At 34.5% G+C, this 72,089-nt stretch overlaps 1 long non-coding RNA gene across 1 annotated transcript; it reads left to right on the top strand.

The window, feature by feature from the left end:
• The first annotated feature begins 37,986 nt into the window (after positions 1–37,986).
• Positions 37,987–65,619, top strand: LOC136393271 (uncharacterized). The gene is made up of 3 exons (XR_010749070.1): positions 37,987–38,032; positions 64,924–64,984; positions 65,484–65,619. It is a non-coding gene; the product is annotated as an uncharacterized lncRNA (long non-coding RNA).
• Positions 65,620–72,089: the final 6,470 nt, after the last annotated feature.

Raw genomic sequence — 72,089 nt, 5'->3', positions numbered from 1 at the left:
TCAACACTGAGCTGGGCAGAGCATTGCCCCCTAGTGGGCTTGCTGGATGGATGCCAGTCAGGGCACATGCGGGAGTCTGTCTCTCTGCCTCCTCTCCTCTCATGGAATAAACGAAAGAAAAGAAAAAGAAACTGGATCCTTAAGGCCTGTTGAAATATTTTCTCTGTCTTCCATCTCTGCTTCTCCATGCTTACCTATATCATAGCTTTTCCTTTGCTAGACCGCTGATTCCAAGCCTCAGAGAAGCTAGGGAAGGGTCACTCTACTGTCCTGAGTTAATATCTATTTCCAAACATCTGCTCTAAGCTAAAAAAAAAAAAAAAAAAAATTCTTAATCCCAATTCTAAATTCCTGACAATTTTTAATTAAGCCAGACTGAGTCAAATACCTATCTACGTCAGATCAGCTATGATTAGGAAAGATAATTCCTAGGGATCAATCCCTAAGGACAGTGAAGACAGTTTCAAGAAATGTTCATTACAACCCCATTAGATGAGTAGTAAGTGTAAATATAATTAAATTTTTACACTGTGTCTAAGATTAACTACCAGGGGCAATTACAGGTTTTTAAATATAAAATGAATTGAATAACATTCTATTGTATTATACTTACTACTTTATTATATCAAAAAATCTTTAAATTCTGTAACTTGATCACTTTGTATTTTTAATTTATTTTTCTAAGTATGCTTATAGATTACTAGGAAGTACAAAAGTAAATTTTGCATTTGGATAACCAGATAAAAATTGTCCTAGTTTTAATATTAATTACATAATTTTCAAATGACATTAAGTGTATAACACATAAATTTAATTTTTTAGGTAAAATATTGTTCAGAATGTGAATCTTGTAAAAGCGAATTAAGATTGACAAGTCTAAAACACACACACACGCACAGACACACAGATAAATGATACTCAGAAGGGTGAAGTCATTTATTTAAATGTTTAAAAATTATTTAGTGAAAACCTATAATGAGAGTCATATTTTCTGATTCATAACTTGTTACTTGTTTTCCCCATATATTAAAAAACAAATTAAGAACTTTTTCATGCTGCTGTGAATGTAATGCACCTTTGAGGAAGAAGAATCTTGACAGTTTAAGATCATCATATTAAATTTAAGCAATCATCTGTTATACTGGTTCAAGAAATTCCCAGTAAGTATTGAAATTGAGATAGATTATGAGTTATATTTTGTACATAGTAAACAGAATCTTGAGTAGGTTTCTCATGGAGACCTTGTTTACAGCTCATCCACAGCTCTGTTGCAATAGTTTCTCCTTATCTGCTGTGTATCTATAATAAAATAAACTTTCTGCAATTTAAGTTACTTGCAGTCAACCTGGTCTAAAAATCTTAAATGAAACACTCCAAAAATAAACAATTTATCAACTTTAAATTGTCCATTCCAAGTAGTGTGATGAACTCTCTTGCCATTCTTAACCTTCCTGCCCAGGATGCAACATTATGCAACAGTGTCCAGTAGACCCCACTCCTTTGCCACTTAGTGGCCATCTAAGTTATCAGATTAACTATCATGGGATCTCAATATTTTACTTAATAACAGATTCAAAGCACTAGAGTAAGGATGCTGGCAAATTGAATATACCAAAGAGAAGCCATAAATTGCTTTCTTTAACTTTCTTTATATACTTCTCATATATAAAGAAGTATATATGAATTGAAAAATATACAGTTATAGCTAACGTTTGATACTATTCCGGTTTCAGGCAGTCAATCACTGAGGGTCTTGGAATGTATTCTCCCTGCATTAGGAGGGAAAATCTACTTGATAAAATTATGTGTATTTAAACAAGAATTCACAGAGTGATCAAAATAGCATTATTAGTAAAACTCACCAAGGTGACTACTTTTTATGAAAACTGATACAGTAAGAAACATTTTTTTTATTCAATGAGAGAAGGGGGATGCAGAGACAGACTCCTGCATGTGCCCCTAACGGGATCCACTTCGCAAGCCCACTAGGGGATGATGTTCTGCCCATCTGGAGTGTTACTCCATTGCTCAGCAACCAAACTTTTCTTAGTGCCTGAGGCAGAGGCCAGAGAGCCATCCTCAGTGCCCAAGGTCAGCCCATTCCAATTGAACCATGGCTGCAGGAGGGAAGTAAAGAGAGAGAGAGAGAGAGAGAGAGAGAGAGAGAGATGAGAGGGGGAGGGGTGCAAAAGCAGATGGTCATTTCTCCTGTTTGCCCTGACCGGAAATCAAACCCAAGACATACACATGCTGGGCTGACACTCTACCACTGAGCAAACAGCCAGGGTCAGAACATATTTTAAAACTTACTTTTTCAGTTGAATTATTAGAAGATAAATCCATTTCATTTCAGGAAAAAATTTATTTTCTGTATGATTTAGTTGTTTGAATTTGCCATTAACTTGGATTTTAAAGTCTTCCACTAGAATGAGTTGGTAAAGATGACTGGTGTGTGACATTTTTGCTTGTGTAAATAAAAAATGTTTACCGATTCAACTTCTTTATTTTAAGCATAAATGATTTGTGATAGTAACAATGACTTCCTGTAACTTTAACATTGCTTAGAAAAGTACATTTGTCAATGGAGGACTTGAGTGCAATTAGTTCATTTGTACATTTATTTTTAACAACTCAAATTATCTGTACCAGAACATGTAAGTGCATTCACACACAGTTAAGAAGCTCATGTTGAAGAAAAATCATAAAATTAGGTGCTAAGATATCTAGCTCTTTCTCTGCTACATTACTGTGTGCCACTACCTATAAAATGTAGAAGTTAAAGCTAAATAATATCTAAGTTAACTTATAGCTCTAATAGTTTATGTTCCTAAGATAAATATTAATTGTATGTATAAACATTAGTTCCAATTTATTAGATGAAAGTAAAATTAAGGCCCCATTCTCTTGAAAATTCAACATATGTAACTATGTATTCCATTGCTTCTTATTTGTAAGCTATCTCTACTGTCTCCCTCTTGTGAAATTCCAAGTCAAGAAATATATCATGAACCAAGATCATAACTGATTTCTAGCTTCTTAGTAGACATTATGATATAATAGTCAGTCAGTGTTATTCTCATTTCCTTCTCATATTCATATTCATATTCATATTCATGTTAATGTCCTGAGCTTCAAGCAAGCAGTTTAGAAGATATGAAATTAAGAAGAAGGAGCCTGGCCTGTGGTGGCGCAGTGGATAAAGCATCGACCTGGAAATGCTGAGGTCGCCGGTTTGAAACCCTGGGCTTGCCTGGTCAAGGCACATATGGGAGTTGATGCTTCCAGCTCCTCCCCCCTTCTCTCTCTCTGTCTCTCCCTCTCCTCTCTAAAGTGAATAAATAAAAAATTTAAAAAAATAAATAAAAAAAGAAAGGGCCATCTTAAACGGTTCCCAGAAAAAAAAAAAAGAAGAAGGAAAAAGAGGAACATGAAACATTATTTTTAATTATGAGGAAGGCCACCAATTTTAAAGAGAAAATTAAAAAGCTGACTCCTAACTTTTTAGGGTAGGGACGATCTTTCCTTGCTGCCATCGTTCATGCCCTTAAGATTTGTTTTTTTATGAATCAGTTACATGAGAAAGAGACATTGTTTGGCATTTTCAAGTTTAACAATGAAAAGTAAGGCAAGAATGCACTATTGGAATGAACACTCAGTGCTTAGGAGATGGGTATTGCAGATGTGGTGCCATATGCTAACTTTCCAGTAATGTTCATTAACCTCTTTATTTTCCTAGTCATTTATTCAATATCTGAAAATTGAAGAGTTCAAGCTAAGTTTACTCTTTAAGCTCAGTTTTAACTGTAACATTGATTTCAGGATGTATAGTCATTGTGTATGTATAAATAGATTTTTTTTTCCTGCACATAGTTAAGTTTTTAATCCCCAAAATAGTTTTTCCCACATCTTTATTCAGTATTATCTGGAACATGCTTAGGGAAGGCAAGTCATTCAAAAGTTTTTAGGCAAACTATAAAGAAAATTATAAATTTTCAGGCACTTTCCCTTTATAAAGTATTACTTCGCTAGTAAGTAAATGTCTACCTGTGAATAATTATTAACAGAGAAACATCACACTTAAAAACAAGACAAAAATCATAATTCTAACAAAAACAAAACAAGAAAACTCTTCATAAAAAAACAGAGTAATAATTCATAGTAAGTGAAAAGGCAAACATAGGAATTAATTTCACAAAGATAATGAACAAACTAAGATTTTGCTCTTTTACAATCTCAATTAAGCTGTAACATATACTCATGTGAAAAGATAGTCCTGAATGCTAGACTCTAGAGGCACAAAAGAGGATGGACCTACTTCATTTATTTCTAAATTCTTAGCTCTTTTTTCCCCCTACTCTTTCAGTAAAATAAACTGTTTTGCTGAATAAGAGGGTTAAGAAAATGCCTGAGTGAGTCACTCCAATTTGTTTCCACAGTCTGAACAGTCAATAAGGGAATTTATTGCCTCATTAGGCATTTTGAGTAGATTTCTGGAAACCTGGGTGACGTAATGCAGAAAAGTAACCTAGTAAGAATCTGTAAAAGAAGTTGCAGCTGAATTTGTTTTTGAAATTTCAAGTTGCCTGTTAGACTGGAATGACATAGCAATTTGTTTCAAGAAACAATTCCAGGCAGTGGACAGGTTTCAAGAAGGAAACTGTTTATTTTCAGAGGATACTAAAAATGACTGTAAATGACTGATACTAAAATATTACTATAAGATAATGTAGGCAAGATGATCAAAAGAGGGCCATGGTCTCAGTAACAAGATCAAGAGTAAGTTTCTTAAAAGTAAAAATAATAGAAGTTGGATCATTAAGACTGGATGGTAAGCATATATCCAGCTATGCACACATAGAATGTTGTACTCTGGGTTCTGCTCCCCTAACACTCTTGCCCTTTGTTAAGCTGATATCTAGCTCTAAGTTCTAATTTGGATACCTAAAATTGGACCTCCTCTAGACCAAGGCGTCTATACTCCCTCTACCTCTGGTTGTGGGCCCCAAAGACTCATTAGTAGTCAAGTGAGGCTAGATTTTTTTTCCCCACATTTGAAATAAGCTTTCAAAGTTGGAGAAAACTTCTCTTTAATTTCCTTTAAAATGAAAAAAAATGTTGAATCCAACAAAATGTAAACAACTCAGAAGGCAAACACTCATAGGACACAATGACTTGCTTGCTCAAATTAATGTTTTTTCCATACATTTAGCAGATAAACATATTAATCATGATCAGTCTGCACTATATCAAAAGAGAATTTGATAAATTAATCATAACCAGCTATTAAACAAGAATATTTCAGGGAATTTTCTAGAAAAAAAGTGGATATATTTGTTTTCCATAGCAAAAATAATATGTATGTGTATAGTTTTTATACATATAAAAATATATTTATATTTACTATAGTATATAATATACTATATACTATATACACATGTATGTATAGGATATATGTATGTGTATACATATAGCATATATACTATACATACATATATGTGCATATATATAACATCCTATTTAACAGATTTGATTGTATATAAATTTGGAGAATAATGGGATGAAAGGGAAACTAAAGGTTTAATCTGAACTCTGTTCTTGTTAGCCAAAGATAGATTTCTCAGCACTATTTCATGTTATTCTAAAAGATTCCAGAGATTCTAAGATAAAAAAAGAAAACATTTTCTCTACCCTCAAATCTTTCAATTTTTTCAAATGACCAACAGCTTACTAGTAGCATTTTGTTGAATATCTAGAGAATAAAAGTTGAAAGAAAAATATATATATATGTGATTATGGGATATTATGAGGAAGCTGTTGAAAGAAAAGGCCTGGATTCTTACCCCATCTTTGCTAGACTCTCTGGATACAGCTTCCTTATCTGTAAAATGTGGGGTTTGGACTGGATGACTTTCAACTGCTTTGAAGCTTTAGGAATCCTTGAATCTAATTTGATGGTATACAGAAGATTAAAATCCATTTAAAACTTGAAGGAAGGAATTAAAAGCAGCAAAATGGTGCTGTGCATCATGACTCCCTTTCTAAATAACATTATAAAAGTTGCATATCTGAGATCTTGCTAAATCTAAAGGCCTGCTATTTTACATATATATTCTCCTATATTCAATTATTTCTTTCTAAGAAATTATAAGATCAGTTATCTTTTAATGATTATTTGTTGATTGTGTTATCCAATGTGGTTCTCATGAGTCATTCAAGTCAACAAATGTCTAATTAATAGCTGCTCTTTACTTGAGCAGTGAGTAAGGCAATAGAAATACCACAACGAACATTAACTCTCTCCTCCCAAATGACAAGTATTCCTTGGTTTAGGGCAGTGGTTCTCAACCTTTCTAATGCCGTGACCCCGCAATACAGTTCCTCATGTTGCAGTGACCCCAAACCAAAAAATAATTTTGGTGGCTACTTCATAACTGTAATTTTGCTACAGTTATGATTCGGAATGTAAATACCTGATATGCATTATGTATTTTCCGATGGCTTTAGGTGACCCCGCCGGGGTCGCGACCCACAGGTTGAGAACCGCTGGTTTAGGGAGTTTAGAATATGCCTGGTTGTTATTTAGAAAATATTTATTCAATAATTTAATAAATGTAATGAAGAAGAGACAATTACAGTATAACTTTATAAATGTGTATAGAAATACATCTATATTTTCATGTAATGCATGTTTAGCTCTATATGAGTAGTAAAAGCTTTATTTAAAGGAGTCATGGCAATGTTTGAGGCATTTCAACAACAAATAAGATTTCAAAAGCTCATTTCAAAAAGAGGTGGCATACCAGTTTAGAAGTTTAGAGAATGTTTGGGATTGTTAAAAACATGTATGTGGGGCGTGGTCATAGGTTACAGGAAGTGAGGATGGGAAGGTGGATGAAACAATCATACTAAGATATTTTTTAATGCCAATCTCAGTAGTTAAAACTTCGTGCTCTACATAAAGGGCAGCATTTTGTTCATGAGGAAAGGCATAAGATGACCATGTTTGTTTCTGTGACCTCTGATTCTTTACTGGGCCCAGAGGCCCTAGATTGAATAGAGCTGTTTTAACTTTTCCAACGATCCTCCTGCAACTAAATGAAGTCAGTTTTTACCTTCTAAAGTAATTTACTTTCTGCAAGTATTTTATGATGTTTAAAGTACAGCATTGAACACACTGAGTAAGCCTTTTCAAATTATACTTCTCCCCTGAGATTCTAATATGCCTCCCATCTCTACCCTAACCACTTCTCCCTCATATTTTTTTTTAGACTTACTAAGATTACACAGGAGCCCAAGTGCTATTTATATCCTAACACAAACCCTAAAGGCACAGAATTATATAAACAAAAATAAAAATAATGATAATAATGAGGGCCAGGAAACATTACAGTGTGAGCTGTAGATCCAGACAGCTGAGGTTCCAGTATTGGTTTTGCCAATAACTATCTGTGACCTTGACCAAGTTACTTAAACACTCTGCAGCTAGGTTCTGGAGGATAATGATATCTTCTTTTCTAGGGTTGTTTTGAGGATTAAAAACGTTCATATAGACTAAGGCTTAACATATAATAAGTCTTTCATAAATTACTGCTGTTGTTGTTATTGTAAAGTAGAAGTCAATCCAATCTTTATTCATCCCTTATGATGCCCTAATGTGTGGTGCTGCTTCTTTTGGAAAAGCCTTCATCCTTCTCAACCCCTTCTACGAAGAACACACAACTTCTCTTTGCCAACATCTCTACTTCAATAAGAGTCAGTACCTGAACCTAAAAAGACATTTAAATCTCATGTTAAACCACCACTTCTTGTTCTAATCAAATGCCAGTGTTTTTCTTCTATTTTACTCTTCAAATGATCACTTTTCTCTATCTGCTTTCTGCCCATGCATTCATTCAAGGACCTTTTTTTGGATGCCTCTTTTATGTTTAGCATTTCGAGGGCTATCAAGTCATTCCCTAATCTCAATGAACTTCCCAGTATAAAAAACAAATCTCATCTTTATTAATTTTTTTCATAGATCTTATTTCTATAAGACTTTATTAATATTTATGGGTTTTCTCTAGATTTCATTAAGATTTGCACTTCCCATTTTTAACTTGTGAAGACAAGACTTGGGTTCACCTAAATTAGAAGGACTGGAGCAGGGCTTAGGACATCAAGTCCTAGACTGCGTTAAGCGTTCTGGAAATGACCTGGCCCTGCTCACTAGAGAGAACCACTTAAAAATGCCTGTTCTATAACAGCAGCTTCATCCATCATCAACTTTGACAGTGGTTTTTTTTCAGACCTATTCTGATGATGCATAAAATAAACCATAAAAATGCTTTAAAAGAGAAACCACTGCAAAATGCAAGCTATTCTTGATAGTGAAACAAATTTAACAATAACCTCAAAATTTTAAATTGAAGTAAGAATATGACAGAAAAAGGTGATGCATTTATTAATTTTATTGACAAATCAATTAAAATTGAAATATTATAAATAGTATTATAAAAAATAATAAGATTTTAAGACACTGTTTTCATCATTTTATAGAAGTAGTTTTTACTCCGACCTTCTATAAAACATCTATAATATAATCATACAGTTTTTACATGTTGTAGTTCTTCATCTGCACTGAACTTTCAGTATGCTTTTAGTATGCTTTATTCACTGAAAGTAAGTTTTGTTTATTTGAGGTTTTCAAAATGAAATAACATTTCAGGATTGGCTACACCCAGAGGCACTTTGACCTTATATTGCTCTGAATCCCAAAATTATGTTTTTTTGTCAGGCTAGTTAAATCATCATTTGAAAGAAGGCTGCAAAACTAATATATGGGCTAGGAGATGATAATAGATGTGACATACACCAAAAACTGAAAGACCCCATTACCTTAAATAGAGTGAAATTGTGTGAGAAAAGACAAATAAAATACATATCTGGATGTCCTTTTTAGATTGCATTACTTTCCATCTAAAAAAAATATTGCCAGTAAATATAATATGTTATTATTGAATAATAAGTATAATATATGCAATTTATTGTCATTGCTAAGAGTTTTTATTATATTTGAAAAATTCCACAGAGGGTCATTAAAAACCCATTATAGTGATTTTAGTTAGTGATCTGCTCTGCAGTGTGGCTTATACTATGCATTTCTATTTCATGCATGGATGAAATTCTCCATGCTCACTAATAATTACTGAAGGTTTTGTTGCTTTCTTGGTCACTACTTAAAAGCACAATATAATTTACTTGAGTAAAATAAAGTGATGTTCTTTAACAAAAGTCCTCTTATGTAAAAGCTTAATTAAAACTGGAATGAAGGTTAAGTTTTTATTTGCAATGATTAAAAAACCATTTTTAGCCCTGGCCATTTGGCTCAGCTTCAGAACGTCGGCCTGGCATGTAGAAGTCTGGGGTTTGATTTCTAGTCATGGCACACAAGAGAAGTGACCATCTGCTTCTCCATTCTTCTCTCCCCCCCCCCCTTCTCTTTCCCTCCTGCAACTATGGCTCAAATGGCTTGAGCAAGTTGGCCTGGGTTGAGGATGGCTCCATAGCCTCACCTCAGATGCTAAAATAGCTCAGTTGCTGAGCAATGGAGCAAGTCCCAGATGGGCAGAACATCGCCCCATAAAGGGCTTGCTGGGTGGACCCTGGTCGGGGCATTTGCTGAAGTCTGTCTCTCTGCCTCTCTGCCTCCCACTTAATTAAAAAAAAACATTTTGAATAAGAAAGGCTTCATAGTTGTAGTATTAATAATTGAGTCTGATAAGAACATCACCACTTACCTCTAGAGAAGTGGGTTCTCCTTGCCCTACTCAGAATTCTTTGGCTTCCCAAAGTGTCACCATCCTTCCACTTAGAATTCATGGTCTAGGGTTCAGCTTACATTTTTATTTTATTTACATACAATCGCTTTTTCACTTAAAGCCTTCCATCCAGACTCATCTTTCCAATTATGTGTATTCTACCACATAGTTTTCTCACTTTCACTTATGCTTTTCTTCCATGCAAACACCTTTTACTTTCTCCAAACACCTTTCCTACTGCTCATTTTCCTCCTGTCCTAAATGTCCATCAGAATCCTGCCTCCACTATAAAAGTTTTTCTGAATGTAAAATTATTTTTCATTCAAATAAGATGATACGTCTATGTGTAGAGTAGAAAAGAAATGTGTAGCCGGTGAGTGATCACAGTTATCTATGGATCTCAGTAGCCATTCTGCATTATTTGCCTCGTTTCATTTCCATAGCAACCAGGGGATGAGGAACTATCATGCTTGTTGTAGAGCAGAAGAAACTGGGACCTGTAGAATTTGAGCTTCTTCCTGAAAGAAGTCTCTTTGGTAGAAAACAATAAAACATAGATTCAACCCTTGTTTTTGCACCTAAACTTGTGTTTTTTGCACAGTTGTCTTTCCCAACATGTTTGTCTTTTTCTTTTTGCCATCACTCAACAGAAAGGACTTTATCATGAAAATTTTTATTCTTTTTTTATTTTTATTTTTTTTTTACACAGACAGAGAGTGAGTCAGAGAGAGGGATACATAGGGACAGACACAGACAGTAACAGAGAGAGATGAGAAGCATCAATCATCAGTTTTTCGTTGCAACACCTTAGTAGTTCATTGATTGCTTTCTCATATGTGCCTTGACCATGGGCCTTCAGCAGATCGAGTAACTCCTTGCTTGAGCCAGAGACCTCGGGTCCAAGCTGGTGAGCTTTTTGCTCAAACCAGATGAGCTTACACTCAAACTGGCAACCTCGGGGTCTTGAACCTGGGACCTCGGCATCCCAGTCCAATGCTCTATCCACTGTGCTACCATCTGGTCAGGCAAAATTTTTATTCTTTTAGGTAGCTATCACATAGCTGTCTATGTAATGCGCCTCAATTCTGCATTTCATTCTTTGTATAACTGAGAAGCAATGATGTCCTTTACAATGTTTTTCTGTTTTTACTCATTTAAATACTGTGCATATTTATAATTGGAAATAGTATATTTTTCCCTTTAAGCAAAAAAATGAAAGGATAATATTCATATAAATAATAAAGGCACCTTCAGAATATCTAGGTATGTTTTCAAGTTGTTCATAAACATAAGAGGGTTTCTTACGTTTTCCAAGTTTAATTTGTATTTAATGTATTTTGTACTGTGCAAACTTGGTAATGCAAAGATGCATTCTTAGAGTATGTATCTTTGTGTTCACCTAAAGTCTAAGACCCAGTTTTCTCAAACCATCCAAATCTTCACTGGGAAATAAAATATTTCAAAAAAGTACATAGAGTTTGAACTTAGACATGCTGAAGAAACTCAGCATTTAATAATTACCTTGCATTTGGTATTATTAATAAGCAATCCTGGAATGGCCAGGTGGTTCCATTGGTTAGAGCATCATCCCAAAATGCAGAGGTTGTTGGTTCAATCCCCAGTCAGGGTACATACAGGAGCATCTCAATGTTCCTGTCTCTCTCTTTCTCTCTCTTAATTCCTTCCTCTCTCACTAAAATAAAAAATAATAATAAAAATCAATCCATTTTTTAAAATAAATAATGTCTGGATATAAATTTTAGACCCAGCCTACTCCTATGTAGAGGGAGCAAGTTACAAAAAAATCCTTTATTGATCCCATAAATATTGAGATAACTTGCAGAATTACTGACAAGCAAAGCAGAAGCTACTCTGTATATACTGTCCCTCTGTTATTTATCATTTATTCTACACCAAACTTCTAAATAACAGGGGGAAATAAACTTTAGATGATTGGATAATACTTCTTTACAAGGTCATCACAGCAAATCTCTTTTTTAAATGAATTATGAGACAGCAGGAGCCTTCCAATATTACTAGTGCTAAATAAAAAAATGTATTCTGGTGTTTTAGTCAACTATTACATATTAATTGCATAAGATTAAGGGAAGACCTGTTGGAAACTAAAACAGAAAAGAGAAAGCTTGATTCTTGATCTCAGGGGATTTGCACTGTAACAAAGGAGACAAGGCATTGGCTTAAACAAACAGATATACACCATAACATCTCAGGAAAGCATAATGGCTGAGAGAGGCATCATTGAGTTACATAGAAACTGCCACAGTGTAGGACGGTCAAAGAAATTGTTACCAACGAGGCACAACTTGAGAAGAACCTTCAAAAAGAATAGGTTTTGTTATGTAGAAAGCAAGTAATGCAATAATTCTGGTGGGAAGAAAATTGAACCTCAAGTTGCAGAAGTGGCTTAGGCAAGATACATTTGAAGGAAACATCAGAAGGACTAAAGTGAAAGCTTTGTTCAAATAACATCTTGTTTTATTTTTATTTATCTTTTCCTTACTTTTTATCTATTCTTTGACTACTGTTTTTGACTAACATAGACTACCATGTTTAAGTATCTCTGCACTTGTACCAGTAGTAAGATACAAGCTTTGAATTCTTGGATATAAGTGTCCCATTTCTTTGAATATCTGACCACTCAGTAGAATCCATTGATGTTAGCTGCTAGATGGTGGATCACTTTGTTCACTATCAAACATCCTACCAGACTATGTCCTATGAACTTTACAACTATTAGCATCTTGAGAAGCGAATCCAGGAGTGTTATGGTTCATGGCCACACATTCTCCAGCTGTTTCTGAACAGCTTGATTTCTCCTCTATTTCATAGTGAAACAGAAATATTCCTGGTATTTCTTTTCCTTTTTTTTTTTTTTAACTCTGTGCTACAAAGAATTTCAACCTGCCTTTTTATTTGTCATTTTCTGAAAGTATTGCCGTATTTGACCATGCTAAATCACTTTTCTGAGAATCAGCACATACTGAAACTGGTCTGAGATCTCTCCTGCATTATCAATAAGGAGTGCTTTCAGAGTTGAAGAGACCAGATCAAAACAAGAATCTGTTAGATTCTCTGTTACGTGCTTTTAATTCACACAACCATATGGCTATATCCAACAGATGTGACCTGAATTTTCTACTTTGATGTTGCATACCATGAATCCTATAGCAGGTCAGGAACAAAGAGGGCATTTGAAAGCTTTTTTTTCTTCCTTTTTTAACATTGCTTTAACAGATACTGACTAATTGTGTCCCAGGAACCTGTTCCTGATTTTAGAATCATAAACATCAGTAAGGACAAGATGCTTGTGGAGTAATACAGTTACTTTGATTCCGTGTTGGTGATCAAAACACAGCATGTGTGATATTTTCACAAACTATGGTTCACAAAGTACTTAGTTCTAGAGCATTTTGTTTTCATTATGTTCATGTCAATGGAAACGGTTGTGCTTCCTGATATCTTACTGAGATGGCCTTTTTGGTAATTTTAGGCTACTTTCCCAAGGATACTTGTATGTTGCCTGACCCTTATTCCTGAGGATATAAGTAGGATTTGGACTGACCTGTTGTGGATAATGCCCTTGCTCTAAGAATGGCAGAAGGAAAAACATCAGACTAGGATGCTCTCCAGAAATAATAATGGAGAAACTCATCCTGCTTTGTAAACTCGTTGTACATTGCTCTTTGGATGTTTTGTGAAAATATTATTACTAAAGGGCCATTATACTATGAAAGATATTATTTTCCCTTACATTTGCTTTAGAGTTGAGGAAGATTAGCAAGACATTATTAACAAGTTTGTAAAATTGACATTAAGATGCTTATAGGAAGTTCTTGGATGAGGCTGATTCTGAATAAACAGGTCAACATTTCTTCTCTCCAGCAGTTTTGTTTAGACCGTCCACAGTGATATGAAGATGAGAATGAATAGCCTCACCCAACCAGGACTTCACATGAAGAAAATTTAGTATTCAAAAATCAGGTAGCCTGACCTGTGGTGGCGCAGTGGGATAAAGCGTCAACCTGGGACACTGAGGTTGCAGGTTCGAAACCTTGGGCTTGCCTGGTCAAGGCACATATGGGAGTTGATGCTTCCTGCTCCTCCCCCTTCTCTCTCTCTCTCTCTCCCCTCTCTCTAAAAATCAATAAAGAAAATATTTAAAAAATAAAATAAATAAATAAAAAAAACAAAAGTCAGGTAAAAATAATAGAGACAGTTTAAAAATGCATATTCCCTTTATTTAAATAATATAATTTTTTTTCTCTAGTTTGCTCTCCAGATTTCTTCAAGAAGCTGTATTTACTATCAAATTTAATATATAATTTGTTTACACACATTTATTATATTAATGTAACATTTAATTTCTTTATGAAGAGCATAATGTTTTACAAAAGCATATATTCATGCATTAATTCATTAAATTAATAAAGTTATATTAGTAATATAATCTACTTTTGTGGAAATATTTTAAAGAAAGAAACAACATGCCAATTTGATCTGACACTATAATTTTAAATGAAAGAGGATTAAGATTAATGTTTTATTAAGAAATAATTATTTCACAATAAATATATGTATACATATTAAAAATGCAAATAAGTTTAAATGTTAAAAACTTAAAGGAAGAACCATTTGGCACCAGGACAGGAGGGTAAACACCTTCAGCCTCTAATTTTTATTTTACTTCTATATTTTTAAATATGAGCATTTGTTTGTCTCAGGATTCCTGAACTTAGATCTTACTGACTTTTTATAGCTACAGAAGAGGGTTTAAGCTGTGTTAAAAATCCCATTTTTTTTCATTCTAATTTTTTCATTATATCAATAACTATATCCCCATTTTGGTTTAAACCTACATTTGGGTTTTTAATTAGTAAGAATATACATATAATGTAACTGAGCTTGGAAATATGATATCATTATAGAATTCTAATTGTAAAATTCTTGTTTTTCTTTTAAATAATAAGTGCTTCATTTATTCTGTTTTTTGCCCAGTTCCTCTCCCTAATCTACCCATAACCCCCTGCTCCATCACCCTTCCTCATTCCTCCCTCCCTGTCTTCCTTTCTATTTTTATTAAATCTTCCATAAAACCCCAAAATCTTTATAAAATGCCTCTCTATTAAACTTTTTACACAGACAAATTGCTCAAATAATTTAGCATTTGTTTTTACTTAACAAAATTTTTTTTCTTGAAGAAATCCCTTCCTGAGACCCTCTCTTCTGCTTTTATCTTGTTTGTCTACCCTGTAAAGCATCCTATAGAAAGATGTAATTCAGAGGTTGTTTTGGCTATCATCCTGGAATTTTTTAAATTTCATAATGTATATAGTCTGTTTTTTCTATATATAATCTCCTCTCTTTACTTGGTTCTATTTTCTGGGGCTTATGTTCTGGTAATGTTGTGATAAAGATTCTATAGATGATAAATATTTTACAAACTTTCATGTTGAAGCATGTTTTTATTCTACTTGATACTTGATTGAATATTTGATTGAAATAGAATAAAATATTTAATTTTATTCAAAATTCAAAATTTTTGAAAACATTTTCCTATAACCTTCAAATTTTCAATGTTCTTATTGAGAAGACCATTGCCATTTTGATCCTGATCATTTTGTATCACCTACTTTTCTCACTAATAAGCTTTTGATATCTTTTAGTATATACCTTAGTGTGGATCTTTCTGTATCTTCTGCTTTGGGGAACTTGATAGATCATTTCAATCTAAAGATTCATATTGTTGATTATGAGAAATTTTCTTGTAGTATATACTAACAATTTCTTTACTAACATTTTCTCTAACCTCTATTTTTTAAAGAATTACCATATAGAGAGTGCTGCATTATCTTTATCGACCACCTACTTTTAAAGGCTTTTCTCTCCTTTATTTATCTGTTTGGCATTTTCAGGTTAGCCTTCATTATCTTTTACTCTTTTTACTAAATTTTAATTTTGGTGCTCATATGTTAAATTTATAATTATCTTTCTTATTCTGTGCTTGTTTTTATTTCTCTTTATTTTTTTTACTGTGTTCTATTTTATTTCACAAGGCAATATATTTTTTATGTTTCAGAACATTTTTATTATCTTTTGGAATTTTATTCTGTTTACTCATATTTTCTATTTCTCTAAGTTTTTTTTACTTATTTAATTTACTTTTTTTCCTTGATGGATTCCTAATGATGGTCCTTGACTTTCCAGTCTTATTTTTAAAGGAGGCACAAAAAAGTTAATTAGAATTTCTGTGTGCAAGAGGAATACTTGTCAGTATGTAGACTTCATTTTGACCCATTGGGTTGACAGTTAGATTTTTTTGGTGAACAGAATACATTAATATCGATGCAGGAGGTTATTTTTCTCATTGGCAGTTATTTATTCAAAAGAAGAAATCTTAATTTTTGTTTAGTAAAAACATCTTAGGGTTAGCTAGAGAAGGTAAGGGTATTATAATTTTCAGTTTACATAGACTTTCCATCACCTTTTAATTTTTTGTACCATTTTCCTTCCCTGTCTTTTGTCTCACAGATTGGGGTCTTTCTGGTTTAATATTTTTAAAATTTTTTATTTATTTACTTTTTTAGGTTTTATTTATTCATTTTTATTAGAAAGAGAGGAGAGTGAGAGAGAGAGATAGAGAGAGAACAGGGGGAGGAGCAGGAAGCATCAACTCCCATATGTGCCTTGACCAGGCAAGCCCAGGGTTTTGAACCGGCGACCTCAGCATTCCAGGTCGACACTTTATCCACTGCGCAACCACAGGTCAGGTTGGTTTAATATTTTTAGATACCATTTCTTTCCCTTAGGGCTGAGAGGAGTTAGTCTTCTGACTCTTTTACAGTGGATATGTGATCATATACAGGTGTCTAACAGCTCTTTTTACAGTCATTCACTCTTTATTTTAAACTCCTGGCCTCAGTCTCACCTTTAACAACACCTGGGTGTGCCAATGTCCAGCTTTTCTTGGCTATTACTTTATGGGTATGCTTGTTTATTTTTAATTAGAGTGTCTTCTATTTACATTTGTTTCTTTTTCTTCCACTCTCCTAGATCAAATGCCACTAACAGACCAACTTTCTGCCTTTATATATTGTTGTTTAGAGTTATTAAATTCTTCTAGTTTAAAAAAAACATTTGAGTGTGGTAAGCGTTTAATGGTTCCCTAAAATATGTTAATGTCATTATTACCATAGTCTGTGAATTTTACTTTATTTGGAAAAAGGGTCTTTGCAAATGTAATTAAAAATTTTGAAAAGAGGGAATTATTTTAGATTACCCAGATGGGCCCTAAGTGCCATCACAAATATAAGGGTTCTTCATTATGACAGTCTGAACATATGACGTTTTGAGCTCACGAGATTCACTCACATAAAAACTTAAAAAAATTGAGATGTTAGTATTTCGGCTTATGTCATTAGCATCATACTTATGGACTACATGAGTGAACTAGTTTGGTTGTTCATAGTGGAAGAATATGCCGTATTCTTTTCCAGTGGCTTAGTTGCATTTTTATGTTCTAGATTATGATTTTACAACTGTATTAGGATAGGCTAGGGTATGTTTCGACTTCCACCAAAATTCAGATTATATCACTGTCATAGGAACAGAACTGTGTTGTAACTCAAGGATTCCCTGTATTCTTATTAGAGAAGGCAAGGGAAATCTGACATACAGAGGAGGCAGTGGTATGAAGATAAAGGTAGAGACTGGAGTGATGTGGCTACAAGCCTAAAAATAGCATGAAATAGGAAGGCCAGAGGAAGCTAAGAGGGTCAAGAAACGAATTCCATTGACAGAACCTTCAGAAAGAGCACAATGCTGCCAAAATGCTTGATTTCAACCCAGTGAAATTATTGTTAAATTTCTGGCCTCCAGACTGTAAGAAAATGAATTCTGTTGTTTTAAAGCCACTAAGTTTGTAGGAATTTGTTACAGTAGCCACAAAAAATAAACACAGTTTCTACTAGAGTTTCTTCTTCTACTTCATGCTTTATGATAATTTTTGAGATGAGAATGAGGTAGAAAGATATTCATTTTACCTTCTTAAAACTTTTTAAATTTAGTTTTATTTCTCATAATTTTGCTCAGCCATAAAATGAATGCCTACTTTCAGAAGTACTGGAGCTTTCTCAGGTGTAAAATTTTCACAGTGTATTCTTTAATTTCTCTCCTCTTATTTTATAGTGTTTCTTGTCATATATTTCTAATTTCTTTCTCTCCCTTTCCTTTCTTTTCCTTTCCTGTTATAATAATCTACTGATAAATTTAGTTAGTGTTAAACATTGTGGTTAGCTTTGGAAATATAGGAACCAAAATAACAATTTTATTGGTAACAATGGTGAGTCATCTATTGATATAGAAAAGGAACAAAAAAACCAGAATTGTTTAGTGCAAGACATTAAACAAAAACAGAAAAAAACAATCAACAATTAAAATATGAAACTATACTTGTTAAATTATATGGATGAGCAAAATCCTGTGATCTCACAACATATAGTGAATAGATCTGCTTGACAGAGACTGAGAGGATTTATGTAGTAGTACTTAGGCAGGGTCAGAGGGATGGGTTGCAATTTTATGGAGAGAGAAATAAATAAATAGGGAAGAGACATGCTATGGAAAGGAACTGTTTTTATTGAAAATGCCTACCTGTTAAAGAGTGTGGATCACTCTGGTGTGCAAGGCATTTAATATATCGGAAGCATAAATTAAGCTTGAGGAAGTACAGATTTGTGAGACTATAACAGCTGTAGTCAGATTATGATGGACATTTTATGCTGGTTAAGGAGTTTAGATTTTTATTAGTTTGGAAATGGGAGAAAATGGACATTAAGTAGAAAATGGCATATTCCATTAGTAAGGACACTTTGGCAGCATTTTGATTATTACATTGATGAAGAGAAGCTAAAGGATCAGTTAGATGTCTCTTATAAGAAACCCGGTGAGCAGTAGATGACAATGACCTGATTCAAAGCAGAGGTGATGGGGAAAATAATAATGGAATAAACAGATAATTATGAAATAAAATTGGCAGTGATGGAATTTCTTCCATTAAGTGGAAATGGAAGGTGCAATGCTAGCAATCACAAACTGGATGCTAGGCAAAGAGATCCAACTGGGTCTGGGCAAGGGCAGAGGAGACAACATCAAAGCTGAGCCTTAAAAGTGAGAAGAAACAAGTTATTTGGAAAAGGAGAGGAGCCAGAAAATAGATTGTGGCAGCAAAGTTCTCTAAGTACTAGAGACAATCTGAGAAAAAGCTTAGATATCAGAGACAGAGTGGCTGCTGGATCAGCTCTAAGTGGCATGCAGTTGCTGATATAAGTCTAGTGGGATATGAGGTATGAAGGAACCTGACAATGGAAACCTCTGGTGACTTCCCTTATCCTTCCTTTCCCTTCCTGTTTATTTTTACCTTTCTACCAATCTTTATACCTGGAACATTTCTGCCCAGCTCAGTCTTTTGTCCTTTTAAAATATATTCAGAGCTTCTATCTGTCAGGAAAGCCATCCCGATTTCATGCTCCTTCAAAAAATTTGTGTAGATGAGCATTCAATAAAAAATTATATCCAACTAGGGAGGAGAGAGAGGGGGGTGGGAGAAAGGGGAGGGGCATAAAGAGAAACAAATATAAGGGGACAGAGGATGATTTGATTTTGGATGATGGGTATACAACATAATCAAATGTCCAAATGCTGTGAAGATGTTTTCTAGTTGACTAATGTCACCCTGTTAAAATTAATTGTCTAAATAAAAATAATTATATCCAACTGTTTATTCATTTGTAATATATTAGGTTATACATTTAACACAATTTAACCAATATAAAGGAACAACCAAGATACTGTCTATGCTTTCTACCAGAATTCAAGCACAGAAATGTGTTCTCTGGTTTGACAGGTGTCAAAAATTAAAGACAACTCTTTGTCATAAGTCTTCATAGTACTCTGCCTATACAAGTATCCTGTGACATTTGACAATTTTTGTTTGTTTTTTGTGAAGAGAGAGACAAAGAGAGAAGGACAGACAGACACCAATAGACAAGAAGGGAGAGAAATGAGAAGCATCAGCTCATAGTTGGGACATCTCAGTTGTTCATTGATTGCTTTCTCATAGACTGTTTCTTCTTGAGCTTCATCTTATGAAAGAAAAGGGATCAAAAAAATAAACCTTGTAATTCGTAATCTGTATAATACATCCCAACGTGCTTTAGGCCAGATGCTCACATAACTTTTTGAGCACATGCCATAGTCAGAATCAATTTCCTTCCTTTAAAAGTTTCAAAGTTAATTAATTTAGGAGATATGACATCAGAGTAATGGCAGGGTAGGAAGCGATACCAATAAATCTCCCCCAAAACTCAACAAGATCTTCAACCAGAAACAGAAAAACCTATCCTTGGAGCCTCCAGATGTTTCGCAATACACCCGAAGGTATGGTCGAGCGAAAAATTGGCTAAATATATAACCAAACCCCAAAGGAAATAGGGAGTAAGAAATGCTCCGCCTTCCTCACTAACCTAAACAGGGCGGCTTTCTCTGGGATCCGTGAATATAGAAACTGAGGCGGGCAAAGGGGGTGAATAGATCCAGGCCGCGACACAAACGGCCGAACCAGGCTGTGGCACGGAGATCCAAGCTGAGGAAAAACTGATCCTGTGGCAACCCCGGGCAATACAAGCTAACACTCACGCCAAACCCAAACAAAGAAAGACAAGCGGGGCAGCCATTTTACCCAATCTCCTGGTCGGCGTGCGCAGATAGTGGGCGACAGATTTCTTCCTAAGCCCCAGGAGTGGGTGCCTGTGTTACCTCACAGAGAGGCAGAGTCAGAGGTCTTTCTGTGGGCCGAAAGCAGAATCTCTGGGCAGCACAAGCACCCTGGGAAAGCCACGCATGGGAGGGAGCGAGAACTAATTCCAACGGCGGAACTTTTCCGTGCAGGTAAGGGACTCACTCAGAGGGAAACGCGGCCGGCCTCATATCCTGGTCTGCAAGCAGATAGTGAGCGAGAGATTCCTCCGAGTGCCTCAGCAGTGCGTGCCCGTGTTATAGCACAGAGGGGCAGAGTCAGGGGCCTTTGTGTGGGCCAAAGCGGAATCTCAGGCTGCCCCAGCGCCTTACAAAAGCCACACATGGGGACGGGGTGAGAGCCAATTCCAACGCTGCAACTTTTCCATGCGGTTGGGGGTTTCACTCAGAGCGTGAGACTGCTGGCCGGATATCCTGGTCTGTGCACACAGATAGTGAGCGAGAGTTTCCTCCAAATGCCCCGGAAGTGGTAGCTCACCTGTGTTACCGGACAGAGTGGCAGAGCCAGAGGTCTTTGAGTGGGCAGAAAGCCCGCCTGATTATGCTAGTAGCTCTGACTGACTGAGCCTTACCCAGAGCCCTGTGCTGAGTGGAAATAGAGTGGGGAGTTGCCAGCTCTTTGAGCCTCTTACTATCCAGGCAGAGGCAGCAGCAACCCCATAGCTGGATTATCAGGCTACTAATTGAGGAAGGAAAGACTAGGAGAAAGGCTCCAGGAACACGGACTCTCTCACTGTCGGAGCCTATAAATGCTAATGAGCCTCGACTGCCAACGAGACTAAAGCACAATACATGACATCGCCATAGAGACTTATCAACTGCAAACCTCTACCTGAGCGTGCCAAAGGGGCAGAACCCGGGGTACAGAGTCACCGACCAGGAAGAGGGAGAGAAAAGAAAAAGCAAGAAGATAACCTCTCAAAATCAAGAATAATCTGCAGACTTTATAACCTATCCCATTTTATTATATTTGTTCGTTTGTTTCTCTTATCTTCATTCTTGATACTTTTTTTTCCTCCTCCAATTTGGCCGATTAACTCTCTGCCGGTCTTACTCTCTCCTCTCCTTGAACTACACTACCCATAAGTGTTACATCTCCCATTATCTTTTCTTTCCTCTTCCTTTCTCTCTATGAGGGTTGCACTCCAAAACCCTTAACTCTCTCTCTCTCTCTCTCCTCTTTTTTCTTTTTTCTTCTTTTAGTGGTTCCCTCTTTTTTTCTCTCTCTCTCTTTCTTTTCTCCCTCTATATTAGTTTCTTCCTTTCTCCTTTACATCTCCTCTCATTCAAACCTCAATAACAAACAAATTATCTTCTCTGGGACTCAAATTTATGTTTGTGGCATTTTGGGGGGTTTTTACTTCACCTTTTTAACTCACTAGCAGTGCTCCCATCCCTGGCTCTCCATTTTATCTAGTTCTTGTTCCACTAAATACAATAGTAAGTTTTTAATTTGTCCCCCCATTTTTCTGTTTTCCTCTTATTCCTCTCATCATAACTCTTAGTCAACCAACACCTAAAAGAAAATCATTTTATTCTTGACCCAAATTTTTTCCTTATTTGCTTTTTGTGGGTCCATACCGCTTCTTTTTTCTTTTTTTTTGCCCCTTTATTACTTTTCCCCAATTCAGGCCCTCCATTACAGGCATTGTTTGTTATAATTCACAGTTCACCACAAGATTTTCTCAAGAAAAAGGGGAGAGGAGAGAAGAGGAAAAAAGAAGGGGGGGAATAATTTCCTTTTTTTAAAATTTTTATTTTATTTTATTTTTCTTTATTTCATTATTAATTTTTTTTAAAAAAAACAACTCTTTTCGATTTTTTTATTTTTTTAACTTTCTATTCTTTATTAAATCTCATTAATACTATTAACAAAACCACCCTCAGATGCCATTAAGGAAGAGAAAATCGAATATCATGGATACAAAAGAAAGAGAGGTAACACAGCTAGATGAGGAAAAATCTATGGAGAAAAAATTTAATATATTGGAAACCTTGGAGCTAAATGACAGAGAATTCAAGATAGAAATCCTAAAAATCCTCTGAGATATACAAGAAAACACAGAAAGACAATTTAGGGAGCTCAGAAAACAACTCAATGAACACAAAGAATATATGTCCAAGGAAATTGAAACTATAAAAACAAATCAAACAGAGATGAAAAACACAATTCACGAGCTGAAAAACGAAGTAACAAGCTTAGCTAATAGAACAGGTCAGATCGAAGAGAGGATTAGTGAAATAGAAGACAAGTAACTTGAGGCACAACAGAGAAAAGAAGAAAGAGACTCAAAAATTTAAAAAAATGAGATAGCCCTACAAGAATTATCTGACTCCATCAAAAAGAATAACATAAGAATAATAGGTATATCAGAGGGAGAAGAGAGAGAAAATGGAATGGAGAACATACTCAAACAAATAATATATGAGAACTTCCCAAGCCTGTGGAAAGAACTAAAGCCTCAAGTTCAAGAAGCAAACAGAACTCTGAGTTTTATTAACGCCAACAAACCTACTCCAAGGCATATCATAATGAAATTGACACAAACTAACAGCAAAGAAAAAATTCTCAAGGCAGCCAGGGAAAAGAAGAATACAACATATAAAGGAAGGCCCATTAGATTATCATCAGATTTCTCAGCAGAAACTCTACAAGCTATAAGAGAGTGGACCCCAATATTTAAAGTCTTGAAAGAGAGGAACTTTCAGCCACGAATACTATACCCATCAAAGCTATCCTTCAAATATGAAGGAGAAATAAAAACATTCACAGATACAGAAAAGATGAGGGAATTTATCATCAGAAAAGCCCCACTCCAGGAATTACTAAAGGGGGTTCTCCAATCAGATACAAAGAACAAAAAAAAAACAGAGCCACAAATAAAAGCTCTAAGAAGAACACAATAAAACCAAATTTAAACTGTGACAACAACAAAAAGAAAGGAGGGGAGAAGATGGAGATTAACAGTAGCAAAGGACGATGGAGTGCAAAAGTACTCACAAGATAGTTCGCTACAATGAACAGGGTAGGGACCCTTTTCATTACTCAAAGGTAACCACCATTGAAAAAACCACCACAGAAGCACATGAGATAAAAAAGACAGCAACAGAGGAAAAATGTATGGAATACAACCAAATAAAAACAAAAGATAGAAAAACGAAAGAGAAGGATCGAACAAGACACAAAACTAACAGAAAGCAAGATATAAAATGGCAATAGGGAACTCACAATTGTCAATAATTACACTAAATGTAAACGGATTAAACTCACCAATAAAAAGGCACAGAGTAGCAGAATGGATTAAAAAAGAAAATCCAACTGTATGCTGCCTACAGGAAACTCATCTAAGTAACAAGGATAAAAACAAATTCAAAGTGAAAGGCTGGAAAACAATACTCCAAGCAAATAACATCCAAAAAAAAGCAGGTGTAGCAATACTCATATCAGATAATGCTGACTACAAGACAGGAAAAGTACTCAGAGACAAAAATGGCCATTTCATAATGGCTAAGGGGACACTGAATCAAGAAGACATAAAAATTCTTAATATATATGCACCAAACCAAGGAGCACCAAAATATATAAGAAAGCTACTTATTGATCTTAAAACAAAAACTGACAAAAAATGCAATCATACTTGGAGACCTCAATACACCACTGATGGCTCTAGATCGGTCATCCAAACAGAGAATCAACAAAGACATAGTGGCCTTAAACAAAACACTAGAGCACCTGGATATGATAGACATCTACAGGACATTTCATCCCAAAGTGACTGAATATACATTTTTCTCCAGTGTACAAGGATCATTCTCAAGAATTGACCATATGTTCGGCCACAAAAACAACATCAGCAAACTCAGAAAAATCGAAGTTGTACCAAGCATATTTTCTAATCATAAAGCCTTGAAACTAGAATTCAACTGCAAAAACGAGGAAAAAAAATCCCACAAAAATGTGGAAACTAAACAACATAGTTTTAAAAAATGAATGGATCAAAGAAGAAATAAGTGCAGAGATCAAAAGATATATACAGACTAATGAAAATGACAATACGACATATCAGAATCTATGGGATGCAGCAAAAGCAGTGATAAGAGGGAAGTTCATATCACTTCAGGCATATATGAACAAACAAGAGAGAGCCCAAGTGAACCACTTAACTTCCCACCTTAAGGAACTAGAAAAAGAAGAACAAAGACAACCCAAAACCAGCCGAAGAAAGGAAATAATAAAAATCAGAGCAGAAATAAATGAAATAGAGAACAGAAAAACTATAGAAAAAATTAATAGAACAAGGAGCTGGTTCTTTGAAAAGATCAACAAAATTGACAAACCCTTGGCAAGACTTACCAAGGAAAAAAGAGAAAGAACTCATATAAACAAAATCCAAAATGAAAGGAGAAATCACCACGGACACGGTAGATACACAAAGAATTATTGTAGAATACTATGAAAAACTTTATGCCACTAAATTCAACAACCTAGAAGAAATGGATAAATTCCTAGAACAATACAACCTTCCTAGACTGAGTCAAGAAGAAGCAGAAAGCCTAAACAGACCTATTAGTAGAGAAGAAATAGAAAAAACCATTAAGAACCTCCCCAAAAATAAAAGTCCAGGCCCTGACGGCTATACCAGCGAATTTTATCAAACATTCAAAGAAGACTTGGTTCCTATTCTACTCAAAGTCTTCCAAAAAATTGAAGGAGAAGCAGTACTTTCAAACACATTTTATGAGGCCAATATAACCCTCATACCAAAACCAGGCAAGGATGGCCCAAAAAAAGAAAACTACAGACCAATATCTCTAATGAATACACATGCTAAAATACTGAACAAAATACTAGCAAATCGAATACAACAACATATTAAAAAGATAATACATCATGATCAAGTGGGATTCATCCCAGAATCTCAAGGGGAGATTCAACATACGTAAAACGGTTAACGTAATACACCATATCAACAAAACAAAGAACAAAAACCACATGATCTTATCAATAGACGCAGAAAAGGCTTTTGATAAAATACAACACAATTTTATGTTTAAGACTCTCAACAAAATGGGTATAGAAGGAAAATATCTCAACATGATAAAGGCCATATATGATAAACCATCAGCTAACATCATATTAAATGGCACTAAACTGAAGGCTTTCCCTCTTAAATCAGGAACAAGACAGGGTTGTCCACTCTCTCCACTCTTATTTAATGTGGTACTAGAGGTTCTAGCCAGAGCAATCAGACAAGACAAAGAAATAAAAGGCATCCATATCGGAAAAGAAGAAGTAAAGGTATCACTTTTTTGCAGATGATATGATCCTATACATCGAAAACCCCAAAGAATCCACAAAAAGACTACTAGAAACAATAAACCAATACAGTAAGGTCGCAGGATACAAAATTAACATACAGAAGTCAATAACCTTTCTATATGCCAACAATGAAACAATTGAGAACCAGCTGAAAAGAATAATCCCCTTCACGATTGCAACAAAAAAAATAAAATACTTAGAAATAAACATAACAAAGAATGTAAAGGATTGATATAATGAAAACCATAAACCATTGTTAAGGGAAATCGAAAAAGATATAATGAGATGGAAGAATATACCTTGTTCTTGGCTAGGAAGAATAAATATAATCAAGATGGCTATATTATCCAAAGCAATATACAAATTTAATGCAATTCTCATCAAAATTCCAATGACATTTTTTAAAGAAATGGAGCAAAAAATTATCAGATTTATATGGAACTATAAAAAACCCCGAATAGCCAAAGCAATCCTAAAGAAAAAGAATGAAGCTGGGGGCATTACAATACCTGACTTCAAACTATATTATAGGGCCACGACAATCAAAACAGCATGGTATTGGCAGAAAAATAGACACTCAGACCAATGGAACAGAATAGAAAATCCAGAAATAAAACCACATATATATAGTCAAATAATTTTTGATAAAGCGGCCAAGAACACACAATGGAGAAAAGAAAGCCTCTTCCATAAATGGTGCTGGGAAAACTGGAAAGCCACATGCCAAAGAATGAAACTGGACTACAGTTTGTCCCCCTGTACAAAAATTAACTCAAAATGGATTAAAGGTCTAAACGTAAGACCTGAAACAATTAAGTACATAGAAGAAGACATAGGTACTCAACTCATGGACCTGGGTTTTAAAGAGCATTTTATGAATTTGACACCAATGGCAAGAGAAGTGAAGGCAAAAATTAATGAATGGGACTACATCAGACTAAGAAGTTTTTGCTCAGCAAGAGAAACTGATAACAAAATAAACAGAAAGCCAACTAAATGGGAAATGATATTTTCAAACAACAGCTCAGATAAGGGCCTAATATCCAAAATATACAAAGAACTCATAAAACTCAACAACAAACAAACAATCCAATAAAAAAATGGGAAGAGGATATGAACAGACACTTCTCCCAGGAAGAAATACAAATGGCCAACAGATATATGAAAAGATGCTCATCTTCTTTAGCTATTAGAGAAATGCAAATCAAAACTGCAGTGAGATACCACCTCACAACTGTTCGATGAGCTATTATTAGCAAGACAGGTAATAGGAAATGTTGAGAGACAGTGGAGAAAAAGGAACCCCATACACTGTTGGTGGGAATGTAAAGTAGTACAACCATTATGGAATAAAGTATGGTGGTTCCTCAAAAAACTGAAAATAGAACTACCTTATGACCCAGCAATCCCTCTACTGGGTATATACCCCAAAAACTCAGAAACATTGATACATAAAGACACATGCAGCCCCATGTTCATTACAGCATTGTTCACAGTGGCCAGGACATGGAAACAACCAAAAAGCCCGTCAATAGATGACTGGATAAAGAAGATTTGGCACATATACACTATGGAATACTACTCAGCCATAAGAAATGATGACATCGGAACATTTACAGCAAAATGGTGGGATCTTGATAACATGATACGAAGCGAAATAAGTAAATCAGAAAAAAACAGGAACTGCATTATTCCATAAGTAGGTGGGACATAAAAGTGAAACTAAGAGACATTGATAAGAGTGTGGTGGTTACGAGGGGGAGGGGGGAATGGGAGAGGGAAAGGGGGAGGGGGAGGGCCACAAAGAAAACAAGATAGAAGGTGACAGAGGACAATCTGACTTTGGGTGATGGGTATGCAACATAATTGAACGACAAGATAACCTGGACTTGTTATCTTTGAATATATGTATCCTGATTTATTGATATCACCCCATTAAAAAAATAAAATTTTTATAAAAAAAAATAATAATAAATAAATAAAAGGAAAAAAAAAGTTAATTAATTTAGCTAAGAATTGGAGACAAAATGACAAACATGGCAACAATTCCCCAATCTAATTAAGCAGCAGTTGGGATCTGAAAAACAGCTCTTTATTGAAAATTTTAGTACTTTAACCACAGAACTTTATCTGCCTTTGTGTTTAATAGCCCACAATACTGTCTTCTAAATGGAGGTTTAGGTCTGGTCATGGGATATAGGCTTAGAGAGTTCAAGAAGGTAGTATTTTGTAAGATTAATTCTTTAGGATTATCTAATTCAATAGTCTAAGTTTTAATAACAGTACAGGCAAACAGAGTTTTGGGTAAACTATAACAAGGGTTTTTAGAACCCATGTTTTCAGAGAACTAACTTGACTTTGGTACTCCTGATCCTGTGAAGTTTACCTTTCTTGGCAACACCCTTTTTCCCTGAATGTCTCCTGGATGGTTCTCAATATCCTAATCTAAAGCCTCAGAAAAATGATAAGGTAGAGCACAATCTTCATGTGTACTGTATTTTATTTTTGTAAAAGTTTTTAGGCATAGTTAGTGTCTTAGTAGTACAGGGTGTTTTAGCACCAAGTTCTCCAAAGAGATTTTGGAATCCAAAAGGGCTTAGAGAAAGATAACTTTGGGTAAATGGGCCTCTCCACACTCCTGAAGTCATAGCATGTAGCATGCTCTTCAATTCTTGCTCTCAAAAGCCCTAATTTATCACAGAGACATTTCTTTGTAAGTGCCAAATAGAGTTTCAGCTCTTCTTGTCTGTAACTCTGGCACTCTTTGTGAACCTTAATATACTAGAGCAGTAGTCCCCAACCCCCGGGCTGCGAACCAGTACCGGTCCATGGGCCATTTGGTACCGGTTTGCAGAGAAAGAATAAATAACTTACATCATTTCCGTTTTGTTTATATTTAAGTCTGAACGATGTTTTATTTTTTTTAAATGACCAGATTCCCTCTGTTACATCCGTCTAAGACTCACTCTTGATGCTTGTCTCGGTCACGTGATACATTTATCTGTCCCACTCTAAAGGCCAGTCCATGAAAATATTTTCTGACATTAAACCGGTTCGTGGCCCAAAAAAGGTTGGGGACCACTGTACTAGAGCACACTTGCCTAATGCCTCTATTTTATTTTCCTTGATTGAACTTGTTACTGTGTCTGAGACCCAGGCAGGGTTAGCTCTCAACAGCTACAGCAATGACTTGACTAAAGGAATCTATTGACCATGAGAACCCATGAGGACTGACTACACAGCATCCCATGTCTGATCAAAAAACAATCCTAGTGGAAGAACTCTAGTTTAACTGTGACCTCAGAGAAGTTTCTTTCCCAAGGAGCTCTAAACTTGCTCCTATACAGTTTTCCATAGAATCAGACTTCATTACACAAGACACACTAGCCATTTCAATGTGTCCCAATTCATGGTTTTCCTCTATTTCCCTGTAATTTATGATATTCTTTATTATTTGAATCTAACTCATACTTTCCAACCCCTACAGCTTTCCCAACCCCATCTACTATCATTTCCAGTACAATTAGGCTATTTTCTGCATTCTCTTCTAAAAATTTTCTTGAATCAATACAGCAGTACATGTGAGAACCATTTACAAATATGCATTTTATATTACTTCAGAAGCTATGCTCTCTCCGTTGAATCATTAATGTATTTTTCAGATTATGCCGGATCATCTTTCTCTCTCCCTCTTTTCCCTTTTTCTATTTCTAATCTCCATATTTTACTATCTTTCCTTGTTTATTTTTTAATTTAATTTTTATTTTTTTGCTTTAACAAGATCTTGAAATGACAGCATCCAGGCTCTATTCTTTATATAGTTATTAAAGTAACAAAGGTGTCAAACTGTGTGCTTTTGGTCGACATGGATTCTTATGCCTCAGCATGAGATTTGGCTTTTATATTCCCATACTTTATTCAGCATTTTTCATTAATGACTCATTTGTATAATTTTTAATGTTTTCCTCCCTCTCTTCCTTCCTTCCTTCTTTTTCTTTCTTTTCATTTTTGAAAGAAACAAACTCATTCCACTCATTATTTGCTCACCATTTTGCTACATATATTCTGAAGTACAGTAGGTTAATTTCTTGCCGTTCTACTGCTGCCCCGATCCTCTGGGACCCATCCAGACAGAGAAGGTCTCAGACATGAGTTATTTTAGATGGTCTGGGAAGATCTAATTAAAGGTCAAAGTAGTAGATGCTGTGGGAGGGCATTTGTCACTGAATGAAAGAGATGAATCTTGCCATATGCTCTCAAAGGAGAAAACAAAAGCTATCTACATATATGAATATGGTTTTATACATACTTAAAACTTCTTCCTATAGATATAGTAAAGGGTAAAAGTAGTAAAATGGAAGGGGAGGGAGAATTTTTAATTAATTATAACAGAATTATGTTATGTAGTGCCCATTTAGATTTAAGGATGTAAAAAATCCAAAATAAGTTGAAGAATTCAAAATTTGTGATAAAGAAAATGCTGGAATTTCTAATACACATAAATTAGTAATGTCTGCCTCTCCTTTTACTAAATGAATGCTTTTTCTTTTATAAAGGGCATACAGTTAAATTATAAATATTTGTAAAGAAAATTCAAGAGCAAAAGCCATCCATGATTCTGCCATACAGAGATGATAGTTGCCATCAACCTTCCGATACCTGATCTTTTAAATATTCGAAACCACCAAATATTCTATTCCAATTTTATAAAACTGGAATCATGTATTACTCAGAGTTTGTTTTACTTTTGCTTTTGCTTACCTAAAGTTCGCATCTTACAACTTTCTAAAATAATGATTTTTCAATTGCTATGTAATACAATATCATAAGAATCAATATATTGTTACTTTCAGTTTTGAGTGGCAGTTACAAATAACTTTGCACAAAACTGTTGATCAGTCTCACTGATAACTTTTCTTAGGAAGAAGTTTAGAGTTTCATATAAAAGAATCTTTGATATAGTATGTCTTTGATACAATGTTGCTGAGAATTATGCCCCACTTTGGAGCCTTTTCACTGGTAGGTGCCTCTCTGGACGTGTTCTCTCGTGTACATCATCATGTTGGACCCCTACATTGCAATAAGACCATTGCTCAAATGTTAGCATACCAAAGAAACATTTATTTCCCTGAGTACCTTTATAAAGTGTCATATCTGACTTCTCCAAAATCATTCTTTATTCCTTTATCCTGCACTGTTTTTCCTCTTTGAATTTAATAATACCTAGTATGTTACGTTTGTTACTTATTTTCTCCCTCCACCTCCTAAAATTTAAGAAAAATACAGCAGAAATTCTGTCTGCCTTGTAAAACCCTTTATCCCTAGTGTTTCAAACAGTTCCTGGAACATAGTAAGTGATCAAAATAAAAATATTTGTTCGGTGAATAAATACAAAGAAAAAAATGAAAAAATTTTAATACCGATAAACAAGTTGCTTTTCAGAAAACTTATTCCAATTTGGATACTCTTAAGCTCAGAATAACCCACTTTGACTATTAATTTTAAATTTGTCAAATAATAGGAAAAATTTATACTGTAATCTCAGTGTTGCTTTAGTTTGTTTGTTTTCCCTTTCAATTATGTGTTCCTTATATTTTTAATTAAAGTGTTTGTTTCTTTGAAATAATGAAAAGAGCTAATGCATTGTGTGTTGATAGTTTCACATTGTATAGATACTTTCCTCTTTCTCATAATATACTATTTAATTTTCCTTATGTTTTATGACATCTGAGGGAAAGAAAAGGTGCAGAAGAAATATTTTGAGGTCTCTTCCAAACAACTCACTTAATTTGTTGCTATAGAGTTCCAACTTGTCTTGTTTTAAGTTTTCATTCAGATCACTAATGTGATTTTTCAGAACGTAATTTTTTATTTTTACTTCATTTTGTTTCTTTATATACTCTTTTTCCTTTTGAAAATGTGTATTTCCATTTTTGTTTTCTTGTCTCTTTTTACATCATTTTCTCTTTTATATATTATAGTGGTTATGATTTCATGAATTCTATTTAAAATGCTTACTTTTCACCTATTTTAATATATGATATACTCAATCATTGCTCTACATTTGATAATGTTCTTTTCTTACTTTCTCTGTTATATTTCTCATTTTTTACATTTGCTTTCTATTTGCTTGATATTGAAGGAGCCTAGATCTGTCCAACATCATGTTTACAACCAGATGAAACTTGTTTTTATTGGGTTGGGGAATAAGTTCGTAGCGTTTTTATATTTTCTTTTATTTTACAACGATTTGTTTGCTGTTTGGCAAAGGGTAAGTATTCATTTGATAAAACTCTTTCTGCTCTACAAAACTATGTTAATTGTATTTTTGAGTTATTTAATTTTTTATTAGTTTTGAGGCTTAGAAATGGAATACCCAGGAGGAAAAATCAACATTTCGACACCTGCTCTTCTTTGCTTTTCATCGAGGTCAAAAAGCTGCCGAAGCAGCCCGGGACATTTGCGACATGTATGGAGAAGGTGTCATAAGCGAGTCTACAGCATGGAAATGGTTTGCAAAGTTCAAAAATGGCGACTTTGACGTCGATGACACGTGCCCCAGTGGAAGGCCTTCTGAATTCGATGAAGAACTGGGAAATGCTCGAAAAGAATGCCACGGTCAACAAGGAGCTCTACATTGCCCAGCTACACCGCGTGAATGAGGCTATTCGACTGAAAAGACCTGATCAACATGGTCAAACCATACTCCTTCACGACAATGCCAGGCCCCATGTTGCACAAGTCATCAAAGCCGCACTCCAAGAGCTCAAATGGGAGGTCCTTCAGCATCCGCCGTATTCTCCGGACCTTGCACCGACCGATTACCATCTTTTCCGCTCCCTGTCAAACCATATGAAGGGCGTTACCTTCGATAACAAAGAGGTCCTTAAAAACTGGCTCAACAACTTCTTTGACACCAGACCAGGCGATTTTTGGCGGAATGGCATCAACAAATTGGTCGAGAGGTGGGAAGAGGTTGTAAACAGCAACGGCGAATATATAATTGATTAACTTATTGATATAATTATTGTTTTTTGTTTAAATAAAAGACTTCGGTAAAAACACTACGAACTTATTCCCCAACCCAATATTTTTACCATCCACTTCTTGCTAGTTAAAACCCATTTTATTGGTTAAATCCCCTTTTCTTGCTCCAGCTGTGTGACAGGTTGCTATGTATACCTCCCAGCTAGAGACTAGGGGGCATCTATAAAATCTATTAAGGTAAGGTAGTCTCTTGTATCCAAAATCATATTGTTTCATAAGCATGAAAAGCTGAAATTCCTAAGGAGCCTCTCTCCACCATCTTCCTGTCTCTAATACCCCTATATTGTTTTCATTAAATTTGGAGGGATGCAGTGTGTCATATTCCAGTTCCTTTTCTCCTTTCCTATTTTCAAATGGTAATACCCAAACAGGTAGAGAATGTGCTGTGAGGAAACTAGTGTGTATATATATATATATATCCCAAGAAGCAACACCTTCTATTGCTATCCAGTGAAATCATGACAGTCTAGTTTTCTGATGAAACAGGTTCATAAACCTGAAAGGAGTTGATCAAAAAACATTGAAATAGGCCTTGGCTAGTTAGCTCAGTCAGTTAAGCACATTGTTCCAAAATGACAAGGTTGTGGGTTTGATCCCTGGTCAGGACACAAATAGGAAGCTGCCAAAGAATGCACAAAGGAGTGGAACAACAAATGAATACTTCCTTTCTCCCTTCCCTTTCTCTCCTTTTCTTTCTCTGTCTCTCTAAAATAAAAAAAAAATCAATAAAAAAATCAGCCCTGGCTGGATAGCTCAGTTGGTTGGAGTGTCATCCTATAGCACGGAGTTTGGTGTTTTATTCCCCAGTCAGGGCACATACAAGAGCAGCTCAATGTTCCTGTCTCTCTCTCTCTCTCCCTACCTCTTTCTCTCAAAAAAATATTGAAATACTTTCTTGATTTTCAAAAAGATAAGACTAGTCTGTCTACATGTATATACACCATCTATTGTTTTTAATTTAATCCAACATTATTATTCTTAAAAGAATGTTACAAAGATTGCTCCTATTTTGTTTTCTCACACCGTTGTTTTATTTTCTGTACAAGTGTTTCAATTTAAAGTTGGCTGATACCTGTTTAGGTACCAGGTTGCTAAAGTCTTGGAGGTTTCATAGTAATATTGGTTAAGCCTTTCATTATAATTTATCTGTTGTGTTTTTTTTTATCCAAAAATGACCATCTATCAAAGCATTGCAGATGAGTAGAATAGAGAAACATATATAGACGTAGAATAAACTTAGTATAGGAAATGTTAACATCACATAATAACTGGCAAGTATTTGTTATTACACAAAGCTTAGAAGTTACGTCTTTATGATTTCATACAGAAATATATTCTGTCATTTCGAATGACTTTTTAATTAATTGAAACACAATTTGAAATTATTTTAGATTTGTTAGGATTCTAATTTAAACTTTCTAAATAAACATGATAGAGTTTTGGTAGTAAAATTTTATGAACTATTGAGATTTTCTTCAAATGAAATGAATTTAACAAAAATTACCTGGAATATTTCATTCAATCTCCATCATTTCTAGCATAGTAAATGTGAAGCCAGTAGCCATGGCCACCATCACAGCTGGCTGGCCCATGCAGGTTCACATTTGGTTCAGAAAGACGGTAATGAAACAACGAGGCCAAGAACTGGTGGGCCATTAGCTTTAATCCTAGCTTGCACCTAGCGGGCGAGTAAAAACACACACCGGGCTCCAAAACCCACTCACAAAGCTACTGACTTATCTGAGTTTACTAGAATCAAAGGTTCCTACCTCACCAGCCTTATTCACCTCTGTTCCCCATCTCCTTCTCTCTGCACAAACTCTGCACTAATTGGCTTCTCCTTTAGCACTCCACCATTTTGGCTGCTTCTCCTCTCCTCCACATGGCCTTTCTCTGCTCTCTTACAGCATGGGCTCCTCTAATGTTAATCTCAGGAACCGAGAGAGCAAGCTCCTGGTCTGCCCCACTTTATAGTGAGATTCAAAACCTTTAATCCAATATACAAACAAGGAAGTCTCTGATACAAAGTCACTTATCTGAGGCATAATGGAATTCCTCATGAGAGTTCACCACCCTATAACAAAAAGGGTGGGAAAAGCTTAGTCTTAAAACTAAGCCTTAAACTATAAGGATCCTGCTTGCTTACAGCCTGTCCCCAACACACATTAATATAATCACGCCCATCCCAAGCAAGAAGGGCAACCAATATTATCACCTAGGCAATGGGCCTCCACATGGGCAGCAACATCTTTAACAAAGTGAGCATAATATATTTTATCTGCCCAACAGTACACTTTTCCCCCATAAAACCAAGATGGAAACTGAATGGGGTAAAATTGACAAACTATTTTCAGTAGTGGTGCTGGTTGTAATCTTTTCAATGTAAGATATCACACTTTTTCAAAGGGAATTATTTTCATAACCTGTGTATCATTCAGAAGTGTTTGTGGTTGTTTTAGTCAACTGGTCATAAAAAATACATTATACGCTATAAAATCACCAAAGCTTTTTTGAATCCTAGTATATGCTTTGTGTGGGTTATTAATGACCTTTCTATATTTATCACAAAGTCCTTTGTTTTGTGCATAAGTTATGTAGCAATAGTGGCCAACTCCTTGAGGTGTTTGCCTGTTGACTTATAAAGTTGGTGGCTCTGTTGAAATTTAGGAGTTAGTTATTAGTCTTTTTTTTTTTTAATTTTATTTATTCATTTTTAGAGAGGAGAGAGACAGAGAGGGAGAGAGAGGAGAGAGAGACAGAGAGAGAGAAGGGGGAGGAGCTGGAAGCATCAACTCCCATATGTGCCTTGACCAGGCAAGCCCAGGGTTTCAAACCGGCAACCTCAGCATTTCCAGGTCGATGCTTTATCCACTGCGCCACCACAGGTCAGGCCAGTTATTAGTCTTGAATAAGAAAAAGTAAAGCTTATTTTTCATATCAGATAAAAATGAAACACAGAATTACAGGGTAGCATGGAATCATAGAATTTCTGAAGACTAGTTATCTCTCAAGGAGTAATTAGAATTCTTAATTTTCTCCATATTTATTGACTAAAAAGGCCAAAGTACATTTGCATGCCTATAAGATAGGCATGACTGAATCATTAAAAGCTAACCCATTGTTATTATTATTTGAGTTATATTATTTTGTAAACTTAGAGTCTATATCAACCACCTTTTCCAAACTTGTCAGTGATTTCTATTGCAGATTGGAAAAAATGGAGAACCCTAATTTTTGCCCTAATCCCTATCCATAACTGATTTTAACATTCTTATTACCATATTCTCCATAACTATAGTTTTCAAAATTGATATTATCGACCAGATAGTATTATCTGGTTCTGTTTTTCTCACCTGTCTTCTTCAGTTTTGCACTTTGGGTTTGTTTTATTTAAGTCAGAAAATGCCCAGCTTGAAGACAATTCAAATGGTCAGGTAAAGGCTAATTGAGATGAAAATGATAAGATTATTACCCATATGCAATATTGCCTTTCCTGTGTGAGGCTGCACTGGATGACTGTGGGATCTTCAAGTAAATAGGGTGGAAAATGTGGGTGTGGCTAATCCATTTGAGAGTGATGCTGTTTGGGGTGGGGCAAGGCGATTGTCTCATATGATCACTAGAAAGCATGTGCTCCTAAACTGGATTGTAGTATTCAAAAGAATAATTGGGTTTGAAATAAAATTCCTTGATAGGTCTGTCACTAACTTAATGATAATCATGGTGGCTATTATTTTTTAAATGTTTTTGAGAAATATGCAAACCATGTATGAAGTTTAAATATATCTGTTGTTTCCAATTATAGCATTTCTTCTTAGTGGTATACTTATTTTTTATTTTAAGCTCTCTTTTTTTGATATATATGAAATAAAGGAAGCATCTGCCTGAGGTAGAGCACAAAATGAAATTCTAATTAAAGTAGTTATGAGAATAAGCAAAATTATGACATTAAGGTATTATGTAATTTGAAAGTGTTTAAAACAACTATTCCTATTCCCCAAAGTGGAGTGATTTTGATTTCCTCAACCATAGAGAACTTGGTTTATCTCAGTTTAACTCTATAGTTAGGTGTAGTAAGTCAGTATTTTTTTTAAAACTCTTAAACAAAATCTAAGAACCTAAGTGATTAAGAGATATCTATATGATATATTAGTTATTTTGTCTTTTCTGTATTCCCACCTAGAAATTTAATATAAAAGGAATGCTTCACTGCTTCATTCTAAATCTGGTTTGATACAACATGGAAAAAATATACCGTTTTGGATTTCCTACTAGTAAAAAAAAAAAAAAAAATCTTGACTGAATTTAGTAGCTGCTTCTGCAAAAAGAAACTTGGAATTTACCTTTGCTTTATTTCACAGCTGTACTGAATTTTCTATTAAAAATATTTCTTGGTTTTTAGGGGCTGCTTGGCTTTGGTTCTCTAAATTTAAGTAGCCTTGGGATCCCTGAAGGCACACCCCACACACTTATGTTGCATGACCTCAGGTCACGAGTAATAGCTGCAAGCTAATTGATTGAGAAAGGCTTGTCTGGTGGGGCCTCTCTGCGTCCTCCCTTCACATTCCTAACTTCTGTGAAAGAGGCACTAGCTGCTCAGCCTAGCAAGGAAGGAAAAAAAGAGAGGAAGTTCCTCGTTCTGACTACACTCCGGATTCCCTTGTAGTGAGCTTACTTCTCTCCACCCACTTAAGGAGTTACCGAAAATTCCTTAACTTGAGGTGAACAACTCAAAGCCTGATCCCACAGCGTTACCCGAAAAGTGATTTGAGTATTTTATTGAAGTGAAAGAACAAATTACCTACTCCAGGAGGTGGGGAGCATGTGTTAATTATATTAAAACTTCAGCAAAGTGCATAGCCGCATAATACAGAAGCCGGGACTCAGATTGACAGGCAAATACGCCAGCTCGTGGAAGGGGCCTCTGGGTGGCAGCTCTGGGCTATTGGGTGTTGGACAACTATAGGCAATACTGAATTGGAACAGGGGCAGAAAATAGCACACTTTTACGCTACGCAACCGTTGCTTTCATCCGGTGAGTGCAGATTTAAGATATTATATAAAATATCCTCTCTATGTTGTAAAACAAGTAAGAGAAATCGCTTGTGCTCTGAGGAAGATTATAAACAGGAGTATGTCTTATAAGTTCTAATAAGGCGATTTGCTTTTGTTTCTGATTGATTTCACATTAAACTTGGCAATTCTAACAGAGGAATATGAGATTTGTATTGTCCTTGGGGTCCTTTTACTGAAAATTGTTCTTTTGTTTAAGTCATGCTTCTCTTTTTTTTTTTTTTTTTTTTTAAGTCATGCTTCTCTTTAACCTGAATAAATGTTGTTTTAGGCAAATCAGATGTGGAATAGATAATGAGGGAACAATGGTGTGGCGGAATAGAGGAGTAGAGATAAACATTGCATTTAGTCCAACTTCGTGTCACTTCTCCCAGCTTCATGTTAGCTGTCTTATCTCAGGAACAGGAAGCATAGCTTTGTGTGAGAATTCCTGTGAGTTAAAGGGTCAGGGCCTGTGTTATCTGATTGCCAGGAAGACTCACGGGGTTGTCCTCTTATTTTTAACCTAAAATAGGGAGGAAAAAAAATTACATCTATACATATTAAAAAGTAAGTGTATTTTGATTTCAACTGTGCCTTCTTACAGTCTCTGTGTGTTATTTCTGGCAAAGGATTGTTTAAACTTCTTTGGGGAAGGAGCATGCAAACTTCTCTTGTTTCTTTTTGTCCTGTTTGCTCACATTTTACTGTTGAAACTTTGCACACAGTTTATTTTCTTAATTTTAATTACCTTGAAATGATACTGAATAATTTTCAGTGCAGATATTTCAACGCAAATACCTTGGAAGTTAGTAAGCTCACTTTTCTGAGAAAAAAAAAAAAAACTACCTCAAATTGTACATTGTGCTTAATTCCTCATTTACCCATAAATAAATTCTATTTTAAATGTGCTGCATGTTTTTTAAAAATCATAATTTTCAGGAAGTGTTCCTAGAAATGTTTTAGAAAAGATTCTTTTTCAAAAGAGGAAGATTTAGTATTACCTGTTTTCATAAGTGCCAAAATATTGCTGCCACTGACTTTGTTTAAAAAGCAGTTTTCTTAACAAGGTGACTGCATTAGATGTTACCTAGTGAATGAAGTGAAAAATTGTGTCTTCCACACTGCTGATTTAATAAAATACAGAGATCTGTGTTGTTACTATGTTTGCATTCATTTAAACTTTTGAAAGAGCAGCTCCTATAAATTTTGAACAATCATTTAAAAAACAAAACTGACTAAAGTAAGCTTCTTATATTTTGAGATGTATAGTTTCTGTTTGCTAAAGTAAATTAATAAATGGAAAAAAATATTGAAAGAGTTGCTTCACAATAAAGAGTGAAAATCTTGTAAGGAAGAATGAACGTGGTTTTGCTTATACGGCAATTTTAAGGCATTATATAGCTCTTATTTTTCAAAGATTTATGGAAAACTATCAACTGTTGCAAAAGTACGTAATAATCTTAACTTGAATACAAGAACACTGTGTATAAGAAAGATAATTATTTTTGAGCTATTCCTATGATTTGGTAGAAGCTTCTTTCAATAATCGCAAAACAAGACTGACAATTCCTTTTCTGGAGAACGAGTTTATTATGTTTGTCACCTGTTATATTCATTCTTTTTTTGCCCACATCCACATTTCCTGGCTATTTAGTAGTGCTCCAGAAGAGTGAAAGCCATTTTCTGAAAGAAAATGTTGAAGTTTTTTATTTGCAGGAACCTTTTGAAAATTATGTTTTTAAAATTATGTTTTAGATTTTTATGTTTTATGTTTTAAAAATACGTTCTCATCAAAAGCGCCAAAGTAGTTTTAATAAGGTCTTCAATATGATCTTGATCTGAATAGTCAAGAAAAGAGATATTGATTGTTTGGGTTTTTCTTTTAGTATGTCTTGTTAAGTAAAGTTAAGGTGTGGCTGAGAGTTATAAAAGGCTTTGCCAAGAGATCAGCCTTTTGAAAATTTCTCCCTATGGTATCAAGATTGTAAAAGAAAAAAAAAATGTTTACCCTTTATCAATCCAGAGACCAAAAATTAAAGGCAACTTCATTATTTTCCTTGATGATAGCTAACTACAGCTCAGGAAGTTACTATGCTATGGGGAGGGGCTACAAGAGAGCAGGGTTCCCTCTAATGGAAGGAAGCACATAAATTGTGATAAAAGACAAAAGATCTGCTGCTTAATTTTCTTACCATTTAATCCTAAACTACTATCTTTCATCTTTTCTGTTCATATTTACTTTTGATTGTTTGTAGAAGTGAAAGCATATTATAAAAACTGAAATCTACCTCAACATTTTTCTATAGCCATAGTTTTAAGCCGGTATATATTTTCTTATGTAAGGCTAATTTTTCTACAGAAGTTTCAATTATGTATTGGATTAATAGGAAACAATGCAAATATGTTTACAAATTAATTTTAGGGTTATTCTCTTGGCGACATATAAAACATATTGGGACTTTATTGTTCTTTCCCTAGATTACTTTATTACACCAGTTTAGAGTGTGAGTGGAGTGTGTTTGTATTTATGAGCACCCACAGTGTGATAGTGTGGCTGACCTATCATGTGCTAGGGTTCTGACCCTCTTTGACTTACTGCCTTAATTCTCATAATCACTAAATTTCAGCATTTTTCTGGACCCTTATAGAAGTAGACATCAGTTGTAGTAAATTTATGCCTTCTCTATTGAGGAAATATGTTTTATAGGCTGTATTCTTGTTTTGATTATATTTATTAATGTTTTTTAGTATATTTATTTTATCAAAACATAGGGCAGAATTTATAGAATTAGATCTATTGTCTCTGACATATTATGGGTCCCCTAAAGGCTTTCTAGAGAGTGGCAGTGTGGTTTATTATTACTCTACTTATAGATAAAAAGCACAGTGCTTGTTCTTCTTTGTAGATACTTGGATCTTAGGAAGCATGTCTTTCTCAAATGATGAAAAACTCCAGAATTTTCTTTTTTAAAATTGTTTCTTTTACTATTAGCTTTCATCTCTTTTTTTTCTGGAACCCTCTAGGAAATGTATGTTGAAGCTTCATAGTATACATATTTCTTAAATTTTCTTTCACACTAATTTATATATTTTTCTGGTGAATTTATATATTTTTGATGAATTACTCAGAACTGTCTTCCAATTTACCAATTCTTCTTTTGCTTATGTCTATTCCAGAATTTTTTTCCTGACTATATATGTTTTCCTGGGAATTCTAATTGATTATTTTTTCACAGACACTTTTATCTCTACCTATTTTCTTATAAATTGTATTGATGCTTTTTTTTTTTTGTATTTTTCTGAAGCTGGAAATGGGGAGAGACAGTCAGACAGACTCCCGCATGCACCGGACCGGGATCCACCCGGCATGCCCACCAGGGGGCGACGCTCTGCCCACCAGGGGGCGATGCTCTGCCCATCCTGAGCGTCCCTATGTTGCGACCAGAGCCACTCTAGCGCCTGAGGCAGAGGCCACAGAGCCATCCCCAGCGCCCGGGCCATCTTTGCTCCAGTGGAGCCTTAGCTGTGGGAGGGGAAGAGAGAGACAGAGAGGAAGGAGAGGGGGAGGGGTGGAGAAGCAGATGGGCGCTTCTCCTGTGTGCCCTGGCTGGGAATCGAACCCGGGACTTCTGCACGCCAGACCGACACTCTACCACTGAGCCACCGGCCAGGGCCTATTGATGCTATTTTTAAATTTGTCTCTTTAGCAATACTAAGATGATTTCTTTGAAAATCTGAAATTGTCATTTTCATGTCATTTGGAATGACTTCAATGCATGTTTTGTTTTGTTTTTTAATTTGCTGGTGATTTTTTTTTTTAGTATGATTTCACATGTTTTAGAAGTTTGGTTTTCTGTCCCAACTTAAGTGATAAGGATTTTTAAAAACTCTCTCTCTTTCTGTTAGCCTCGTCCCAGTGCTATTGTCATAGAGTTAGCCCTGCATGCCCTCCACCCCAAGCTCACAGTTTCTGATAATGGATGTATCATAGACCTAGTCGCCAGGTCAAACAGCAGTTTGTTCCAGGTTTTGCCAGGCAGGTTATAGCTGATGCTTCTGGACTTTCTACCTAAACAGCTCTGTGTAAGACATGGCTCGAGGGGAATACTCAGTTATTTTTCTTCCTATTATCTCAGATTTCAGTCAGTATACCTGGTGATGCTTTGTACTCCCTGTAGACACACCTTGTGCTGATTTGTATTCCCCGTGAAAAAGTGTAGCACATCAGTTACCACACAGATACCTTGACGAAACTAGTTATGCACTGCAATTCACTTTTCTGTTTCTATTTTATCAGTGGTCCCCAGTTTTTCCTGTGTTGTTGATATCACTGTTACATTATCTTATTTAATAGTTTATCTAATATTGTTATATGTTGAAAGCAAAGGCAAGAGGCTCAAACCATACTTATGCAATGCCATCTTGGGAAGAGTGGCTTTGAAGTCAGAAAACAAAATATGGGTTTACATTTTGATTCACTTATTTACTGTTACCTTAGGCAACGTCTTTAATTACTTAAAAGTCTCCCTTTCTTCTCATCAAAAATATTGATAGCAATGCTTATCTCATAAGGCTGTTCTATTGAATCAGATAATGTATGGAAAATGGTAAGCTTGTACTTAACCAGATTAAGTGTGCAAATTTCATGGAAGTAAAAGCAACCAAAACCAAGACAAAAACCAGATGCTACCAATTAGGTAACAAATAAATGGTAATAAAAGTGTAGTCTAGACTTTGTCTTTTGTATTTTGGGTGACTACAACATTTTAAGTTTTAATATATAAATTAAATTTCTAAAGATGAATTTCAAGTGTGCTAGATTTCATGTCTAACAGGTAGGTAGGTGGTCTGTTATACAATCAATATACCTTACTTAGTAGGTATAAATAAATTATTCAGAGAATCTCAGCATAAAAGGAAGCATTTCTCCAATGGCCATTTTGTTATAATTATTTTAAATCTATGTAGCTTAAGAGTGGAAGAGATAAGTGACATAAGAATATGTTGTTCTTTTGGCTTGATTAACTGTATATATATTGCAGTTTCACCTTAGGATAGGTTTCTTTTAAGGTGACCAATCGTCCTCCTTTAGGGAGAACAGTCGTAAGTTCTATCCTCCCTGGAAAAGTTTCCTCCTACATGTCCTCCTTTTTGATATTGGAAGACTAATCTGTAAATGTCCATATTTGTTTGATGCAGAGTCGATCCATTATGTGTGATATGCCGTATTTGTATCTAAATGAGTACCTTTTTCTTACAATTATTATTACAAGTTAATAGGCATGTAAGCATAATTACAATACAAAATATTACAAATATTTTTATTATGCATTTATCATATTATAGTGTATTATTGTTGCAATGAACAAAATGTTTCTTTTATTTATGATATTTTCTTCAATTTATTTTTGTCCTCTTTTTCATTGTAAAAAAGTTGGTCTCCTTAGTTTCTATAATAGTGAAAAAAGAGAGAAGAAAGGTCTTTAGTAAGGGTTTTGGATGGTCTTGTTTTGTAGCTAATTGATAATTTATTATCTATTCAATATTAATGTCTTTTAAAAAATTCTGTTTAAACCAGAATTTAAATTTACAATATTGGCAGAGAGTATGTTTGACTGGGTGGGAAATTAAAAATTTGTGAAATAAAACATTTCTGAAAATCAAAAGGTTTTAAAAGAAGATGAAGAAAGATGAAGATAAAGATGAAGCAATAACTTGGAATTATTGTTTCAGTTTGAAAACAGAGAAAATAGAGGCAGGTCTCTAAGAAACTACTACCAATATATCCTCAAGTAGAGCACTTATGAAATAGATATATTTTTTTTCCTACCATTGGTTTCTCTCCACCACATGAGCTCTCTTTTATTTCAATTTGTAAAAGATCTTTGCTTGTTCCTAAGCACTCACTTCAGTGCTCCTTCCTTGGCTTTCTTTTCTTCTCTTGCTATCTTTTCTCCTCTGTTTATCTTATCTTTACCATTGGCTAATATCATTATTAGCCAATTTCTAGTCTATTTCTCACCCCCAAAATATCAATCAGTATATCCAGTCAGCCACAGGTATTTAACATGTAAAATCCTTGTCAGAAACCTTTCTGAATTCAGTTTGTCATGTACCTAGTTGCCCCATATGAAAACAGAGCAAATAACTTTGGCTTCTTTTCTTTTTTTTTTTTTTGCATTTTTCTGAAGCTGGAAACAGGGAGAGACAGTCAGACAGACTCCCGCATGTGCCGGACCGGGATCCACCCAGCACGCCCACCATGGGGCGACGCTCTGCCCACCAGGGGGCGATGCTCTGCCCATCCTGGGCATCGCCATGTTGCGACCAGAGCCACTCTAGCGCCTGAGGCAGAGGCCACAGAGCCATCCCCAGTGCCCGGGCCATTTTTGCTCCAATGGAGCCTTGGCTGCGGGAGGGGAAGAGAGAGACAGAGAGGAAGGCGCTGCGGAGGGGTGGAGAAGCAAATGGGCGCTTCTCCTGTGTGCCCTGGCCAGGAATCGAACCCGGGTCCTCCGGACGCTAGGCCGACGCTCTACCGCTGAGCCAACCAGCCAGGGCAACTTTGGCTTCTTTATATTTATCTCTACTTACGCATTTAAGCTTGATGGAATAATAATTCTCTTTCTAAGTATAGTTGACCATTGAACACCACAGGTTGAACTGTACAGGTTCGCTTATGCATATAAATTTTTTAATAAATATCTGTACTGTTTTGATCTACCATTGGCAGTCCATGGAGGCAAAAGGCCAACTATATGCATTAATCTACATCATTTTTACCTAAGGGACTTGAGTATACATGGACTTTGGTATCTGTGGGAGATCCTGAAACCAATCTTCCAAAGGCCCTGACTGGTATAGTTATATTTTGGGGGAGTCAGAAGCTATATGTGGATTTTCAACTTAGTGGGGTTGGTGCCCCTTACCATGTATTGTACAAGGGTTGGCTGTATTTCTATTTCTAACCAATTCTTTTTTAGGTTGATTATCTTATATTTACTGACTTTTTAGCCTTCTTTATTTATTGTTTCCCATCTCTTCCAGCCTAGGCATGATAGGTACCTTTACATATTTTTTTTAAACATAAAACCAGATTTATTTACCGTCCCCCCCTCATTATATACAGTATTTCACACCATGCTATTGTCATGCAATATACTGTGGAGTTATTTCAGGTTATGCAGAGAACTGTGCTACATACTACAAGGAATGGACCATAAACACAGCCTATCTACTGAAACATTAGTCTCACATGCAACACTGAAAAAGTTATAAAAAAAAATGGGAATTTAAAAGGGCGATATTCCTTTCTCAATGGAAAAATTAATATTCTTTAAAACAGTTGAGAATTATGCATCAGGAGATATCATTTATTCTTATGCCATATTTTTGAACCTAGCATCTTAAATATCCAGCTTTCTATCGTTGAAGCAAGTTTATCAAATTTGTATTTTAAAAAATGTGCAATAAGAGCCTACTATATATCAGGCACTATGACAGGTATTAATGTGAATGTGGAAGTGAAAAGGGCAGGAATAAAGAGTGCTGAGGGTGGTGGATGGCTGAGAAGTTGTTGAAAAAAATACTAGTTCACTCCTGAAAAGCCTAGTTTGGACATTATCCTAAGGACACTAGAGAGCCATTTAAGTGGTCCAATAAGACTTCCAAATGGTCAGATATTGTCTTTACATTGATAGAAAAATATTCTGGGACATGAATAATAGTTAAAACCATTACAGTAGATTCTATCTCTAAATAAATTTCTTAATCTGGCCATAGTAGTTACTTAGAAGGTTAAAAAATAAGTTTAGGTTTTCTGTAAACAGCAATATTTTTGTATATATAACTTCTTCCTTATAGTCTCAAACTTTCCCTTGATTAAACACTTCAAGAATCACTAGGTTACATTAAGAATAGTAGTAGATGATTTGGTCATACAAAAGAAGGAAGTCCTGCCAATTCAGACAACATGGATGAACCTTGAGAGCATTAAGCTAAGTGAAATAAGCTGGACAGTGATAGACAGATATCCTGTGATCTCACTATATGTGGAGATATATAACAACTGAAGTCCTAGAAACAAAAAACAGATTAGTAGTTTCCAGAGTTAGTGGTTAGGATTAGGGGAAAGGGGTGAAGATGATCAAAAGGTATAAATTTACAGTTTTAAGATAAATGCATTCTGGGTGTATAATGTATAGCATGGTGACTTTAGTTAATAGTACACTAATATACTAATGTACATATAAAAGTTGTTAAGAGGCCCTGGCCGGTTGGCTCAGTGGTAGAGCGTCGGCCTGGCGTGCAGGAGTCCCGGGTTCAATTCCCAGCCAGGGCACACAGGAGAGGCGCACATCTGCTTCTCCACCCTTCCCCCTCTCCTTCCTCTCTGTCTCTCTCTTCCCTTCCCGCAGCCAAGGCTCCATTGGAGCAAAGTTGGCCTGGGCGCTGAGAATGGCTCTATGGCCTCTGCCTCAGGCACTAGAATGGCTCTGGTTGCAACAGAGTGATGCCCCTAATGGGCAGAGCATCGCCCCCTGGAGGGCATATCAGGTGGATCCTGGTCAGGGGCATACGGGAGTCTGACTGCCTCCCCGTTTCCAACTTCAGAAAAATCCAAAAAAAAAAAAAAAAAAGTTATTAAGAGAGAAAAATCTTAAAAGTTCCATTACATGAAAAAATTATAATTATGTTAGTTGATTGATGTTAATTTATTGAGGTAATCATTTCATAATATGTACATGTATCAAATAAGTATTTTGTACATCTTACACTTATACAGTACTCTCTGTAAATTATATCTCAATAAAACTAGGAAAAAAGAACATTACTTGGTTAGAAAAGAATGCTTGATAAGATCAATATTTATGGATCAATAAGAGAAGAGTTCAAAGGAGAGGAGAAAGAATGGTCAAAGAAATATCAGAATCATCGAAGCCAAGATTATTAAAGGTTTGGTAGCCTTTATAAATATATTCCAAAATTAAGTTACTTGCATAATAAAATACATTTTTGTTTTTATTGTGTAGGATTTTGTATAGGGTTGTAAATTCACTGTCACAATTATGAAATTTGGAAGAAAAGTCATAAAAATATAAAGAAACTAAAACCTTAAATAGATCTCTATAGCATTCTGTGACTTGGCTTCTCTTTAATATCTGCCAGTCACTTAGTGGAATGACTATTTTCACTAGGAAAATGAAACTTCCGAGAAAAAAGCATATAATTAATAAACTATGTATTTATTGATGTACTAAATGTATGTTTTATTCAAGGTGGAGCAAAAGTAAGTTTACAATTGAGAGTATACAAAACAGAATTGATTTTTATATTATTATTTATTATTGTATTATTTTCCATGCAAACAACTATAAACCTACTTTTGCTCCACTCTGTATTCTCCATTACCCATAGATGTTATAATATAGATCAATTTATTCTTCCTCTCATAATATACTTTACTTGACAACTTTATTTGCCAATGACACATGTGATAAGGGATTAATGTCCAAAATTTATAAAGAACTTACAAAACTCAAAACACAAATAATCCAATTAAAAGTGGACAAAGGACATGAATGGACACTTCTCCAAAGAAGGCATACAGATGGCCCATAGACATATGAAAAGATACTCAACATAACTTATCATCAGAGAAATGCAATATAAAACCACAATAAGGTATTACCTCATACCTGTCAGAATGGCTATCATCAGTAAATCAATAAACAACAAGTATTGGCGAGGAAATGCAAAATAGGGAACCCTCGGGTACTGTTGGTAGGAACGAAGATTGGTGCAGCCACTGTGGAAGCAGTATGAAATTAGTTAAAAAAATTAAAAATGGACTTGCCTTATTCCTTAGTGATTCCACTTCTGGGAATATATCTGAAAAAAAAGACCCTGACACTAATTTGAAAGAATATATGCATTCCTATGTTCATTGTATCATTACTTACAATAGCCAAGATCTGGAAGCAGCCCAAGTGCCCATCAGTAGAGGAGTAGATAAAAATGTGGTGATATATTTACACAGTGGAATACTTCTCAGCTGTAAAAAAAAAAAAAAAAAAAAGAAGGATATCTTACATTTGTGACAGATGGATGGACCTGGAGAGCATTAGGCTAAGTGAAATAAGCTGGTCAAAGAAGGACAAATCCCAAATGATTACACTCGTGTAGAATCTAATGAACCAAATAAACTAACAAAATAGAAACAGACTCATAGAGAAAAGACTGACAGCTGACAGAGGGGAGGGTGTTGGTGGGCTTTGTGAAAAAGATGAAGAAATTAAGCAAAACAAGAAAAAACTCATAGATACTGACAACGGTATGGTGATTACCAGAGAGAAGGATGAGCTGGGAAGGAGAAGAAGATACAGAGACTTGACTTGCGGTGGTAAACATGCAATCAATATACAGATGATGTGTTATAGAACTGTACACATGAAACCTATATATATTTTATATAATTTTATTAACCAATGACCCCCTAATAAATTGAATTTAAAAAGACAACGTGAATCTAATATTTTCTCTTTTTTGCCTTTTATATCTGGATATTGGCATATTCTCATCTCTACCCTCATCTTTTTTATCAGGACTGACCTCAGCTCTGGGGAAACCATGGCCGGAGCTATCAGGACTCTTTATCTTGTGATAGTAATACCTTGCCATCATGACATTTTCTATTCACTCAAGTCTTTTAGGTTTTTTATTTTTTTATTTTTATTAAACTATGCTTAATTGCTGGTTCTCAGATTGCTCTGAGATATAGCTATCTTAATCTTTTTTGAGAATTTGTTTTTTACTTGTTTCCAAGAAAGTCTATTCTTTTTTATATTTGTTTTCCTATGATATATTCTCATTTATTAGTTTCTCTTTCCCCTAAGAGCACAACAGTGTCTTTGTGGTTTTCTTCTGGCCTTTCAGTTGCATTAATTTGTTTTGTTTGGCTCCTTTTCCCTTTCTTTCTGGAAGGTATCGCCAATTTCTGCATTCACCTCTTATAATTTGTTGCTTTGTAGGGAAATTCCTGTGCAATCTTTCTTTCATTACTCTACTTGTATTGCCATTGCTAGTTGCTTTAAGGCTCTCCTACACTGTTCATTGCTGACACAGTCCTCCCATCAAAAGAAATTTCACTTCACTTTCTATAAAATATCTTTCTCAATAAAAAATACACAGTTAAATCTCAAAACTAAATGTGATATTCTTTAAGATCAGTCTTTTCTGTATTAAATTTTGATATCTTTTATCTACTGATAATTGGCTTTCTTAATGTTCTCATCTTCTCAATCAATATTTCCTCATCAGATATAAATTAGTAAGATTAGATTTCATATGTTTTTGAAGGCAGAATACAACAACACAATGTAGCCAGATTTTTAAGATCAACATTTAATTGTACTATTTATGCACTAGAAATTGCATAGCAAAAATGTCACAAGAATATGGCCCAAATTATCTAAGTTTAGAACAATTTAATCAACATTTTTTTTTTTTTTTTGTATTTTTCTGAAGCTAGAAACGGGGAGAGATAGTCAGACTCCCGCATGCGCCCGACTGGGATCCACCCCGCATGCCCACCAGGGGGCGATGCTCTGCCCCTCTGGGGCATTGCTCTATTGTGACCAGAGCCACTCTAGCGCCTGGGGCAGAGGCCAAGGAGCCATCCCCAGCGCCCGGGCCATCTTTGCTCCAATGGAGCCTCAGCTGCGGGAGGGGAAGAGAGAGACAGAGAGGAAGGAGAGGGGGAGGGGTGGAGAAGCAGATGGGCACTTCTCCTGTGTGCCCTGGCCGGGAATTGAACCCGGGACTTATGCACGCCAGGCCAACGCTCTACCACTGAGCCAACCAGCCAGGGCCCAATTTAATCAACATTTATAATTCTTTTCTTCCGTGGATAGAAAGAAATGATCAATGCTTCTTAAATGTTATTAAACTTTTAATCACTGTTATGCATTTACCAAATCAATTTAAGGCATTCATTGGTTGATTAAAAATAAACAATCATAAACAGAAATTTAGAAAAGCAACATTGATGCTTAATTCACACACAGAAATCAATTGATGGACATCCTTAACCTCTTTCCAGACACTGTGGCAGGTGCTTAGGGATCCACAGAGAAACATCTGACATATTCTCTGCTCACTTGTGGCTGAATAGCATTAGAGAAGATTAACTAACACTTTAAAAAAAACCTTTTTAGAAAAAGGCAGAAGGTTAAGATATTTTTCAGAGTATAAAGCATTATCAAATTAATGTTATGGAGGTATCAAGTAGGTGAAAACATTCTAAATGGATTGAGTGGATTGAAGCATTATTTAATACCAAAACATCTGCTTAGCCTTGAATAATGAGAATGATTGGGACATATGGCTAAGAATTAAAAATGTACCCAAATGGTTTCAGTGCTAGCCAGAAGGTTTAGGGACTGATTCTATACAGATGTATCAAATCCCAGGGGAGAAATAATGTCCAAGTGGAGACACTGTTAGATCCAAGCAGCAGCATGGGGGTGGGTTCAGCACTGGAGGAAACATGAGATGCTCATTTGAATTAAGGTAGAGTCATTCTAGCAAATCCATTCAAAATAGGACCATTATGGCATTATTTGTTATTCTCCACTGTAAGGATTGGCTGACCATTCAGCAGACCTATCTATGCTAGTAAGGCTACATTCACTGATGTAATAGATAAAATTTCAGCATCTTAGAAGTTTAGAACTTAGAGCAGTGTGCTTTGGATAGCTTTCTGCTCATTGATTTAAGGACTCTGTTTCTTTTCATCTTGCAACTTCACCAACATCCACCTCCACAGCCTCAAATTATAAGTGGACACATGAAAGGGTTCTATGGTAGTGACTTGGAAGTGAAAATGATCAGTACCATCCACATTCTGCTCTTTAAAATTCAGCCATCTGACCTTAACGTGCTCAATTAACTCGGGTCCATGTCAACTATCTACATCCCCAAGAAGAAGAGTCCTAGACACTAAATCAGATAACATACTTCTATTATATGTACAAAAGTCTGAGTCAGGCACTGCTATGGACACATTTATAACCAAGATACACTTTTTTCCTTGAAAGTCTTAGCTAGAACCATATACAAATAAATGTTAACATAATACCAGATGTATTAGGTACTATAAGAGAAGGATAAAAAATCTCTTACAAAGGAAGGGCTTTTTTGGAAGAGGCAATGTTTGAGCCAGAGCTTAAAGCATATAGGAGTTCACCATCAGGTAGAGAGGGAAAGGACTCCATGTAATGTGACATGAAAACCAGTAGCATCAAATGACTAGAGATGAGAGTCAGACCTTTTATTACCCTGTTTATAGTTCAAGAGTCATTTCAAAATCTGTACCATGTGTGAAGGAATATTCAAAACATAGAATGAAAGAACTAAAGGATGGAAGTCATGGGGGGCTCCTTGACCTAAGGCAATGGGAGTAGAACTGAGAGAACAAAACATTTGAAAAAGTGTATTTGAAAAGATTTTGAGATCATTTACTCTGGTGAATAATCCAGAAATTTGGCATTGCACTGACAGAGTCCTCTTAATTATTTTTTCCTTTTTTGTTGAATTTTTGTGGTGCACTGGTTAACAACCTTAGACAGGTGTCAGGTAAGCAATTCCACATGCTGTATTGTGTGTTCAGCACCCCAAGTCAAGTCTCTGTCCATCATCATTCATCTCCCCTACACCCTCCTTCACCTCCCTCTGCCCGCTCCTAATCCGGCATATCTACACTTGTCCATGTCCATGAGTTTTTTTTTTTTTTTTTTTGCTCAATCCCTTCACCTAGCCCTGCAAACATCCTCCCCTCTGAGAGCCGTCAGTCTGTTCTCTTATCTATGAGTTTGTCTCTATTTTGCTTGCTAGTTTATTTTGTTTATTGGATTCCACATATGAGTGAAATCATGTGGTACTTGTCTTTCTCTGACTGGCTTATTTCACTTAGCATAATGCTCTCCAGGTCCATTTAAGCTATCGCAAAGGAAAAGATTCCCTTCTTTTTTATAGCTGAGTAGTTAATTCTTGGGAATTATTTGATGAGTTTCAAAGAACATTTGGAGTTGATTTCAATAGCTAAGGACCTATTAAAATCATCCCAGTCAAGAGCTTTTTCTGGGTTTGAACAGTGATGTCTCTGGAACCCTTGAATTTCAGAGAAGCACAGAGAGATATTCTAGTGCATCCACACATTTTTTTGAAAAAAAAAAAAAAAGTTCTGAACGAAAAATAACACAAGATAGATGACCTACCCCTTTTTAAGTTCCAAGAAGGCAAACATATTTCTTTTATCTTAAAGTGCCTTCCTTTGACCAAAATCCTCACTCAAAATTATCTTCTAGACATCATCGGGATATAGATATTCTTTGTAAATTTTACAGAGTGAAATAAATTTTAGAGAGTTTGAAGGTTTAATGAGTCCTTTTAATCCTGCTAGACTTCAGTGAAGGGAAGGATATCACTGGAGTGCTTCACAATTGCACATGCCAAGTTTCCTTTGCACACTCTAGAATATTCATTACTTAAATTTAGCACTCTGGGAATGAGGGGTTGGAGAGCCGCTTTCACCCATTTTTTTATGATGCAGAGAACTATTTAAATGTTTAAGGACTAAAATAACCTCTTGAACTCCCATTAGACCTGCTGGTAACAATTTACTAGATGTAAAACATTAAATAATATTGAAGTAACATCTTTAAAGCCTTGGTTTCCAGGTGTTCTTCCCTAAGAATATGTTTCCATTAGCTACTGAAATGTTACTCCTCAAAGAAGAAAGCTGAACCTTTGTTATGTTCAAAACAGAAGATCCCCATCAATTCCTACAGAGAAGATATAACAAAATTTAGATGACAACCAGAGTGTTATAATTGTTATTTTTAGATCAATAATTTATCTAAAATGATTCAGGGAAATCATACTTCCATTAAGTATATTATATGCTATGTTAAATAAGTTGAGACTGCCAATTGGAAATATAATAAAATAGCAAGATTCAAATGAAAGCACATTAATTATAATAAAATTTTCATCCAATAATATGGTTTTCAAGTGAATTTCAGTTACAAATATTTATGTTAGTATAAATTTATGTGCTAATGTGTAGGTACTATTTATGTGCTTATGAAGTGATTTGATATAAGATGTACCTTTCCTTTTAATAGTGGTTACATTTTCAAAATATTAAAGATGAGAGGGCTTCCTAAAAGTATCTAGACATGTATTAGTCCTGTTCATTGATGATGTTCAGAAAATAGGGAGAAAGTAAGTGGAAAAAGGAATAAGTTATCAGAAAGTAAGGGTTGAGCTTAGGCTATCTTTTATTTGCCACAAAACTTATCTGGGCTCTTAGTTTTTATCCATGTTCACTACACTATCCACCACATAGAGTTATTCTGAGTAACAATTATTGCATGTTCCCTCATTCAGAGAGAGAAGTATAAAACAATCCTATAGTCTTTCCAGTATTTTCTAACTATGATGGCTTAATTTACTGCATTCTCATGGCCCATGTTGTTTCTTTTTGATCATTCACAGCTCTCTGAAGCAATCTTGTTACCATTTCAATAGTATACAGTGGGAAGTAAAATTATTCTGTTAGTAGTATGTATTTATTTATTGTTCTGATATTCCTTATCACCATTTTCTTCTACTCTGTAGAATGATACTACAGAAGGAATAAGTATTTAGGACAGGGGTCCCCAAACTTTTTACATGGGGGGCCAGTTCACTGTCCCTCAGACAATTGGAGGGCTGGACTATAAAAAAAACTATGAACAAATCTCTATGCACACTGCACATACCTTATTTTAAAGTAAAAAAACAAAACGGGAACAAATACAATATTTAAAATAAAGAACAAGTAAATTTAAATCAACAAACTGGCCAGTATTTCAATGGGAACTATGCTCCTCTCACTGACCACCAATGAAAGAGGTGTCCCGTCTGGAAGTGCGGCGGGAGCCGAATAAATGGCCTCAGGGGGCCGCATGCGGCCCGTGGGCCGTAGTTTGGGGACCCCTGATTTAGGATATATAATTTTTTTTTTTGTATTTTTCTGAAGCTAGAAACGGGGAGAGACAGTCAGACAGACTCCTGCATGCTCCCGACGGGGATCCACCCGGCACGCCCACCAGGGGGCGATGCTCTGCCCATCCTGGGCGTCGCTCTGCCGTGACCAGAGCCACTTTAGCGCCTGGGGCAGAGGCCAAGGAGCCATCCCCAGCGCCCAGGCCATCTTTGCTCCAATGGAGCCTCGGCTGCGGGAGGGGAAGAGAGAGACAGAGAGGAAGGACAGGGGGAGGGGTGGAGAAGCAGATGGGCGCCTCTCCTGTGTGCCCTGGCTGGGAATCGAACCCGAGACTTCTGCACGCCAGGCCGACGCTCTACCACTGAGCCAAACGGCCAGGGCTATAATTTATTTTTTAAAAGCAGAAAACCTGAATAGAAACAAGGAATAAAATCAGTCTCTGAAGCTAAGTCTGAGTGTATAATAATAGGCTAACCCTTTTGGTGCGGTACATAGTAGTATAGGGATTTGATATACAGAGTGAATTTCACGTAGACATGATTTGATTGGGCTAAAATATTTATGATTAATATAAAACATTTTCCAATTTAGAATAATAGGCACACATTAAAGTAAGAATAAATAAACTTTGTCAAATATCTTGAAAATTATAAAGGAATTGTTGGGTCATCAGTGAAAATATTAGTTAGGATGAATGAGAATTCATGTCAGTGTCTTTGGTTCACTTTGGTTTGTTTTCCTATCCTTTTATATGTCTTTTAAATGGTAGGATGTATCTATCTACTGGTTCTTTTGTATAGGTAGGATTTTAATTCACCCACCTTCATGTTTTTTTCTCCAAGGAGAGAGAATTAAAGTTTCCTAACATGTATAAAAACTATTAAGCAGTGGAGCTACATTTTATCATTTCCCCTTGCTTTTCAAAAGCAATAACATTATCATCATTCAGAAATGGTTACAGTAATCTTGACACTTCACAGAGAAGATGTTTATTATTCATGGAAAATTTACAAATGACTGTTGACTCTCCCAGATTGCTAAAACAAAGTAAAATTAATTTTTGATCTTACATATCTAAGATATCTATCTCCAGCTTAATAAGCATCAGGAAGAAGATGAACTGAAAGGGAGGAAATACAATCTAACAGTAAAATCTGCTTAGTTATGGAAGAAAGTTCCAACGGAAAAGGTGGAAATGCCGGCAGTTTGGATAAGTAAAACCCAGCTGGACAAAGTGCTAAATTACATTTAATGAGGATTTATTATTGCTCTAAAAAGGAATCCTTCCCATATCTCATTATCACTTAATGAGCTGATTACTAAGTTGAAAATTTTAAGTAATTTGGGCAAATTGAAGTATAGAAATAAAACATATACAGCAAATGAAATTATCCCTTTAGTGGGATTTGCCCACTTATGAATATATAGCAGGTTCTGAAAATCGATAGGCTCCCTAGTTCCTGTAATATTGAGAGCACAGTATCTATTTGGCAAATACATACTAGTTAAATTAAATTGTAACTATATATATAGTGACACCTTAAATTATGCTAGAAAATACATATTTGTTTTAGTGAAAAGCATTTAGTAATAGTACATAGATCTGATTACTTAAATTGTTTGAAATGCAGAAGAACATGGCATGTTAGAAATGATGGGCGGGCTGATAACTTAAATTTGATTATAGCAAGACTGAGCTGAGCAGCTGCTAAGATTGCATAATGATATGTGAGTTTCTCATCAAGCCTGTAATATGTTTCCACTAATATAGATTAAGAATGTCTGGATGAACTATAATTATCCCTGTGGCTTCAGCATAACATAATTAGGTTTTACTCATGCAAGGTGCTTTTATTAAGTGAAAAATGATGTTTAAAAGTTATGGTCACAAGAACCATTCAACTAAGGATGAAAACATTGGCATTCATAAGAGTAATGTGAAAAAAAATATTTATCTTTTTCTTATATAGAGTTTTCAGAATTCAAAGTCTTGTTTCCACGACAGGCACATGAAAGATGATTTCAGTTATGCTGAACCTTTTGCTGGAGTTTGTGCCCTATGTCCAGAAAACAAAACGGAAAATGCAATCTTTGTCTGCTTTATAAAAATATAGTAGAGATCAACCATTCTTTAAGTATCTGATTGCTCTTTAATTTTGGAGAACTCAGCAACCCAGCAACAACAACAAATACAATAATGAATTCATTTCAGGGCCTTCTTATCTTTCCTATCACACGGGAAAGATGTGCTGTGTCTGATACCTGTATATAACTAGGTATATTAAATGGTACACATGACATGTTTTAAAATACTACCTTAAAGTATATAATGAGAGGGGTTATGTTGACCAATAAAATTGTGAATGAAAAGCATTGTGTTTATTTTGATGTAAGGATTGTAAAGCAGCTGTGATAGGGTAAATTAAAAAAAAAAAGTTGAAACTGGAGTGAAAAAATGGAAATTCAAATTCCAGCTCTGAAGTGTGGCAGGCTGTTTCTAGGCAAGTTTCTTAATCTCGCTGAGCATCAATTTATTTTTGGTAAAATGAGGCTAATAAATCCTACCAGCATGGGCAGGCTGTTGAATAAAATGAAATGACATAATTTATGTGAACCATCATTGAAAGAATTTTTACTTAATCTGCTTTTGAAAAATAATTCACAAGGAATGTGAAAGAATCATAACATAATATAAAATATAATAGTTTATATTCTCTCATCTCAAAGAAGGGAATATGAAATAAATTAAATAATGTTTTTTAAAAGAATACCACATTTAAAACTATCTTTTATTTATAGGATTGAGAATTTAATCTTTAATTTCAGAATGTTTCCAACTTTTTTTATTTTCTTTTTTTTTTTAAAGATTCTTTTTTTTTAAATTTTTTATTTATTCATTTTAGAGAGGAGAGGGAGAGACAGAGAGAGAAAGAGAGAGAGAGAAGAGACAGAGAGAATGAAGGGGGGAGGAGCTGGAAGCATTAACTCCCATATGTGCCTTGACCAGGCAAGCCCAGGGTTTCGAACCGGCGACCTCAGCATTTCCAGGTCAACGCTTTATCCACTGCGCCACTACAGGTCAGGGCTTATTTTCTTTAAGTGAATTATTTAGCTCTATTTTCTCTAATACTCTGAGCAGAGTTGAATGATTTTTAATATTTATATAATACTTCTGAAAATATTTCTCAACTATTTCTTAAGCCTGCTTTTTGAATATTTAGGAGAGTTTTTTTTTTCTCTTTTATGCTTATATTTTTTCACACACAATATTTTTACCTTGGAAACTATATACATAAGATGTGGCTTTAAAAAAGTATGAAAACCAAGTTGTTGCATAAATTTGGTTATTGAAACAAACGCTTTTGGACACTCTATTTCCTGTTGGTGGTTACAGTAATGTAGACATAAATAACACCAACTTTTGCTTTCCATCATTTCACATTTATTTGGGACATTCCATGGTAAGGTTAAATAGGATGAATTAAGTGAGGTGATAAAAAGGAAAAACCATATCCTGCAAGTATTTTATAGTATGGTAATAAATATGAAATATACAAAGTAAGATATGAACAAATGACAAATGTATTGCAAGCTACTATGAGAAATGAAGAACTATTAGATTGGCAGGAAGTTTTATTTGTACTTTATCTATTGAGATGACACATTTGTTTTTAATAAATTATTTTACCTTTTAGAAATATATTAATGCTAAATAGTAAGTTAAACTTGGGGTTTCTTTATTTTTCTTTAGTAATAAACTATAGTTAAAGTGTAATCTTATTTAATAAATTATCATTCTTAACCAGGACCTAGTGTTCTGTTAATTAATTGTCCTTGTATGTTGTATAAATCAAATTGTTAAAAATTAAACAACTGAGATGACCAGAATTTGTTGGGTTCATCAAAGAATCATTGAAGAATTATAATTTTAGTTTTAAAACACATTTAATGAGTAGGTCTTTGTGCTATGTGCTTTCACACTCAATTATCACATTATTCAATTTAGAGATTTGGAAACTGAGGCTTAGAAAGATCAAATGCCTTGGTTAAAATCAGTTTCCTAAATTCGTTGCTCTTTGTGACTACACCTTGAGGGGGAGAGACTTCTAAGAAAAAGTTACTTCCTATTCTTTTTCAAATCTGAAACTTACCAGCAACCACAGTTTTCCTCTGACATTAGAGAACTTATAATTATTGCTATTCTTTCATGAGACATAATCTTAGATAATACTACTTACCAAAAAAAAAGCTGAATTAATATTTTCAGAAGAACAAAGGGAAATAACTTACAGTTACAAAATTTTTACTACGTTTAGATCTGTTTCATTACTTTAAACAGCAACATGATGACCTAATATATGGACATGTCATAATATATTAAAACATTGCTGTATTCTTGGATGTTTTTATATTGTGTCTGCTGCTTCATTATTTCAAACAGCCCTGTAATAAGCACAACTGTTTATAAAAGGAATTGTTATTAAAAGATGTATTTTTAAGTCATGCCTTCAAAAATTTTTTGACAGTTTATATTTCTACCAACAGTATGTTAAGTATCACTAATAAAAGAAAATGCAGTAGATTGAACTATACACATAATAAATCATATGTATAATAAGAAATGCATATGTAAATGTATAATATAATAACTTGATTGAAGTACACTATATACCTTTAAGAAAGGGAATAAAACTTGGGAAAAGGAAAAAGAAAAACATTTTTTTAGCAAATATGTGTGTGTTGGTTGCATCTTTTACAAAGAAGATGAGTTTATATACTGTTATGTATTATAAAACTTAAAATAGAGACTCACATGTAATTAATATAGAGGTTCAAAGTAAACAGTGTGCAAGCATCAAATATAAATTTCATAGCTATAATAATGGCATTCTGATTCAAATATGTATGGATGTATTTTTTTAAAGACTGTATTCAATTTTTTTTTTTTTCAGAAAGGAGAGTGAGAGAGAGAGAGAGAAGGGGGGAGGAGCAGGAAGCATCAACTCACATATGTGCCTTGACCAGGCAAGCCCAGGGTTTTGAACTGGTGACCTCAGTGTTCCAGGTTGATGCTTTATCTCACTGAGCCACCACAGGTCAGGCTGTCTGGATGTATTTTATGGTCTGAGAATTCTCATTTGCACTAGCATGCAAATTATTTTTGTAGGTAAAAATGATAAAATAGTCATACTGTCTTAGTTTTCAGAACAAATCATTTCCATCTGTACCACTGAATAAGCGTAGTTCTGATTCAACCATATGAGTAACATTACATATGTTTTTAAAAGTCACTATTTGCAAAAAAAAAAAAAAAAGTCACTATTTGCTGAAGATCTTAAGCAATTCATATGCTCTGCCTATGGTTAGTTTTGGCAATAAGAAGAAAAACAGCTAACAGAACTTTAAGCTGTATCTAGAAATAGTGCCGACTGAATTTAAACTGAATTTGTAATTTATTCAGTAGCTTCTTTTCCTTCCTAAATTCTGAGGTTTAGAGTTTAACTTGGATTTGTTTTGTCAAGTTTAGCTGTTGTCAAAGTCCATGTCTTTGTCTATCAATAGTTGACCTAATAGATGTGTCCTATGTTGACATTTTGTTCTTTTCAAACTAAATTGTTTATATAATGTAGATGTGTTATTTTCAGTGGGCTCTACTTTAATATGGGTTCAGAAAATCATGAAAATTTTACCAATTATTTATAAGTATAAGGATTTTGAGTAGAGTTTTGGGATAAATCATTTATTCATTTAATTAATATATTCTTATTTATTCCTGAATAAGAACGATCACATATTGAATGCCAATCATGTTCTTAGGTTTATAAAGAAAATAGCAGTATAGAAAGATTGGAAGTATGAAATCAGTGAGTGCCATAAAATATGAGAGTTGCTATATGAGAACTTTGTACAGAGAAGTATAAAAATAACTTTTATATTTAACCAGGATTATCAAGGAGCATTATTATTATTATTATTTTTACAGAGACAGAGAGAGTCAGAGAGAGTGATAGATATGGACAGACAGACAGGAATGGAGAGAGATGAGAAACATCAATCATTAGTTTTTCACTGAGACACCCTAGTTGTTCATTGATTGCTTTCTCATATGTGCCTTGACCATGGGGCTACAGCAGACCAAGTAACCCCTTGCTCGAGCCAGTGACCTTGGTCCAAGCTTGTGAGCTCTGCTCAAAGCAGATGAGCCCGCGCTCAAGCTGGTGACCTCAGGGTCTCAAACCTGGGTCCTCTGCATCCCAGTCAAATGTTCTATCCACTGTGCCACCACCTGGTCAGGCTCAAGGAGCATTTTTTTAAGTGTGGACGCTCCAGCAGAATGAGGATAGACAGGAACAAGATTATTCATGTACTGTTAGAGTATGTAGAAAGGTTTGGTGAGAAATAAGAATGACAATAAGGGGGAAAAAAAACAAGAATCAGATTTTGGAATCATTAGAAGCCCTGTTCAAGTCCTTGAACCTTCTCCTTTAGGTAGAAGACCTATTTAAGGGTTTTCAGTAGATCAAGTGAGCTGCACATTTTAGATAAAGACCATTGACAGCAATACAGAGAAGAAATGATTCATTCAGGGAAATTTAAGACGTAAAATAAAGCCAGAGTGGTGGTGATGGCAAAGTGAGGGGTTGAGGCACGATATATTAAGGAAGTAATATTGATGAAATTGAGTCAGTGATAAAATTTGAACAATGTGGAAAATATGGGTTGATTCCCAAGCATCTGTCTTGAGTTAATGGATGCATGATGATGCTATCCAGCAATAGAAATGGAGGGATGGTGGGAGTTAAAGAAAGAAGCTGTATTTAGCAATGTTTTATTTAAATTGTGGAAATGGCAAGTAGCCAGTTGTGTTTGTGAACCTACAAGTTAGAGCTATTGATTTGTTGGTCATCAGCAGTTAATAAATGGAGTGTTAATATTACACAAGGTAAAATGTTGACTAGAGGAAGAATAAAATTAAAAGCACAAATGTGCAGAAAAATAAAATTTAAGAGAAGCAGAAGAAGCCAGTGAAAGAGCTCGCCAAAAATAATCTGTGAGGTGTCGCTATTTGGAGTTACGGAGGACCTCAGTGAGGTCAGTTTCAGTAATGGGGTGGAAGTGGAAGCCCCCACTCAGTGGCATGATAATATTAAAAATAAATGAAAGAGTTCAAATGAACAAGTTCATGTTCTCTTTTGAGGAACTTAGCAGTGAAAAAGAAGAAAAGACTTTAACTTAGAGGCATGTATTAATTGTCAAAGTAAGAGACACATGAGTATTATTAGTGATTTCTGCAAAAGGATCTGGTAGAGTGAAAAACTGAGAATATAAAAAATATGAAAATTATTTATGAAGTGCCTAAACATGATGTAGCATAATTAGAGAGTTGGCTATTATTTTTATTATCAAGAAAATTTTGTGGTTGCTAAAGCAAAAGTTATGATATTTTACAGAACATCTTGTACACCGTGACCTTATCGAACAAGTATTTTTTAAATTTACAAAGGCAACATGGGCAAAAATAGCAGTCTTGCCTCCCATTCTCCTCAGTTCTACCATGGACAAATACGTTTCTCCCTAGACATGTTTCTTTAATAAAAGACACTGGTATCTACCTCCTTGCTCAGCAAAAAACGTGAGTCATCCTCCATTTTCACCATAAGTTTATTTTTCAAACATCTCAACCACATTTTTTTCTGCCCATTTACACTACTGCATTCTAGCTGAAAGTATCAGTGTGTTATGCCTGGACTACAATGGCAGCTTTCCAACATTTCTTCCATTTACCTAGAGCACCCCCCATTCCCTCATCTATACTCCACTTAGCAGCCAGGATAAAAGTCATAAAAACATTCAATCAAATCATGCCATTCTCTGGCTGCAAGCTTCTGTAACTCATAGTGAGCATATAATAAATGAGAACTGCTATCACCACCGTTAAAATTTCTCTTCCCCTTTTTCTTTTAGTTGTCCCTTTTTTTCCCTTCAATTCTCTAATAGCAAAGTCATTAAAATAACTTGATCATCTTATTTGAAGCATATAGTAACTGAGATTTATGGCAAATACAGCCAGCATCGATGTGGTTTGTCTGTATTATAAACATTTGACCCCTAGTTAATGTTTTGTTTGAAAGAAATGGAAATAAACCATCTTTTATATCACTGTTTTATTTGATGTCCCAATCTCCAGCCATAAATAAGATAATATGTAATCTTTGACATTTTTCTAAATAGGTAACAGATAATATTCATATACACACCATGTGTTTCAAGGATATAAATCAGTGATATTCTTAAGTAAAAAGCATATTCAATAAAAAGAGAACACTCTGGTATTTGATATTGTGAAAAATGCAAATGTTATGACCAAAATTTCTATAATAGCAGTGATTAGGAATTACTGCTATATAGATTACTCTTATATATATATAAGAGTATAACATAGGGCAATGAGATCTGATTTTTTTTAAAGGAATGCACTAAATTTAATTTCTTAATTCTGAAAATAAGGCACTTCAAAAAAATCTGTGCAGATCTCGTCTACTGGGAAAAATTTACTCCAAGGAAGGTAGGATGAAGTTGGCAAGTATGAGTGGTCAGAAGCTGGTGGCGCAATTAATTATGATTTGTAAATGTCATAATTCTGAAAAAATAATATTCTTATGTAATGGACTTGGTCACAAAAGCAGAAGACATAGATTTGAATTTCAGACACTCCCCATGATTATGCAGATATATCATATATGTAATAATATATACTATAGTATAATATATGTTAGAATTTTACTTTTATGATATCTCCCTTAAAACACTCCTTCTGCCGTAAGTAGATGTGTATAAAAAAAACTCATCTTTGTTAGCTATGAAGTTGTGAAAGATATGAAACTAATCATTAAGGAGCATTAACCAGCTTCAGTTCTATTGGTAATCAAGTATGTGACCATGGGCCAGGCTCTGGGCTTGTCATTTCTTTAAAATAAAAAAAATAACAAAACAGTTTTCCTCAGCCCTCCTCTTATAGTTTCATTCTGCAGGTTGATTCTTTTTGGTGAAATAATTTGCTTCTTCAGTATATTGAATGTTATATTAAAGGAGTTTATGAGGAATCTGAAGCCTTCCTTGCTTCAGAAGCATTCCTAAGTGACTTGAGATAGTAGCCTTTGGCCTGTCTCTCTCAAGGGAACCTAACTTAGTGAATATTCTGCTCTCTGTTCTTTTAATATTAGAAAGAACTGTTATTTTAAGCAGAACTTAGACTCGTGTTTAGTACATTATTTTGGACTCTTCGTTTTCCATGGTTTTAATGGCTGTATTTGCAATGCAAAAAAATATCCTAATTGCCTTATGTGATAGTAATTCTAAAATAATATTTCCAACGTTTAAATTAGTGTAATTCAACTAAATGGGAAAGCAGTTACTTTCATTGGTTTGAGGCATGATAAGGAAGGAGTGGAAAAGGTGCTTTAGAAGTCTAGAAATTCAGTATTTTATATGTGACTATGGCATCCTATTTTGCAAATTTCTACTATAAGCAGAACACTGAACTCAGTGCTAAATATGAAACAGTAATTAAGAAAGGATGTGCAGGATAGATCTCAAAGTTGCTCTTCCATGTGAAATCTATTTACTCATTTGCACATGTGGAATTTTCATCTCTATAGTATGTTATTAAGCTTCTCTCTGAGTCTGGAAGTTGACACAATCAAATCAATAAGCAAATGAAAGTTTCCTTTTAAGGCATTCAATGAAAAAAATGTGTTCCTTTTGATTTTTAAAAGATTTATCTGTGCACAAAATGTCTATCTACATGTCAAATATCAGATGTTTAGCTAAGTATTTTGGGGGCCAAATATATTTCCAAGGTTAAAGAATATTCAATATTGGCTCTTATTAGAACTGCATAGCAAAATCTTGGTACCTTGCTTATATGTACATTCTTTATTATCATTTATATGGCTGGAGATATGTTATATTTAATACTGTAATAAACCAAGATCACCAGAATTAAGCTTCCTGAAGGCAGGTCTCTTATCTGTCTTGTTCAGCATCTTGTTCATTATCTAGTGCCCAATTCAGTACCTGGTATATATCAGAGCCTTATTAAAGCTGTTTTAAAATAATACTATGGAAAGAGATATGTTAAAGCCTTGAGACTTAGCATCTGGTCATAGTGCTCTCTCTAAGCTAAGATCTCAGTCAAACCATATCTCCTTCATTGGGTCTCATTTTTCTCTCATCTTTTAAAAACAAGGAATTTTTAGATTGATGAGGGTTCTTCTTATTTTATAAAGGTACTTGGCAATTAGTATTACATCCAAATAACCTTGCAATTACATTTTTAAAATAAATATATTTAGAGGTGCTATAATTACTAAAATTAAAAATTAGTTTACTTGGTATATGTGCTTAAATTTTCAGGATACAGAATTCCTTTTATTGCAGTGAAACATTGACATAAAATTTTCTCCCAAAGAAAATGTGCATTAAAAAATAAGAATGTAGTGGTATAATCTCTTGACTTTAAGGAAAGTATGGATTCAGACTCAGAAGAAATTATTTCTTTGGTACCGGCAGGTCGGGGTTGAGTTTGAGGGCAGGCAGGCTGGAGCTCCTAGCACTAACAGTGGTATGTGAATAATTAAGAGAACATCCTACTTTCCTGAGTTTAGACAGTATTCATATTAAATGAAAATTATAAGTCTGATGGCATCCTTGTGGAAATCTGGAACAGTTATGAGTCAAATATCATACAAAATTTATATATTATAAATTGATGTGTAAAGTACATTTTATTGATCCTCCTCAATCACGCTAATTTTCAGATCTTCAAGAATTTTACTGGGATACTTGTCCAAAAGAAATTCCAAGAATTCTATCAAAATGGTAAATAGAACTTATCACCATATGATCATATTTGTCCATTAGTCATTAATATAAGTTTCTTAAGTATTGAAATGAGAAATATGAATTACTGTTCTTTATTGTTCTTTTTAACTGTTCTTTTTCTACAAAAAAATGTAAAACCATTAGAATTTCCTTTTATTTTTAAATAATCATGCTGGAATGTAAGTACATGGAATAGAAATTTGTCGACTATTTGTCAATTCCTCTAAAATCCAAAACATAGTAGAATGTATGGAATTTAATTTCTCTGCTATTAGAAAACTTTTGTAAACCATATGTAGGTAGGATTGCATGTAGAAATACACATTTAAAATTCTCTTTTCAGATAATTGTTTTATTTAATTTTTGAGCTTCAGTAGATACTTATTTATATTTTTAAATGATGTGAAACCCTCTTACATCCTGACACCTTGATAAACCAGTCAAACCTTACTTTAGGATTGACATTCATTAACAGTTTATTTTCTCAAGTTTTCAGTTGGGAGATATGAAGTCATTATTCATCTTGTGAAACCACATGGAACTAACTGAAAACTGTCCCCCTTGAAACTTGCTGTTTAAGTTTGTGACAGTCGTGGAGTCAATCAGATTGGCTCTTAAATCCTTAATCAGTGTTGGATGTGAAGGCAATGTCTAAAACAGTCCTCATCAGACCTCTTGACCCAAGCAAGGTGTTTAAAGTTGCTTTTGTTATATTTTCTTATTTCACATGATATTATTTATGTTCACAATAAACAGAATAAATGAGTTTATATACAAATAAAAACAAAATAATCATATCTCACCACCTAAATATAACCAGTTAACCCTTGTATAAATTGGCAAATGTTTTCAGTATATGAACACACAGACTACTACTGGAATTGAAAAATGAGAGTGATGATGATGTAAGATTTAGGTTCACCCTATTTGTTCCCAAATGACTCTGAAGCCTGGTTTTGAATCCCTGCCCCACCACTGTTCTCTGAGCAATTGACTTACTAATATATGTTATCCTTGAATAGCTGGAAACTTATTCTTTTATTCCATACTATATATAATTTAATACTTTTTTTTTTTTTACTGGGGAATTTGGAAGAATGCTTCGGAGTTAAGACGGTCTATATTTTTTCATTGCTTTCCATCTTTTTAGTATTATTAAGGAGGTTATGTTTATATTGGAACTTTTATAGTATTCTCTATGGTGATATTCCTATATAAAATCATATATATTACTTATATATTATATTCTGTCACATATATAATATACAGAATTTGGCAAAAGAAGGTTTACAGTTTTTTGTATTGAAAATAATACAATAATTAATAAATAAATAATAATACAAGTATAAACCCTGTACTTTGCATACTCTCAACTGTAAACCTACTTTTGTCCCACCCTGTATAATAACGTAATTGTATATTATATATAATTATATACATTAATGTTATTTGTAAATTTAAAAAACTTACTAGTATAATAAAAAGGACACAGAATCACATTTTGGAGGTGGTATTTGCAATTTAAAAATTGTTTTATCTTGCTTTATTTAAAATTTGTTGGAATTTTACTTATTGAGTTAGGTTTCAGTCTGACATATTTAAAAAGTATTGCCTATTTTATTAGATTTTCATATTATTACATGTATTTGTAAATTATAGTATTTTGGTTTGCAAAACATTGCCGAATAAGTTTAATAGGCTGCCATTCTAATTTTCATATGTTTTTTATTTATTTTTTTATGTCAACAGTTTGCAAACTTTATTGTTTCTTCCAAATAGCCAAAAAAAGCTGGAACTTACTTTCTTGTTCTTTGTGTTTTTAAAATTAATTTATTAATTGTGCTTAATATTTTTTCTAGCTTTTATTTTATTTTTTAAAATTCTGAGTTTCATTTCTATAAAAATGTATAAATGTTTGTCTTGGGTTGTTTATAATATGGTTTGAGCATAAAAAACCTTTAAACTGTTTGGGAAAATTTGAAAACAAGTAATCTATGTCATACACAAACTTGAATATAGTGCCATCAATCTAATATAAGTAATCATATTATTCAGGTTTCATGTTCTTCTATTCCATTTACTAGACAAAGATTTGGCTATTTTGTGCAAATTCTTACAAAGAACAAGTAATCCATTTGGATTTATACTCTAGAGATAAAGTCACCAAATATAATCTGGTGAGTTATCTGAGTAAACATTATGTAGAAAGAAGAGTCTTCTGGGAATGAGGAAAAGCAGCTGCAGGAAGCATAACACTAGGGCCAGAAAGAAGAATTAAGAATCTATTTAGATCTAGCATTCACACTTTTAGGAATCTGACCTTTAGGAATATCCTCATGTCTCAAAGAAAGTGTTTAGTGTTCTCACACTTTCCCAAGGCTATTCCCACTATCTTTCACTTTTTGATCATCTAGGATATTTACTCCATCAGATTTCCTGCTCAGACTTCTTGTGACCTTCTGTGACACTAATATGTTAAATGTAAAGTGTAGGGATTTCTTTGTCTGGGGAGTTATTATTGTTAACCCCCAACCCTCCCTTAATACTTTATTACAGCTTTTAGAGGCCAAGATAAATTTATGTCAGAATTTTATATTCAGTGTTCATCCAACCATCCATCAAACACTTATTGAAAATGAATAATGCTCTAGGCATGGTACTAAGTAAGAAGTAAAAAAAGTTGCCTCCTGAGGATAGCTAGATCTTTTAACCTCTCTTGGTGCTCTGAAAATCTTAATTTTCTGCTTGAATTCTCCAAAGTTTTAGTACCTCCAACTGCTATTAGCATATCTTGGATTTGGTAACTTGAAGATACCCAGTATGTTAATGGGCTCAATCTTTATCTCTATCATGCATCACCTACCATTTCCTGTTCTGGTTGATAGTTGATAGTAACCATCTATAATAGAAACCTAATAAGCTCTTAATTTACAATCTTTATTGAATTTTTATTTTATCTATACTGTATTCTACTCGGTCCTATCCTTAACCAACCCTTGTCAAAATCCTATTGATCATATATTTACATTTAATCCCAAACTTCTTTTATTCTGTATTTATGACCTTAGTTTTAAAACTGCAAAATCTGCTTCTCCAGCTCTCCCCCCTCCTTCCTCTCTGTCTCTCTCTTCCCCTCCCGCAGCCGAGGCTACATTGGAGCAAAATTGGCCCGGGCACTGAGGATGGCTCCATGGCCTCTGCCTCAGGTGCTAGAACAGCTCTGGTTGCAAAAGAGCAATTCCCCAGATGGGCAGAGCATCGCCCCTTGGTGGGCATGCCAGGTGGATCCCAGTCGGGCACATGTGGGAGTCTGTCTGACTGCCTCCCCGGTTCCAACTTCAGAAAAATACAAAAAAAAAAAGTAAAGATAAATGTAAGTGAGTGAAAAAAATTTTAATATACAATATTATTTTAATAAAAATATTTTTTAATAAAAATATAATTATATACCGTATAAATATCCAAACTGTATCACAATCAATCAAAACAATATTTAATTAATAGAATGAGCTTGAAGGGGTTATATAGCAAATAAAACAATTACAAACAGCCTGGACACGTTTTCAGTTATCAATTTCAGCTATTGTCTATGCTACAATGCCACTTGATTCAGCACACTTGACCACAAAAATTATGAATTATTTGACCTTGGGTGTGCACTGGCAAACTCTGCCTAAAAGAATGTGGGTTTCACATTGCTGCTAAATGTCAAACAGTTCCTATCTAGTACAGATGAGTACAAAAGTTGTAAATCTTTGTAATGGAATTTTTTGTTAAAAAATAGAAGTATCGTGAATCCATTCATCCAATTATTGGAAGCTAACCCTAGATTAGTGACATGCAAAATTCTTTTCTGCGTATCACTATCTTCTTAAATATCTCGATTTCCAGTAATCAAAGATGCTTCTGCTTCTGAGTAGCTGAGATTTTAAAGTAGCGGAGAATACTAAAAATTTAATTGCAGGCTGCATAAACTCATTACGTGGGCTAGATCCGGCCCACGGGCGTATGTTGGCCATGCCTGGTTTAGACCATTTTCTGACACATGGGGGGGGGGGGGGTATTTAACCAATGCTGCTGATAATTAATTTGAGAAGACTTGAGTTTTTTATAAGAAGACAGTGATTTTCTGGGTAGGTCAGACTAAAGAGGTATTGTTTAATTTGCTGATTTATAGGAGGAGGCTGTGAAATTTTATATTAGGGTAATACCATAGAAATAGGATCTATATATGTGACTTAGAATGTAATCTAAACTATGTTTTCTGGATGTTAAAAGTTTTTGCTTTTTTTTAAGATTTTATTTACTCATTTTAGAAAGAGGAGAGAGAGAAAGAAAGAGAGAGAGAAGGAGAAAAGGAGGGAGCAGCAGGAAGTATCAACTCCCATATGTACCTTGACCAGGCAAGCCCAGGGTTTTGAACTGGTCACTTCAGTGTTCCAGGTCTACTCTTTATCCACTGTGCCATCACAGGTCAGACATCTGGATGTTAAGTTGCGGCTTGAAATATCAGGGACTTATTCAGAATAATAGTATAGCTGATTAACGTTCTGAGGTTGCTTCTAAATCTGTGGAGGCTAACAAAAACAATGGTTTGTGTCCTGAGTTTGAGTTTAAGAGATGTGATGAACTCTATTATTGGATAGTTTCTTAAGAGCATTTAATCTAATCTCCACATTATATAAATAAAGTGTCAGAAAGGTTGAGTAAGTCATTTAGTTCATGTAACTAGTGAATAATGGACCAAAATTGTAGTAATAAAGACAAAGTCTTTTATAATTACTTCCAATGAATTATATATATTTTTAACAAGGAAACTGGCTCAAATTAGACTATCTGCAGAAAGAGAGTTAAAATGATTATTTAAATATTAAAAATAAAATAAAATTTTGCTTGATATAGACTTTCTTAAATTTCTAAATATGCAGAATTCTGAAATAGCCTATAGTTAGTGCTTTTTGGAGATAGGTAATAATAATGACCAGGAAAAAAATATTTTCAGTGTAATATAATTTGAATATTAAATATTTTTGAAATACTATTATTTTTATGATTCAAAGAAGAGTTGTCTATTTTATATTTTATTTTCTTAAGAAGTATTTTAAAGTTTTAAATGTTGAACATGATTTTGTCATACAGCAATTATTATAAAATAGAAGTAATTTTAAATATAAATAGAACTACATCACCAAATTATAGTTAATTCCTATTTTTTCTTCTTCAAAACATAATGCTTGTTTCTGTATTTAGATTTATTTTGGTATTTTTTATATTTAGTTAGAATGACCTAACTGCTAGTCTTCCACAATAATACTATGCTACAAGACAGGGATCAATCCTGTTTACCTCTCTCTCTCTCTCTAGCTGTTTAACTTCAGCTGCACATTTAAAACACCTTAGAAGATTTTCTAAACATTCAGCAATAGACAATGAAACTTGATTGTGGTGACATTGTAAATCTACCTACATCAAAACTGGTCAAATTGCATACTTCAGTCATGTATGATTTAAAAAAGAAGTAGCACATACACTTACCATACGATTTACTAATCCACTCTTTGGTGGGGAGAGGGAATACTTAAGTCCCACTTGCAGAACTTCTAATTTAATTGGTTCCTGTTGGGATTCAGGTGCTGGTATTTATTTTGTGTTCCTGTGCTCTAGCACTCATCCAAGTACTTTTTTATATAGTTAAGTTCTCAAAAATAGCTGTTATCATTGTTTATTTAAATACATTTCTTTTTTCTATTCATTCATTCATTCACTCATTCATTCATTCATTCAAAGTAATAAAGCTTTCACATATTGTAAAGCCTAAAGGTACAGAAATTAAGCCTGAAGAACTGCAATAAAGGAATTACTCTCCAAGGAGTCTTATAGAGAGAAATGTATATATGCCACATAGTTCAGGCATATATCTTGACTAAAGCATATCATAAAACCACATCAATGTGGTAAGTTATAGTTCATTTTGAACAAAGACTCACAAAAATTGACAAAGATTGATCAATTAAAAGTATGGAATTTAAGGCACAGTTTTTACTTTATTAATGGTAAAGGAACTTTTAATTTCATATGGTATGTCACAGTGTAAAAACATTTTCACGTATATGGTATATAGTCATTGACTAAAATATCTGTCTTTTGAACATGGTCTTTAGTTCTGACATCCACAGATTTTCCTCTTTGTGCCAAATTCACTTGTTTAGACATCAGTCTATGAATGAAAATTTTATACAATTTTATTGTAGTTTTACTTAGAGACAATAGTTGTTTTCTTTCTTTTAATTTTTAATTTTTAAAAAAATTTCAATAACTGTTCACATTCAGTATTATTCTATATTGGTTTCAGATATAAAGCAAAGTGTTTAGAAATTTATGTACTTAACAAAGTGGTTCCCCTGTGAAGTTTTTGGTAGTGTCACCATTTTTGGCTGTGTAACAATATTTATGTAATTAAATTACAACTTAATTCTATTTTCTTGTTATTCAAATGAGAAGATAACAGAAAAATGTAGAGTGCTGACATTGGTGGTTAAACTTGTGGGCTTTAAAAAATGGAGTGCAATTGAGATGAAAATGCCATCAGTTTGTGTCTAAAAAACAAAGTGTAAATAAGAGGGATTTTATATTTATTTTTAGTCCTTTGGATATAACCTTCATAATTTGACCTTTTATAATTTATATGTTTTATGAATCATAATAGTGTAGGTTCTGCTGCATTAATAAACCATCCACATTTTATTGGTTTATCTCAAAATTTTGCTTTTCACTCATACTGTAGAATAAGGAGGACTTTGCATGTTATTTGGAGCCTAGGTGATAGAGGACCATATGGACTGATGTAAGAGAGAAGAAAACACTAGTGGATGCCTCACTATTTTTCAAAGCATTATGTCTATTCACATTTTATTTTCCAACACAAGTTATATGGGCACATCTAATTCAAAAGAGATAAAAAAAAAAAACATCCCTACTATGTGATTGGGAGGGAGGAGAAATAAACAGGTTTTAGTGAGCACCTCGGTCATCTTTTGCTGACTCTGATATTTTTAGGAATAAAGTATTTATGATACACAATGACAGTATATCTTTTCCTTCT

This window comes from Saccopteryx leptura, chromosome 2 (genome assembly GCF_036850995.1).
Source record: "Saccopteryx leptura isolate mSacLep1 chromosome 2, mSacLep1_pri_phased_curated, whole genome shotgun sequence".
Lineage (NCBI taxonomy): Eukaryota > Metazoa > Chordata > Mammalia > Chiroptera > Emballonuridae > Saccopteryx > Saccopteryx leptura.
The sequence above is the reverse complement of the archived record's forward strand: the minus strand, read 5'-3'. Positions and strand labels throughout refer to the sequence as shown.